Consider the following 72,089-nt stretch of genomic DNA (forward strand, 5'->3'; position numbering starts at 1 on the left):
CACGGCACCAATGCAAAATATAGGTTTCAGTCCAGTGTTTTTTCTTTAGAGGTGGAGACTAGAGATGAGCGAACCTCGAGCATGCTCGAGTCCATCCAAACCCGATTGTTCGGCATTTGATTAGCGGTGGCTGCTGAAGTTGGATAAAGCCCTAAGGCTATGTGGAAAACATGGATATAGTCATTGGCTGTATCCATGTTTTCCAGACAACCTTAGAGCTTTATCCAACTTCAGCAGCCCCCGCTAATAAAATGCCGAACGATCAGGTTTGGATGGACTCGAGCATGCTTGAGGTTCGCTCATCTCTAGTGGAGACATCTTAGCCCTGGCAGCATCTTGATGACAACACCACTGCTCCAAAGGAATAACAGTGCCGTCATGAAGAGCCACTTAGAGCCCCCGCAGTTGACTCTGGCACAGGGCTACTCCCCATCCTCCGATTAGGGAGAAAACTAATGAGCCATTAACCTCACTGCTTACCACTGGACCACTTCTACTGGCACTGCCCTTTGCTGGCCAATATCACTGTCTGACTTCATAGCCCATAACACTGCAACTGCAAACAGATACAGAGATCACTACTGTACTCATTTTGTCCAAAACAGAACTCAGAGATCATAGCTGGACACAGCCTCCTTGGCCTGCTGCATTCCCCAGTCCTCCTCCACACCTCCATGGGCACACAGTCTTGTTCCAGGAGGAGTGTCTCTGCCCTCATTTTCATGGCTGGTTTCTACAGTACCTGATGTACTTCCAAAACTTCTAAAACTTGTAGTTCCACAACTTACTACAGCGGCCTTGCGGCTACTCTTTTTCACCATGGGTTCAGGGGTAACTGGAACGACACATGGTTGAAAGCCTCAGCCCTGAGACCTCTGAGGGACGTGCTGATGGCATTCAATCTCTTGCTGGTTACCCCTGCCCACCACAAATATAGTTTGAGGGGCAGAAGTTGGGGTTTTTCTCTCCTCACTCATACTGGGTTTTGCACTCTCTTCCTGGGGCAAAAGGAATCTACTCCAGCTCAGGAGACAGACTTTCCCTCCGAGCATAGAGCACAGTAAAGATAGGAACAGGAAGAAGCTTCTTCTAGTAGCCAGACTTCAGAGCTGCACTCACTATTCTGCTGGTGTACTTCTGTACAGCAGCAGACATCCATAGGAAAAGAACCTGCTGTTATAATCTAATTCTTCCGCTTATCCGTGCTATAAGCCAGTTTTGTGGTATAAGGGTTAATGTCAATGTGATTAAGCTTCGGAGGATTATCTGTGCCTGGTGACATGGAGGATGTGCGGAGGTGAGAGCGTGTGATCTGTCCACAGTAGCAGTCATGAGGCCTTGTGTTTATCAGAGGTTAGAACGCTACCTGCAAACTGGCACGTTGCAAGCTTGCGAGAGAGGGAGGTAAGGAGAGAGAGAATAGGTGGATCAGAAAGAAGGAGCAGACTAAAAGTAATTCTCTGCTGTTCAGACCAGAGGGATACATAGAGAACACAGGACCTTATAACAAGGATTGCCAGATTGCCTCTTTGCATGAGTGTCCTACCAGTAGTAAAAGGAATAGGATTTAACAGGTCTGGGGCCCTCTCTCCAAGGTCCCCACAGCATTCACATGGTCTGCCTCTATGGTATGCTCGCTTGTGGCTCTAAAAGTGAAGATGACGGAAGGGCTGATGATACAGAGTAAAACACTTTTACAGTTGGTCTCGTCGATAATGTCAGTTCTGCCAACATTAATCTTAATTATATGGTCACCTTAAGGTTGACAGGATGTCTTAAATGATGGTGGGGGTTGATGGCAGAGTGTAAACTGGGAAAACAGGGAGAAGGGATGATGGACAGAATAACTGACAGGAGTTCTAGGAAGACAGGGAGGGGTAATGATGAAGAGTAAGACTGATAGGTGGTCTGGGATGACAGGCAGGATTGATGATGGACAGTAAGACTGACAGGGGGTCTGGGATGAGAGGGAAGAATCATGATGGACAGTAAGACTGACAGGGGGGCCGAGATAACAGGTAGAAAGGATGATGGATGGTAAGACGGACAGAGGGTCTGGAATAACAGGGAGGGCTGATGATCGAGAGTAAGACGGACAGGGGTTCTAAGAACACAGGATAGGGGATCATCAAGAGTTAAGGCCCTATTACACTAAAAGATTTGCTTACTTGGCCGATTACTTGCCGTTCATGATGATAATTGTTTAGTGTAATAACACATGTTGAATGGCATCGATCAGCCAACATGCACAATGTCGGCTGGTTGAACATGTTGAAAGACCCCAGTTTGTGTATCGGTGGTCTGCTGGGCGACGCTTTGTGTAATAAGAGTGGAGGCAGCAAACTACCACTGACTTCAATGGGCTGCCTAAACGATCAAGGTATTGTTTGGGTGGCCCCTACCTCTGCTCCCTGCTCGCTTTCTTTGCATGTAATAGCACAGGCAGTGAGGTGACAGGTCGGTGCTTGCTTCCCCTGGATTATCGTGCCTTGTAATACAACCTGAAGACTGGTAGGGGTCTAGGTCAACAGGGAGGGGGGATGATCGAGAGTAAGACTAATTGGGGTCTGGGATGACAGGGAGGGGAAATGACTGAGAGTAAGACTGAAGGGGTTCTGGGACAACAGGGAAAATCCATTCCTGGCTTTGGCTTCCAAAATCTGTCAGATAAATCTTTCTGTGTAAACGCACCCTAAGACTGACAGGGGGTCTGGGATGACAGAAAGGAATGATGATTGAGAGTAAGACTGACAGGGGGTCAGGGATGTCAGGGAGGAGTGTTGATGGACAGTAAAACTGACTGGGGTTCTGAGATAACAAAGTAGGTCAACACATCAATGTAATAAATCCCCAGGGAAGGGTTATATACCAAACTCAGGTGACAAGGTAACAGTTAAAATAGTTTTTAGCAAAGAGCAGTATATAGTATATGAGAGTAATATATCCCCAGCAGAGACAGTATATAAGACGAATAGATCCCCAGCAGAGGGCAGTATATGTCCATCAGGGGGTATTATTCTGAGCCCCATTAGGGGGCAGTAGATGAGGGTAAAGTCAGTGTAGATGTCAGAAGTCAGGAGAAAACACAGCATTAGCAGAAATGGCTGGTTCAGAGTCTGCTCTCCTGGCCAGGGAGAGTCTCAACAGAAAGTCCAGCCGTAATCTAATCAGTTTTCAAGAGATGGAATTTTCACTCTCAGAAAACAAGTGATATAGTGCGAGTGTGCGGGATATCCAAGTGCAGAACAACAATGTAGGTAAACCCAGCCCTGTCCTGATCCACTAGATTTAAGGACCTATCCACATTGGTTATCTTGCTGTGTAGACATTTAAAATTTTTCCTAGGACAGTATACAGTAGAATAACCCATCTTGCATGGGCTATGTTCTCATTCACAATAGGACCCTATGGGCGACTTTAAAGGGGTTGTCCAGCAAAAATCTTTTTCTTTCAAATAAACTGGTTTTGGAAAGTTATATAGATTTGTAATTTACTTCTATTAAAAAATCTCAAGTCTTCTCATACTTGAGACACAGCGCTCTCTGCTGACATCTCTGGCTGAGACAGGAACTGTGCAGAGCAGGAGAGGTTTTGTATGGGGATTCATAGAAAACCCGAGACAGAGTTCCTGTCTCGGCCAGAGAAGTCAGCAGAGAGCACTGTGTCAGAAAATAAAACAACATTTACTGCATGACATATAGGAGCTAATAAGTATGGGAAGACTTGAGATTTTTTTTAATAGAAGTAAATTACAAATCCATATAACTTTGTGATATCAGTTGATTTGGAAAAAAAAAAAAAAAAAGATTTTCGCTGGACAACCCCTTTAAACTGTATGCCTAAAGTGCAGGACACTGCCTCCCATAGTGCTGGAAACATCACCCACCTTCTATAGTGTGGGACACATCACACGCCTCCATCAAATGTGTACGTACGGAGCTTTTCCCAGGCTAAGGTGGGCACACGAGTTGTGTGCGTATTATGCCTCTCAGTCCACCATCACTTGTGTGTACTGCTGAGACTTGGGGCACAATCACAGCTTCATGGAGAGGCTGAAATGACAGTGATTTTCCAGAATATCCGGTAATTATATGACGGTCCGGCTGTAACCTGTAATTGTGCAGAACTGGCTTCATTCTAGGCTCAGAATAAGAAGAGGAGACAATGTCTGCCTGTAATCCGACTGCACTCCTCCTATTACACCATGCCCCGTCCCATAAATCCAGAGGTCAAGACTATGTAGAATGGTCATGCGATGCCCTGGCCCCTGGGGGCCACTTCCGCAGTGCTGGTGTTATGAGCGGGCAATAACCGGGGCAGCTGCAGGGGTTATACTTGTCACGGTATAGGCCTGAGGGCAGCACAGCTGTAGGGCCGGTCTGTGGAATCTGCGAGTGATGATGGGCATGCGATTCTTCGCTGCACCTAGTCAGGGCACCAGTTAGTGGACACCAATGCCAGGGTTCAGTAACAGCGGTTTTATTATAGATGAGGTAACTAGTAGCAACAGTCTCTCCGGATGCAACCGGGTATATAGCAGGCTTTGACAAATAAAGCAGGAGTGGTGCTGCATAGGCTGTGAGAATACGTGCCGGATGATGGGAGTAGGAGTATGAGAGAAATAGCGTTGCTGGGCGGATTAACTTGAGAATAATACTTGCTGTGAATCCTTGCAGCGATGAGGAGAGATAACGGAATGACACCCAGATGAGAGAGAAGAATCCGGTCACTTGAGCAGGCAGATACAGCCGAGGAGTTGAATCCAGCAGCAGACTCAGTCACTCTTCTGAGGGAGAGGACAGAACAACACAACCTCCTTGCTTGAAAGCAGGGGCTGATCTGACTTGTCAGCAGGAAGTGGGAGGTCACATGGTTGCTCCTGGCCAGAGCTAGTCGGCCATTGGAGGAACCATGGTTACAGGTCACGTGATCAACAGCCTTGCATACCACTGTACAATGCAATAATACACAGGAATACATGAGAATACACATGAGAATGCACATTACCAGAGAATACTAGGGGAAAACCAGCAGCAGTTGCAGTGCAAACACTTACCAGAACAGGCATTGACACAGCAAGAGAAATGGCCATAATAGGAGTAGTAGTCTGCATGTTCTGGGACACTGCATACCTCCCTAGCAAATTTGAGCCGACCTCGGCGAATCTAGAAGGCAGCAAACATGAATAGACTGGACAATTAAACAACAGGAATGAATGATGAGAGTGAGTGTGATGAGGGGTGTGTTTCCCACGCCCAAGGCACAGGTGAGAAGAGAGAGAGAATGAGAAACCCTAGTGGCAGGACTTCACCTAGGGGTGCCTAACGTACTCTGGCGACCAGGTAGCTAGTGCGTGAACCATCTGACGTGTAAGCCAGGACAACTTAACTGCTGGCGGGTGACCCTCCATATTCCAGCCAGTTAGACAGTAGGTTTTCTGTTAAATGTGTTACCCTACTGGAGGAGAACGTGAAGACCTGGGTACTATCTTGGCATGTTTGTGAAATGTCTTGGATACCTGAAAGAGAATAGAACAAATAATAAAAGCAAGCATACATCTGGGCGCCCATGCATACGGGTCAATCATACAACACAATTACTCAATAGGCCAAACACACGAAAGGGTATCCAAGGTGCAATATGTATGGACCAGTGTGAATGTTAAGTAAGACTATGTGTGATAAGTACTGCGTTGGGACAAGACAGAGGTGAACAAATACTGGAAACAAAAGGAAAGGAAACACAAGGGACAACAAAAACTGCGAGGTCTTGAGGAGAACTGGCTCACATGAATCTGAATGAAAATCTGAGAAAAATCTGAATGAAAATCTGAGAAAAATCTGCATACGAACTGGCTCAACTAAATCTTTACAGCTATAGATATGATAATAATACACAATAATGAGACTGGATGAGAAAATACACTCCTACATAAACTGGACTTTCTCTGAGGTATATATGTAAACTGACTTCTCTTACTCAGAGGAGGAGCTATCTGACTTAGACACTGGAAAATATACTGTTTTACAAAAGAGGCACTCTACTCTGAGGCAATCTATGTAACCTTGTGCTTACTCAGAGGAGGAAATACAAAGACTTCGATAACACTGGAATGCAATAGTAGAAAAAGTGCAATAATGAAATAAGTGCAATGATACCCTGTGTGGAACACACAATCACAGGAAAGTGCATTAGGAAGGAATGGATTAAGTGTCTCTCTTAGGTAGAGTCTCTTTTAGGCAATTAGAACATCGTCCATGTAAAAGGCTCTGGGACAGGCACTAGAGAACCTTTTGTTATTGTAAGTGTCCATCAGCTCATGGCTGGTTAGTACAGGGAACTTGGTCAGGAGGACCAGGCACGAACCTTGAACGTTGCATAGCAGGAACCTGAAACAATTAAACAGTTAGACAACAGAAACAGTTAAGGACTCATCTCTGTAAGGATACTTAGCAGAAATGTCCTGGAGGACCCTGAGTAGGCTTCTTCTTTTTCTTCTTCCACGGATAGCGATAGCGTGAAGGGCCTGGAGCAGAAGCATCACTGGATGCCGTAGTGACTACAATGCTGGGCGTCACCGTGGTGATAGGAGAGATGGTGGGGGCCACATGATAGGTGACGGTCGTGGTAGAAGAGGCAGCCTTAGCCACAGCAGTGGGGGCAGTAGAGGGCGCTGCTGTAGTAGACGGGCCCGCTGTAGTGGAATCTGCAGGAGTAGCGCTAGGCATAGCGGTGGCAGCTGTAGTGGCAGGCGACAGGGCAGCGAGGGCCTGCTGAATGTCCTCGATCAGCTGCATAATCTTAGGCCCCGGCCCGAGCATCCATTGCGGCAGGGGCGGCGAATCACGCCCTGGAGGTTGCCACAGACCCGGGACATGAAGGCCTTAGCAGAGTTCTCCCCTTTAGGGCCAGGGACTGAGGACAACAGAGTCGGTCCACTTACAATCTGTTCGCTGTCCGGTGATGAGGACCCTCCGGTACAAGAAGCGAGGTCAGCGGTGCTGGAGTGACCGGGTCCTGGAGAAATGCTGGTCTCAGGTATGGGCCCCTCATTCTGATCAGCAGAGGCCGGGATGAAGGCCCGGCGAAGACTTCCGTCGTCCGACGGGGCAGCGTCCCAGCTGGTGTCGCTGTAGGATGGGAGCGGTGCTAGCAGGCAGGCAGGATTGCTCTCCGGCAGCTCCGGCATCCCTGGTGCTGGGGCTGCAGGCAAACGTTTCTCGGGGGCCGCCATCTTGTCACGCTCTGGCCGGAACTTGTAGCAGGAAGGGGAGGAGCGCCAGGCTGGAGGATCAGGTTCCAGAATCTGCCCAGCAACAGTGACGTCATCCAGCCCAGGCAGCCAATCAGGAGCAGCCAATGGAAAGTCTATGGCGCCGGACGATTCCCGTGCTTTGGCAGCATGGCTGTTAACCCCCTCCTCTCCGGGGTATTGCGCCGCCAGAAATTGAAGAAGACGGCGGCCATCTTGGGTACTGTTTAGGGCCCGAAACACTTCAATCACCCCCATAGTAATCGGCAAAGTCTCTGGGGGGGCAACAGTACAGTTGTGGGGGCACTGACAGTTGGCACAACACAGTCTGTATCCTGTTCGTGACGCCAAAAATGCGCTGCCCTGGCCCCTGGGGGCCACTTCCGCAGTGTTGGTGTTATGAGCGGGCAATGACCGGGGCAGCTGCAGGGGTTATACTTGTCACGGTATAGGCCTGAGGGCAGCACAGCTGTAGGGCCGGTCTGTGGAATCTGCGGGTGATGACGGGCATGTGATTCTTCGCTGCACCTAGTCAGGGCACCAGTTAGTGGACACCAATGCCAGGGTTCAGTAACAGCGGTTTTATTATAGATGAGGTAACTAGTAGCAACAGTCTCTCCGGATGCAACCGGGTATATAGCAGGCTTTGACAAATAAAGCAGGAGTGGTGCTGCATAGGCTGTGAGAATACGTGCCGGATGATGGGAGTAGGAGTATGAGAGAAATAGCGTTGCTGGGCGGATTAACTTGAGAATAATACTTGCTGTGAATCCTTGCAGCGATGAGGAGAGATAACGGAATGACACCCAGATGAGAGAGAAGAATCCGGTCACTTGAGCAGGCAGATACAGCTGAGGAGTTGAATCCAGCAGCAGACTTAGTCACTCTTCTGAGGGAGAGGACAGAACAACACAACCTCCTTGCTTGAAAGCAGGGGCTGATCTGACTTGTCAGCAGGAAGTGGGAGGTCACATGGTTGCTCCTGGCCAGAGCTAGTCGGCCATTGGAGGAACCATGGTTACAGGTCACGTGATCAACAGCCTTGCATACCACTGTACAATGCAATAATACACAGGAATACATGAGAATACACATGAGAATGCACATTACCAGAGAATACTAGGGGAAAACCAGCAGCAGTTGCAGTGCAAACACTTACCAGAACAGGCATTGACACAGCATTAGAAATGGCCATAATAGGAGTAGTAGTCTGCATGTTCTGGGACACTGCAGTCACATGACAAGAAGCTGACCAGAAAGTGTTCTCCTGTTGAGACCCATAGTGATCAGCTGTAATCTGCAGGAAAGACTGAGAGTAAGAGTTCATTTTCCCTGCAGCGCCACCACAGTGGAAATATAGTATTACATACTGTTCTTTTCAATAAATGGGACAAGATGGGGCTGGTCCTCCAGAGTGAGAGACACTTTGTCAGCTGAACAGATCTAGTTCCAATCTAAGAAGGAACATGTCCAGAACATGGTTGTTATCTAGAAAGCCGTCATATTGGATCAAAGGCATGTTTTTCCAATGGGAAGGTGGTCATGTAGAATGTCAAAAAAGGCCAGAACTGTCTCAATCAGATTTTCAATATCTTTTGTAGTTCTAAAGTTATCAATTCACACTCTGGATTTACATATGGTAGACCTCTCATGTGGTATGGTACATTTTTATCTGCTGTGATTGACTCACATTGTCTGTTGGCATCCAACATCTTTGCTGTGGATATCAGGAATAATCCCACTGTCTTTCCTATTAGTTTTTAATCCATTACACTGGATCAGAAAATTGTGACTACTTAGCTCATGGCTAGTGGAGAATAAGGATTTCTCTATACAGATCTTTGGCTTTTGCAGTGGGGTGTGGATTATAGTGTATGCTCTGTGTATTCCTTGTATGTTAAATAAGCGCTGCAGAATCTGTTGGCGCTATAAAAATAAATATTATTAATATTATGATTATTATTAATATGTCTGTAGTAACTACTTCTGGCCTAATTTTTCATGGTCAGTTCAGTGCATTCTTGAACTATTTGTGTAAAGTTGCAGCTGTATGTTGCTGTATTTTTCCACTATGTTGTAGTTGCGTTAGTTTTGGGGTTTAGCTTAGGGTGAGAGTTTCGGGGGGGGGGGGGGGGGGGGGGGGGGGGGGGGGGGAGATCTAGGGAAAGATTTATAGAAAGTTTCTTAGGGTATGTTCTTGCATGAGTTCCTGTCTGTCAACCAGCTGTTTCTGTCATCCATTGTTGAGCCCTGGTTTGCTTGCACTGACACATGCTTTACTATATTTGAACAGCGGTCTGGTTTTTATACAGTTCTGCTTGTCTATAAGTCCTGGGGATATCTGAGTATTGGAAGCTACAGTTAGAACATAGGAAAAGCAACTGCTTTAAAAGAAATCTAGTTCTTGTGTCTAGTGACAAATTCACATGGAATGCAAGATTTTTCAATTTGGAAAATCCTGTAGGGATATAGCATGACCCTCTTCCCCATATTGTGGTTTACTTCCGAACGATGCTCACCAGGGAAACTCTAGTGCAATGCTATTACAGATCTGTTCATTTTAGGGACCATTTACAAAGAAAGATTATCTGACAGATTATCTGCCTAAGATTTTATGACAATGCCAGAAATAGATTTGAAAAGAGGAAAAATCTCAGGCTGATCTCTGTTTATAGTCTGTTTCTGGCTTTGGCTTCAAATCTTTGGCAGATAATCTGTCAGATAATCTTTCTGTGTAAATGGACAACAGAAAATTAGTTTTGCGATCGTTTTGCGATCGCTTAAGCCTATCTCACACATAGGTAAAATCAGTGAACGACTGTTTACACGGAACGATCGGCAAATTTTTTGCGAATGACGATTTAAGAACATGTTAAAAGATCAAAATGAACGATTTTTCAATCGTTCGCCATGTTTACACGTACGATTATCGTTCGAATTCGATCGTTATCGCGAAAATTCGCCCGATAATCGCTCCATGTAAACCCAGCATAAATGTAGTGAATGTTCACAGCACATGTATGAAGGAGTCGTCTGTTCACTGCATATTCAGTATCTGGGCTGTAAATAAGGCCAAGGTCCAATTTGCACAATGGTTTGTTTCCGGGGTGAAAAGTCCTGCAGGTGAAGTACACAGCCACTACATGACCCGTTTGCATATACATATATATCAAATGGATTCATAGGCCCATATTCCTCGGACTAGTCCTTTTGGCTTTTGTTGTAATTTTTTTTTTGTATGGTAAAGTTTAGCAGATGACAAAAATCCATATAGCGGTATCTAGTATGATACAGTGTAGTAGGCGCCTTTAAGAAAAAACTGTGTGAATGGAGCTCAGTGTGCACCTTTGACACAACACTGGAGCAAGTGCTTATACTGTTCATATCAAGAAAAGTATGAGACAACAGTAAGCTATAGAGAACTAACAAGACAGTCACTAGCCTCATATCATAGACACATAGGGGGAGATTTATCAAACATGGTGTAAAGTGAAACTGGCTCAGTTGCCCCTAGCAACCAATCAGATTCCACCTTATATTCCTCACAGACTGTTTGAAAAATGAAAGGTGGAATCTGATTGGTCGCTGGGGCCAACTGGGCCAGTTTTACTTTACACCATGTTTGATAAATCTCCTCCATAGAGATTAGGCCTCCCACAGACATATCTCCAATTCTGTGGAGAGAGGATAAGCTTTAGGAGCTGGAATACCCCTTTAAGTGTATTCAATAACTGTACAGAGGTAACATTCAGTTGAGTTATGAAGTTGTTGAGATGCCCCTACACTAGGCACCCTTAGGGTCCTATTACACGGAGCGATTTTTAACTATTAACGATCGCAAACGAGATTATCATTAACCTGGAATCGTTCACCATATTACACAGAATGATGGTTGTTAGTTAAGATCGTTATAATGATATGCTGCGTTTACACAGAACGATTATCGTTCGAATTTTCGCAATAACGATCGCATTTGAGCGATAATCGTTCGGTATAAACATAGCAATCGATCAAGCGACGAGCGAGAAATCGTTCATTTTGATCTTTCAACATGTTCTCAAATCGTCGTTCGCAAAAAATTCACAGATCGCTTCGTGTAAACAGTCTTTCAAAGATTCACCCTATGTGAAAGATGGGCTTAACCCCTTAACGACATCGGGCGTAAACTTACGCCCTCGCGCCCTGGTACTTGGCGCATCAGGGCGTAAATTTACGCCCGATGTTTCCCCGATCGCTGCGTGTTCACACACAGCGGTCGGGGAAGATGGCCTGCTATAAATCATAGCAGGCCATCTTAGCTTCACGGCACGGGGGGTGGTTAACACCCCCCGTGCTTACGATCGCCGCTATAGGCTGATCAATTCAGATCAGCCAATAGCGGCGATCGGAACCTTTCCGGGTCATCGGCGACCCGATGACCCGGAAAAAAATGGCGGTCGGTGCTGTCCGAGGACGGCACCGACCGCCATTACTGTAAAAAGTAATGGTGATCGCCGTGCCACCGGCCCGATCGCCGTGAACGGCCGGCCGGCCGTTCACGGCGATCGGGCCGGTGGCACGGCGATCAGAGTCCCACAATATAGTAAATACCTGCCCTGGACCCCTCAGCTAGGTAGCCGAGGGGTCCAGAGCAGGTATTTGTACATTACTCACCTGTCCCGGGCTCCTGATCGGCGTCTTCCGGGTTCGCGGCATCCTCGTCTTCGTTCGGGTCTTCGGCTTCTTCCGTGACGTCACGTTCGGCTTCTCTCGGCTATTTTCGGCTCCAGCGTCGGCTCTAGCGTCGGCTCTTTCCGTATTTTGCGCTCTGCTGCCCTCTAGCGGCTGATATGTGTAATACACTTATCAGCAGCTACAGGGATGTTCAGAATGTAGAAATTTTTTTTTTTTTTTTTTTATTTTTTTTTTTTCTATTTTCCGCACCCTATCGCCGCTGAGTGTTGATCAGCATCGCACGAAAGTGCGCTGCTAATCAGCAACTCCTCCTTTTTGGCGTAGGGTGTTTTTTTTCTATATTCTACTGCCACGGTCTGCTGATAAGTGCCGCACATAAGTGCGGCATTTATCAGCAACTCCTTTGTTGGCGTAGGTTTTTTTTTTATACTTACTGTAAAAAACACGTAAAAAACACTACACTACACCACACTACATTGAATAAAGTTTGACACTACACCACTACATACCCCATATACCAATCCCCGTATACAAATGGCCCCCAGGGTGTTTTCGGCGTCAGAGGGATACGTTATTATTACCTCCGACACCGAAACAGCCAGTGAGGATGAATGGGGGGATCCTTCTTTCCTCCATTCATCCTCATCATCCTCATCATCCAGTGACGTGTCTGGGAGTAGCGTAGCGTACGCTGCCCCCCAGACACGTCTTTTCCGCCAGTACCGTCCCAATAAGAGATGACGGTATGGTGTGAAATTCTACAAACTCTGTCACAGTACCTCAGGGTACTCTTACAGATTTAGGGTACGTGCACACTGCGGAATGGCGAAGGATAACCCTTTGTGCATTCCGCAGCTGGCACCCGCCGGCGGACTGATGCGGGCGCGTGTCTCCACCCGTGTCATAGACTCCATGTTATGCATGGGCGGATTCCGTCGTCCATTCAAAGAATGAATACGTTGGACAGAGAGCGGAATCCGCCCGTGCATAGAATGGAGTCTATGACACGGACGGAGACGTGCGCCTGCATCACTCCGCCGGTGGGTGCCAACTGCGGAATGCACAAAGGGTTATCTGTCGCGATTCCGCAGTGTGCATGTACCCTTAGAGTGTATGTAGGAAGGGACACCCGAATGCAGCCCCCAGATGCCCCCAGATGCCCCCTCCCCCCCCATCCTCGGAGTTAGTGGGGAGATCGTTTGGGAACTGATCTTCCCACTGCTGGATAAAGGTCACCACCACCACGGGAATAACTTTTATACCAGCATCCCCTCTTCCGGTCCCTCGTTGCCCGAGCTACTGTAGCTTGCGGCACGATCCGAAAATATCAGAAGCCGTAATAGCGCCCTAATATTTAGCAGCCATGGAGCGGACCCAGCGCTTCTGGATATGAAGGACCCCGTATCGCACCAGGACAACATTTTCCAGGTGACGTCCCCCACACTGGAGAAAGGGAGACCCCAGAAGAAGCGCAGAGTGTGGGGTAACAGGGGGATCAGGAAGGACACCATTTTCCAGTGTGACACCTGTCCTGATCCCCCCGGCCTCTGCATACTGGATTGCTCCAAGGCGCACTACACGTCACTGGGGTTCTACATTATCTAAATTCTGTCCCTTATTCCTATTTCAGGGGTCACGTTGATCCAGGGATTATTCTGATCGCCATTATGGAGTCGGGAAGGAATTTTTCCCCTGTGATGAGGCTACTGTCGTCTGCCTCACGAGGGGTTTTTGCCTTCCTCTGGATCAACACAGGTTGAGTTTGATGGACACCTGTCATTTCCAACCTTATAAACTAATAATTGGCCTAATACCCCCAAATAAATTAGAATTGTCCCTTTTTCCCAGCTAAATAGGTATGGCCGCCATTCCCATTAGAGGATGCCATGATGCAATTACAAAGCCTCTGTGCGGCCAGGACAGTAGAAACCCCCCACAAGTGACCCCATTCTGGAAACTACACCCCATAAGGAATCTAAGAAGGGGGGCAGAGGGGATATGGCCCCATGGTGACGGCCACATTTGGGACGTGAAAATGAAAAAAATTGTATTTTTTATTTTCTCGGCACATGTTCTACGTAAGTGCCCGTCACCAGTGGGGTCCATATGCTCACTGCATCCCTTGTTAGATTCCTTATGGGGTGTAGTTTCCAGAATGGGGTCACTTGTCGGGGGTTTCTACTGTCCTGGCAGCACAGGAGCTTTGTAATTGCGACATGGCCTCCATCCTCCATTCCAGCCTCTAAATGGCGCTCTGTCCCTTTGGTGACTTGCCCTGTGCCCATATGGCACATTATGCCCACATGTGGGGTATTTTCGTACTCAGGGGACACTACCCTACACGTTTTGTGTTCATTTTCTTTTTAACCCCTTGTGGAAATGGAAAAAAATCAAGGCTAGACCAACATTTAGTGTAATTTTTGTAAAATTTTTACTCTAAATCATTAATCTTGTCATGTTTTTTCATTTTCACAAGGGGTTAAAAGATAAAAAAAACATTTAATGTGTAGAGCAATTTCCCCTGAGTACGGAAATACCCCACATGTGGACATAAAGCGCCATGCGGGTGCAGGGAAAGCCTCCGAAGGGAAGAAGCGCCATTTGGTTTTTGAAGGCTGGATTTGGATGGAATGGATTTCGAGGGGCCATGTTGCATTCAAAAGGCCCCTGTGTTGCCAAGACAGTTGAAACCCCCCACAAGTGACCCCATTATGGAAACTGCACCCCTCAAGGAATGTAACAAGGGGTGTAGTGAGCATATGGACCCCACTGGTGACGGACACAAATGTGGAACAATGTGGCGTGAAAATGAAATATTACATTTTTTACACTATAATGTTGGTTTAGCCTTGAATATATCATTTTCACAAGGGGTTAAAAGAGGAGAAAAAAAAAAAATGTGTAGCGCAATTTCCTCCGAGTCCGTAAATACCCCACATGTGGACATAAAGCGCCATGTGGGCGCAGGGCAAGCCTCCGAAGGGAAGGAGCGCCATTTCGTTTTTGAAGGCTGGATTTGGATGGAATGGATTTTGAGGGGCCATGTTGCATTCAAAAGGCCTCTGTGTTGCCAAGACAGTTGAAACCCCCCACAAGTGACCCCATTATGGAAACTACACCCCTCAGGGAATGTAACAAGGGGTGTAGTGAGCATATGGACCCCACTGGTGACGGGCACAAATGTGGAACAATGTGGCGTGAAAATGAAATATTACATTTTTTACACTATAATGTTGGTTTAGCCTTGAATTTATCATTTTCACAAGGGGTTAAAAGAGAAAAAAACACACAATATGTGTAGAGCAATTTCCCCCGAGTCCGTAAATACCCCACATGTGGACATAAAGCGCCATGTGGGCGCAGGGCAAGCCTCCGAAGGGAAGGAGCGCCATTTGGATTTTGGAGGTTGGATTTGGCTAGAATGGATGATGAACGCCATGTCGCATTTACAGAGCCCTCGTGCTGCCAAAACACTGGAAACCCCCCACAAGTGACCCCATTCTGGAAACTGCACCCCTCAAGGAATCTAACAAGGGGTGCAGTGAGGATATGGACCCCTTGATGACGGGCACATTTGTGCCATGAAAGTGAAAAAATGAAATTTTTCCCTTTCACGTCACATTGTTCCACATTTGTGCCCGTCACCAGTGGGGTCCATATGCTCACTGCACCCCTTGTTAGATTCCTTGAGGGGTGTAGTTTCCAGAATGGAATCACTTGTGGGGGGTTTCCAGTGTCTTGGCAGCACGAGGGCTCTGTAAATGCGACATGGCCCTTGAAATCCTTTTCAGTGAAATTCAGCTTCCAAAAGCCAATTGGCGCTCCTTCCCTTTGGAGGCTCGTCCTGCGCCCCCTTGGCACTCTATCGCCACATGTGGGGTATTTCTGTACTCGGGAGAAACTGCGCTACACATTTTTTGTCTTTTTTTGCCTCTTATCCCTTTAAGAAAATGAAAAATTGAAGGCTAGAACAACGTTTTAGTGTAAAAAATAAATTTTTCTTTTTTCACGCCATATTGTTCGGAAAATCTGTGAAGCACCTGTGGGGTCCAGATGCTCACCGCACCCCTTGTTACATTCCTTGAGGGGTGTAGTTTTCTAAATGGTGTCCCTTTAGGGGTGTTTTTTAGGTTTTGACACCCCAGAGCCTCTGCCAACCTGAAGTGGTACAGTCAAAAATGACCAAATATAACGGAGGCGTTGAAATTCACTAGGCGCTCCCTTATATCTGAGGCTTGTGGTTGCGTCAAATAGCGCAATAGGGCCACATATGGGGTATTTCTATAAACTGCAGAAACGGGGCAATAATTATTGGGGTGCATTTCTCTGGTAATAGGTTTATAATTATGAAAAATATTGGATTACAATAAAATCTCTGCACAGAAAATTAAAATTTTCTAATTCCTTACACACTTCGCTTTTATTTCTGTGACTCCCCTAAAGGGTTAAAACACTTTCTGGATGTGCTTTTGCAGAGTTTGGGGGGTGCAGTTTCTGAAATGGGGTGCTTTGTGGGGCTTTCTAACATACAGGCCCCTCAAATACACTTTAAATCTGAACAGGTCCCTAAAAATATCTGATTTTGAAATTTTACTGAAAATTTGGAAATTTGCTGCTAATGTTTTAAGCTTCCTATCGTCTAAAAAAAATGAAAGATAGTTTAATAAATGCCGCCAACATAAAGTAGACATGTTGCTAATGCTATTTAATATATAATTTATGTGGTATAACCACTTTCTGTATACGCAAAGAAGTTTCAAAGTTGGAAAAATGCATTTTTTCACATTATTTGGTTTTTTTTCATAAAGATTTGTTATGAGTATCGACTCCAATTTACCAGAAATGTAAAGTACAATATGTCACGAGAAAACAATCTCAGAATCAGCCGGATAGGTAAAAGCATCCCGAAGTTATTAATGACTAAAGTGACACTGGTCATATTCATAAAATTTGTCTCTGTCATTAAGGCCATTTCAGGCTCTGTCCTTAAGGGGTTAAGCGATCTTAAAAACGATCGCAATAACGATTTTTCTAACAAATTTTCAAACGATTTTTCTAACGATTTATTAGTCTAAACGCTAATCATTATAAAAACCAAATCGTTGCTCCAAGATCGTTAAACAATCGATTGGGCAAATTATCGCTCCGTGTAAACGTAGCAATAGTTTATTCTTTCTGATCCCAGCAAAACAATGGACAATGTGCAATTACACTGAACGATTAGTGAACAAATGCGGAACTTGAGTGAACGAATGTGGAATTACAGCGAACGATTAGCGAACGCTAAACAATAATTTTAGGTTCAGATCTAAATCAACGACATACAAACGATTTTTCGCTCGTCGCCTGAAATTGCACAGAAGGATTATTGTTTTAATTCGAATGATATAACGATTTTTTGCACGATAATCGTCCCATGTAATAGGGCCCTTATTCCATCTCTATTCACTATTATAATAAGATTACTGTAATTAAGAGATTTGCTATTCGAGATTGAACTAAAGCAGAAACCAGCTATAGGGAGAAGGTTTTACCTCAGCTCAGTCAACCAGTGCCCCACGTATTTTCCAATGTTAGCTCCACCTCTGACCCGTACAATGATGATCACACTCACAATAATCTGCACACACTCACTGACACCTACACATATTATCACAGACGCTGCACACAAATTCACGACCATTACAGACGGTCCCTGTTGTATCTAAAAGTTCACAGCAGAGCAGAATTTGTTGCTGCTTCCTATAGTGGAAGTGACAGCTCCCAGCCCAATCACTGCACATAAACCTCTCCTGGTGGGCAATCTATAGACTGGTTTCCGACCTGTGGCTACAACTCCCAGCATCCTCTAACAACCACCAGATGAAGACTAGATGGTCACAGAAGTTTTTGCGAGCTACACATCTATCCCACTGGCACATAAAGAGTTAAGACGGGGAGTCCTGTTAGCTGAGGTCTGTATGGAGCAGGTCAGCTGTTTCAGAGGATGTTATACGAGCTGAACATCTGCAAACCAAAGCTACAACCCATCACCCTCCCATGGGACGTGAACATCTCCTGAGAAACTGGCAAAGCCACACAGACTCCTCATTCAGTGATTCCCACTTTTGGCAATATTCCCTGGAAGGAGTGGAAGTCAGAACAATGTTATATACATTCCAAGACAATTCTTCAGGCCAGAGCAACCAATCATCTCCTCAGCCCACATCAGCATATCCCAAACACAGGAAACTGGTCAACTGGCTGTTGCGGGATCCCGGGCTCCTATTGGTTCCTGCAGGGAGGCAGTGGCTGGGTGTGAGATCCTGCCTTCTGCTGCTGCATTGTTTTGTGTATTGGTAAACAGAAGTGAATGGAGTATTAACCCTCAATACACGGTTATCCGGAGCAAACTAAGGTGAAACCTTTAACCACCCAGGATGCACCAGCACAGATACCCAAAGTCATAGTCAGTGTTCCTATGGATAGTTACGGTTCACATCAATGCACATATATACTCAGTGACAAAAGAATAAGTAACACATGGAGTGGTTGAAATGTAATGAAACTTTCTATATGGGATGTAATGCTGATACATGTGTGATGTAATCCTAATATATGTGTGATGTAATGATCTATGTGTGATGTAATCCTAATATATGTGTGATGTAATGATGATCTATGTGTGATGTAATGCTGATACATGTGTGATACAAGGATCAGATTTAATGCTTATACATGTGTGATATAATATACAGTGGTGCCTTGGATTACGAGCATAATTTGTTCCGGGACTGTACTTGTAATCCAATTCACTCTTAAACCAAAGCATTCCATAAGGAATTATTGAAATGCAGACAATTGGTTCCACACCCCGAAAACAATGATTTTTTATTCTGAATAACATGTTAAACAAATAAAACATTAGAACAGCTGAATATGTGATATTATAAGTTACTGTACAGTAATGGAGAGGATGGGAGACACAAGGGCGGACTGAGACTGCAGGGAACATGAAGGAATGAGCAGGACAGATGTGGGCACATACATGCAGCACTCTCTGACCGGGGAGAGAGGGGTTACAGTTATGGAGAGATTACCTCCATAGTCCTGTCCCCTGATGTAAGCCCCAGCCTGAAGTGGATCTGCTATGATATGGAAGGTGAGGGAGACTTCCTGGGTCAGAGTACAGTGCTGTAGACCCCGCTATGCAGACCATGCCCCTCCTCCACTCTCCCTCCCACCCAGTACAGGGAGCTTTTAAACCAAAGCAATGCTCTTAAACCAAGTCACAATTTTGAAAAACTGTGAGCTCTTCTTGCAAAAGACTGTTAATACAAGTTACTCTTAAACCAAGGTACCACTGTGTATATATATTAGTTAAGGTAATATATGGATGATGTAATGATGATCTTCCTCATAGACTCTTGTGATCAGGGCTCTCATTTCTCATGTTCGACTTGATAGCTACATGTGTATCTCTGTAATGTCTGATTTTATCAATATATGTATACTCATAATTGAGTAGTGCTATGGAATATGTTGGAATAAAAATTATTAAGATCTATAAATAATATAATGATGTGTGATGAACTTATGATATATTGGTGATGTCATGATGACACGCACGTGATGTAATAATATGTGCAATATACTGATAATATATGTAAAATAATAGAGGTTTACTAGGGAAAACTGTACGATTGAGTGGAACCTCTGGGACCCTGTTGGCGCCTCTAGCCTGGATACAAGATGATTTACAGTTGGATACCTTCAGCCTACAGGCCTTCAGAGATACAGTTGGACATGGAGAATACAGTCACCACAGATGTTATAGCGGGTTCTGTACATCTGGATGACCATGCTGGATTGGCGATAGATCTGGTTACTGGGCAGACAGAGAAATTTTGCGATCTGATGGACCTTTGTGGTGGTAAATGTGTTTGATCAGAGTATTTTAGGAATGATACCTTTATTGGCCAGGAAAACATTGTTAGAATTGTGAGCTTTCAGGATTCAAAAGATCCCATTCATCAGACAAGTTTACAAATGAATTTCTTACAGAAACAGCATAATCTGGAGAAGACATGACCCGGGTAAGGCAGATTACGGGGTAGAAGAACAAACCCCCATACCCAGCGTTACACCTCACTTTAACAGTTCCCTTTTTGCCCACCCCTACCCCAATAACGGACACCACACTGAGTAACATTGGAAAATGCTGGCCACAGCAGCCTCTTTATTAAGTAGAAAACATAAATAACTGTAAACATTATATATATATAACTTTCAATTGCACTTTGTAAACGTAGCCACAAAAATGGGGAGGTAACGGATAGCCCAACCAAGCAGTACAAGTGTAATCTATAGAACCCCCAGTCGCACCGCGCCGGCTCAGGGATGGCAAATATGCCATGTACTGCTATCCACCTGGTTCCTATGGAACCTCAGAATAACCGCTTAAGCGGTAACCACCTGCACCAAATCCCAAACCGAACTGCAGATAACAAAACAGGGGTTTCCCATCACTTTAAATGGGCCCCTGAAGCCAACTCACTCAGGGCCATCCGTGACCACCCCTCCGCGGGCTGCCGCGACGATTATCAGGAGCGAGCCCCGCACCACCGGCCAGGCACAAACAATAGGGCGGGCGGGCGGGCTGTCTCGGGTCCGGACGCTGCAGACTAAGGTAACTCCTCCCCCCCAACCTATTTCTACCCCCCCAGCCATGGCCCTCCCCCACGCTCCTAACACTACCCCTATTGGTCCGTTCCTACACCCTGCACTTTTGACCGGCTGCTGCCCCCTCACTATAGCAACCCTGCTCGCCGTCAGCTTCCCTAGTTAACCCCTTCCTACCCACCCTGTCATGTACGGGCTGCACTATGCTGCGCCCGTTTCGCCCTCCCTTTCCTGGAAACTCTTGTGTGTGTGTAGCATTATCCTGCAGCTAGAAGCTATGATAGACAACACATGTGGCTACCGGATGTCCTGTACATATCACTGAGCTGTTTGTGTCCCCCATATCGTGTCTTGTACACAACACCAATGCATATGAAGGTGACGCTAGCTGCTGTCAGTGGAAGGATGCGTAATATTCCAAGGGATGAGACAGAACTTCAGGTGAATATGACTTTCTTCACACCAGGAAAACAGAGGCTATTACAACCAAAACATTGCATGTCCTGGTGTGAATAAAGTCACATTCATCTGCAGTGCTCTCATCCCTTGGAATATACTATGGTAGTGATTCATTGAAATGGCCATCCTGTTTCTCAGTCCAATGATGCACCCTCTCACAATCTGTCCACTGGACAAGATGTCTCTCTCACCATCTCACACCAAAAGGAACACTGCCCAAAAGTGGCCCCTGAAAGCGTTTTTTAGAAGACTGAGGGGGAAGATCTTTTCTGCTCTCTAGTGAATGGACACAGTGTCTAATCAGATACTTTCGTTTTGCAGTGATATACAATGGTACCTTGGTTTAAAAGTAACTTGGTTTAAGAGCGTTTTGGTTTAAGAGCTCACAGTTTTTCAAAATTTTGACTTGGTTTAAGAGCATTGCTTTGGTTTAAAAGCTCCCTGTACTGGGTGGGAGCGCAAGTGGAGGAGGGGCATGGTCCGCATAGCGCGGTTTACAGCACTGTACTCTGACCCAGGAAGTCTTCCTCACCTTCCAAATCATAGCAGATCCACTTCAGGCTGGGGCTTTCATCAGAGGACAGGATTGTGGAGGTAATCTCTCCACAGCTGTAACCCCTCTCTCCCCGGACAGAGAGTGCTGCATTTATGTGACCACATATGTCCTGCTCATTCCTTCATACTCCCTGCATTCTCTGTCAGTCCTTGTGTTTCCCATCCTCTCCATTACTGTACAGTAACTTATAATATCACATATTCTGCTGTTTCTGAATGTTTGTTTCATTTGTTTTACACGTTATTCAGAATAATAAATCATTATTTTTGAGGTGTGGAACCAATTGCCTACATTTCTATGATTTCTATTGGAAAATTTGCTTCGATATAAGAGTGGATTTAGATTATAAGCACGGTCCCGGAACGAATTATGCTCGTAATCCAAGGCACCACTGTACTTCCTACCTGTGTGCATAATTTTTCTGCCACTGATTGTAGAACATTCTCTCCACACAATGACTTTCCTCCAGTTGTTACGTTCACTGCACCATCTTTGATTTACGCATCCTCTTCTTCTACCTTCATCACTCCGTCACTTCTTGTATCCTGATGGGCAGAGTCAGCAGGGTTAGTGGTTCACATACAGATTTTACTTTTTACTTTTTAGTGTATAATTCATAATGCTGTAAGATTTTGGTGGGGGTCTTGTTACTTTATGGGGTGAATATATTCTGTTCTGTATAAAGTCAAGACTGGAGGTAGAATGAAGAGCTAGGAAATGTCTCCCTATTACAGAACGGATTCACTTTATAATAAGCCAAGTAGACTCTTCAGTACAAAGATGATGACAATCTTATTAGTAAATCTGCAGAGCCAGGCTTAGGTAGGGATCATCTGTTTAGGAAGTCAGTAGGTCACGTCCCTACAGGAGAAAAACCTGGGCTTATAGGGTCGGACAAGATAATCATAAGGTCAATTTAAACCACAAATCAAGCTTAAGGCTGGGGCTACATGGAGTCTTGTTGGAGCTCGACAGCTTTAACTACAGAGTGACAGCTGCAGTCTGCAGAGTATTATTCCACACTGCAGCTCAATAAATAAAAGTGGAAAGACTCCACCCTGACAATAAGCTTATTGGGTTATACTTCAATTCAGCCGATCTGACCAGACGTTATACAGCAATAATAGAGAGATCTGCATAGTAAATAAAAGCTATATTTAACCCCTTCAAAAATGTAGGCACCTACAGGCCTAGTTTTTTATTAATATCATACTGGTGTAACAGAAAAATTTTGATCGCTTTTTATAAAAAAAAATTTATGATAAATAATTTAATAAAATCAGCAATCCTGTTTTTTTTTCTTTTTTTCGTTTACGCCGTTCACTATGCGGGAACAATAATGTTATATTTTAATAGATCGGACAATTCCGCACACTACGATATGTAATATGTTTCTTTATTTTTATATTTTTATAATGGGCAAGGCGGTATTTTAAACTTTTATTGGGAGGGGGTTTATAATACTTTTAAAACCTTTTTTTTTACTTTATTTCACTGTAAAACATGCAATAATTAGATAGCATGTACTGATCTATGCTATGCCATAGCATAGATCAGTGTTATAGATCTATGCACAGAACCTGCCTGAGAGCAGACTCTATGCACAGATCGCCGAACCGACAGGACTGAGGTAAGAGGCTTACCCCCACCCCCATACGATCAGGACCCCCACAGCATGGCTTATTCCAGTGTTTCTAGAAATCCCCCTTATGTGGCCGCAGTGCGTCACCTGACTCAACCACAGGCCGCAGACATGACAGAGGCCTGGTGCATTTTGGGACCTTTTTTTATTTCAGTTTTCTTTTTAGCCATTATACTATGTCACAAAGGCCATGCGGTGCCAAAATATTTGTGTAAGACAAGTTGACGTTTCCATCTGTACCATTCTGGGGGACAAGTGACACCCTGATCATTTTTATCTAAATTTTACACCCTTTGATAAATCTCCCCCTTTGTGTCTTGTATATTATAAGAGCAATAATATTTTTATTTTTTTGCCAACGGAGATATGTGAGGGCTTTTTTTTGTGACATAAGCTAATGTTTTTTTGCGGTACACCTTTTGGCTGCGTTCACACTACGTATATTTCAGTCAGTATTTGTATATTTCAGTCAGTATTGCAACCAAAATCAGGAGTGGATTAAAACACAGAAAGGATCTGTTCACACAATGTTGAAATTGAGTGGATGGCTGCCATTTAATGGCAAATATTTGCTGTTATTTTAGAACAATGGCTGTTATATTGAAATAATGGCATTTACTGTTATATGGCGGCCATCCAATCAATTTTAACATTGTGTGAACAGATCCTTTCTGTGTTTTTAATCCACTCCTGGTTTTGGTTGCACTACTGACTGAAATATACGTAGTGTGAACGCAGCCCCGGGTATATGTGACGTTTTGATAGAGAGAATGCAGCAACAGACAGCACTTCAAATCAAAGGAGTGTTTTATTTTCACCGGAGTGCGACGTTTCGGCTCAACAATAGCAGCCTTTCTCAAGCAGTGATACAATGCCAGTGATTTCAGCCATATAAATACACACAAGTGTTGACAACAAGTGTAATGAGTACTACACAGGAGCGCACGAGTGACGTTTTGATAGCTTTCTTTCTATATTTTTTAAGGGGTGGGATTAACAAAAATTTTCCAGGTACCTCTATAATACATTACAACACATGATCAGTGCAGGAACTACCTGCTTTATATGATGTTCCGGGAACATCATTTTGCGGGTTAAATCTATAGCGATTGCGGCATTTAAGGGGTTAATGAGACGCAGTTGCCTCTCATTACCTCCGGCCCCGGACACACTGATGTGTGCGGGACCGCTCTCACTGCAGCAATCCAGCACACATCAGTAAGCCCCTGAAGTCAGGAACGTTATATATATGTATATGTATTATTGGAGGGAAGGGGTTAAGTTCTTCTGATTCCCAGTGAGGATTTCAGAACATTTTAGGGCTGAAATGTAAGGAAAAGTGAAAACAGTCACTAAAACATTCAGAGCATCAGCTTTACCTCCTTGCCCCTGGGAATTTACTGTCACCATGGTCTAAATGAAGATCGTAGTCTCAGCATCTGTTGCCCTGCAGCAGGAAAGAATATTCACTACTCACTGTCCATCAGTGTACCCCTAGTTGTGGTTTTCCAGCTGTTGCAAAACTACAACCTCCAGCATGCTCCGACTGTGGAAGGCCGTCAAAGCATGCAGGGAGTTTTGGCTCTGGAGAGCCACAGGTTGGAAAACACTCATGTACATGAACAACTGGCAGATAGAATATTCGACTTGCGGCTCTAAAGGTGGCCACATAGGTAGATAGCTCAGTGGCTGAAAAGCATTACATGAACGATCACTCTGCAGGCATAGCATGCCCAATGACACCAGGTGATGGCTAACCCATCTTTCTAAGGGCCCTATTACACAGGATGATTATTGTGTGAAAAATCGTTATATTAAATCTAAACAATAATTGCTCCGTGTGTATGCAGGCAATGATTAAAAAAAATATTTGTGTATGGTTGATTGCATCTTTTAGGCTGACTCTAAAATAATTGTTAATAGTTTGGTAATCGTCCACTAAATTTTGGATAATCTTCTATGTATGTACCTTCCTTCTTTTCTTGGGATAAGTAAACGATCGTAACTAACAACTATCACTCTGTGTTATAGTGAACGATTTTACGTTGTTCCCAAAAACACTTGTTTGTGATTGTTTATCGTTAAACAATCACAGTTTGGAATTATCCAAATGAAAAAAGTTGCCATAAAACTCCTAAAGAACATGGGAAATAGTGCTGTTACATTGAAGCATGGCAATGATATAGGCTTAAAGTGTCACTGTCGTTTCATTATTATTATTATTTTTTTTTAGTACATGCAATTTTAAGAAACTTTGTAATTGGGTTTATTAGGCAAACATGCCATTATCTGCATTCAAAAAGCCTTTCCCCAGGTCCCCCCTCCCTCCCATCCACGAAATCTCGACTGGTTTACATCAATCGGGCCCAGTCTGTTCTATGGAGAGGGGAGGAGGGAGATTAGTCAGTAGCAGAGAACAAAGGATTACACAGCGGGAACTGTGTGAACGCTGCTATTCAGAGGTCAGTGCTAACCTCAGAGGAGATAGCCTGGTGATGTAGCTGTAAATGAACTCTTTGTTGTCCTGTTTTGGTGCCTCATCTCCCTCCACCCCTCCCCTCTCCATAGAGAACAATGAAGAGCTTCAAACTGCTTTTCCATGATGAAAATGTTTTTTTTTTTCGGCTAATAAACCCAATTACAAAGTTTCTTAAAATTACCTGTACTATTGATTTCTGCAGAAAAAAAACTTAAACGACAGTGACACTTTAAGGCGTTAATCAAGCATTTAGCCTGCTGCACAAAAAAGCAGAGGAGAGATTCTGAAATTCAATGCAAAAAGCTTTCATTAGAGATAGGATTAAATGGACAACCCAGTGATAAACATGATGGACCAAAACCTGCTGCAGTCCACAGAATTGAGACATAGAAAAAGATTTATAGAAGGATAATAGCTCAGTTGTACACAAGACAGACAGAGATGCATAGGTCATGAGTGGTCAAGTCCAGGCAAGAATTGGCTGCTGACATTGTAAATAACTATTTTTCTCATAGTCAGAACTTAAACACTTCTCTGTAGGGTCCACACTTCCAAATATAATAGATAATTCTATGCCAACTATAATACCTGGTTGATCCTGCCAGTAGCATATGCCTGTCTCAAAAATTAGGCCATGGCCATGTGAGTAATGGCTGAGAGGGGGTGAGTAGTTATGCAATCATTTCTAGATTCACTCTTTTATACCAACTGTAATACCTGGTTGATCCTGCCAGTAACATATGCTTGTTTCAAAAATTAAGCCATGTACATGTGAGTAATGGCCGAGAGGGGGTGAGTAGTTATGCAATAATTTCTTCATTCACTCTTTTAATCCATGTTGAAACAGATGAGGTAAACCAAATGTACTTTAACCCCTTAAAGTGTCACTGTCGTGAAATTTTTTTTTGCAGAAATCAATAGTCCAGGCGATTTTAAGAAACTTTGTAATTGGGTTTATTATCCGAAAAATGCATTTTTATCATGAAAAAGCAGTTTGAAGCTCTCCCCCCTGTCTTCATTGTTCTCCTATGGAGAGAGCTAAAGAAAAGACCAAAACAGGACAACAAAGAGTTAATCTACAAATCCCTCACGGGATATCTCTTGTGACAGTCACCAGTGACCTGTCTGAGCTCAGATTACAGCTGTCACCCAGCTCCGTGCCTGTAATCCTCTGTTATCTGCTTTCTGCTGCCGGCTAACTCCCTCCTTCCTCCTCCCCCCTCCCCTCTCCCTAGAACAGACAGGGTACGTCTCCTGCAACAAGTCACAATTTTCAGATTTTTCAGAGTGGATGAAAAAGAGGAAGGAGGGGGGGACCTGGGAAAAGGCTTTTTACATGCAGATAATGGCAGATTTGGCTAATAAACCCAATTACAAAGTTTCTTAAAATCGTCTGGACTATTGATTTCTGCAAAAAAAAAAAAAATACGACAGTGACTCTTTAAGGACAGAGCCTGAAATGGCCTTAATGACAGAGACAAATTTTATGAATATGACCTGTGTCACTTTAGTCATTAATAACTTCGGGATGCTTTTACCTATCCGGCTGATTCTGAGATTGTTTTCTCGTGACATATTGTACTTTACATTTCTGGTAAATTGGAGTCGATACTCATAACAAATCTTTATGAAAAAATCCCAAATAATGTGAAAAAATGCATTTTTCCAACTTTGAAACTTTTTTGCGTATACAGAAAGTGGTTATACCACATAAATTATATATTAAATAGCATTAGCAACATGTCTACTTTATGTTGGCGGCATTTATTAAACGATCTTTCATTTTTTTTAGACGATAGGGAGCTTAAAACATTAGCAGCAAATTTCCAAATTTTCAGTCAAATTTCAAAATCAGATATTTTTAGGGACCTGTTCAGGTTTAAAGTGTATTTGAGGGGCCTGTATGTTAGAAAGCCCCACAAAGCACCCCATTTCAGAAACTGCACCCCCCAAACTCTGCAAAAGCAGATCCAGGAAGTGTTTTAACCCTTTAGGGGAGTCACAGAAATAAAAGCTAAGTGTGTAAGGAATTTGAAAATTTTAATTTTCTGTGCAGAGATTTTATTGTAATCCAATATTTTTCATAATTATAAACCTATTACCAGAGAAATGCACCCCAATAATTATTGTCCCGTTTCTGCAGTTTATAGAAATACCCCATATGTGACCCTATTGCGCTATTTGACGCAACCACAAGCCTCAGATATAAGGGAGCGCCTAGTGATTTTCAACGCCTCCGTTATATTTGGTCATTTTTGACTGTACCACTTCAGGTTGGCAGAGGCTCTGGGGTGCCAAAACCTAAAAAACACCCCTAAAGGGACACCTTTTAGAAAACTACACCCCTCAAGGAATGTAACAAGGGGTGCGGTGAGCATCTGGACCCCATAGGTGCTTCACAGATTTTCCGAACAATATGGCGTGAAAATTTTTTTTTTTTTTTTTTTTACACTAAAACATTGTTCTAGCCTTCAATTTTTCATTTTCTTAAAGGGATAAGAGGCAAAAAAAGACACAAAATGTGTAGCGCAGTTTCCCCCGAGTACGGAAATACCCCACATGTGGCGATAAAGTGCCAAGCGGGCGCAGGATGAGCCTCCAAAGGGAAGGAGCGCCAATTGGCTTTTGGAAGCTGAATTTCACTGAAAAGGATTTCAAGCGCCATGTCGCATTTACAGAGCCCTCATGCTGCCAAAACACTGGAAACCCCCCACAAGTGACCCCATTCTGGAAACTACACCCCTCAAGGAATCTAACAAGTGGGGCAGTGAGCATATGGACCCCACTGGTGACGGGCACAAATGTGGAACAATGTGACGTAAAAGTAAAAAATTTCATTTTTTCACTTTCATGGCACAAATGTGCCCGTCATCAAGGGATCCATATCCTCACTGAACCCCTTGTTAGATTCCTTGAGGGGTGCAGTTTCCAGAATGGGGTCACTTGTGGGGGGTTTCCAGTGTTTTGGCAGCACGAGGGCTCTGTAAATGCGACATGGCGTTCATCATCCATTCTAGCCAAATCCAACCTCCAAAATCCAAATGGCGCTCCTTCCCTTGGGAGGCTTGCCCTGCGCTCACATGGCGCTTTATGCCCACATGCGGGGTATTTACGGACTCGGGGGAAATTGCTCTACACATTTTCTTTTTTTTTCCTCTTTTAACCCCTTGTGAAAATGATAAATTCAAGGCTAAACCAACATTATAGTGTAAAAAATGTAATATTTCATTTTCACGCCACATTGTTCCACATTTGTGCCCGTCACCAGTGGGGTCCATATGCTCACTACACCCCTTGTTACATTCCCTGAGGGGTGTAGTTTCCATAATGGGGTCACTTGTGGGGGGTTTCAACTGTCTTGGCAACACAGGGGCCTTTTGAATGCAACATGGCCCCTCGAAATCCATTCCATCCAAATCCAGCCTTCAAAAACCAAATGGCGCTCCGTCCCTTCGGAGGCTTACCCTGCACCCGAATGGCGCTTTATGTACACATGTGGGGTATTTCCGTACTCAGGGGAAATTGCGCTACACATTAAATGTTTTTTTTTATCTTTTAACCCCTTGTGAAAATGAAAAAATCATGACAAGATTAATGATTTAGAGTAAAAATTTTACAAAAATTACACTAAATGTTGGTCTAGCCTTGATTTTTTTCCATTTCCACAAGGGGTTAAAAAAGAAAATGAACACAAAACGTGTAGGGTAGTTTCCCCTGAGTACGAAAATACCCCACATGTGGGCATAATGTGCCATATGGGCACAGGGCAAGTCACCAAAGGGACAGAGCGCCATTTAGAGGCTGGAATGGAGGATAGAGGCCATGTCGCAATTACAAAGCTCCTGTGCTGCCAGGACAGTAGAAACCCCCCACAAGTGACCCCATTCTGGGAACTACACCCCATAAGGAATCTAACAAGGGGTGCAGTGAGGATATGGACCCCACTGGTGACGGGCACTTACGTAGAACATGTGCCGAGAAAATAAAAAATACAATTTTTTTCATATTCACGTCCCAAATGTGGCCGTCACCAGGGGGCCATATCACCGCTACCCCCCTTGTTAGATTCCTTATCGGGTGTAGTTTCCAGAATGGGGTCACTTGTGGGGGGTTTCTACTGTCCTGGCCGCACAGAGGCTTTGTAATTGCATCATGGCATCCTCTAATGGGAATGGCGGCCATACCTACTTAGCTGGGGAAAAGGGACAATTCTAATTTATTTGGGGGTATTAGGCCAATTATTAGTTTATAAGGTTGGAAATGACAGGTGTCCATCAAACTCAACCTGTGTTGATCCAGAGGAAGGCAAAAACCCCTCGTGAGGCAGACGACAGTAGCCTCATCATTGGGGAAAAATTCCTTCCCGACTCCATAATGGTGATCAGAATAATCCTTGGATCAACGTGACCCCTGAAATAGGAATAAGGGACAGAATTTAGATAATGTAGAACCCCAGTGACGTGTGGTACGCCTTGGAGCGATCCAGTATGCAGAGGCCGGGGTCATCAGGACAGGTGTCACACTGGAAAATGGTGTCCTTCCTGATCCCCCTGTTACGCCACACTCTGTACTTCTTCTGGGGTCTCCCTTTCTCCAGTGTGGGGGACGTCACCTGGAAAATGTTGTCCTGGTGCGATACGGGGTCCTTCATATCCAGAAGCGCTGGGTCCGCTCCATGGCTGCTAAATATTAGGGCGCTATTACTACTTCTGATATGTTCGGATCGTGCCGCAAGCTACAGTAGCTCGGGCAGCGAGGGAGCGGAAGAGGGGGTGCTGGTATAAAGGTTATCCCCGTACCGGTGGTGACCTTTATCCAGCAGTGGGAAGATCAGTTCCTGGACGATCTTCCCACTTGTTCCGAGGATGGGGGGGAGGGGGCATCTGGGGGCTGGATTCGGGTGTCCCTTCCTACATGCACTCTAAGGGTACGTGCACACTGCGGAATCGCGACAGATAACCCTTCGTGCATTCCGCAGTTGGCACCCGCCGGCGGACTGATGCAGGCGCACGTCTCCGTCCGTGTCATAGACTCCATTCTATGCATGGGCGGATTCCACTCTCCATCCAACGTGTTCATTCTTTGGACGGACGATGGAATCCGCCCATGCATAACATGGAGTCTATGACACGGGTGGAGACATGCGCCCGCATCAGTCCGCCGGCGGGTGCCAGCTGCGGAATGCACAAAGGGTTATCCTTCGCCATTCCGCAGTGTGCACGTACCCTAAATCTGTAAGTGTACCCTGAGGTACTCTCACACAGTTTGTAGAATTTCACACCATACCGCGATCTCTTATTGGGACGGTACTGGCGGAAAAGACGTGTCTGGGGGGCAGCGTACGCTACGCTACCCCCAGACACGTCACTGGATGATGAGGATGATGAGGATGAATGGAGGAAAGAAGGATCCCCCCATTCATCCTTACTGGCTGTTTCGGTGTCGGAGGCAATAACATATGCGTCCGACACCAAAAACACCCTGGGGGCCATCTTTATACGGGGATTGGTATATGGGGTATGTAGTGGTGTAGTGTCAAACTTTATTCAATGTAGTGTGGTGTAATGTAGTGTTTTTTTTAATGTGTTTTTTTACAGTAAGTATAAAAAAAAACCTACGCCAACAAAGGAGTTGCTGATAAATGCCGCACTTATGTGCGGCACTTATCAGCAGACCGTGGCAGTAGAATATAGAAAAAAAACACCCTACGCCAAAAAGGAGGAGTTGCTGATTAGCAGCGCACTTTCGTGCGATGCTGATCAACACTCAGCGGCGATAGGGTGCGGAAAATAGAAAAAAAAAATTTGAAAAAAAAAAAAAACTTTTTCTATATTCTGAACATCCCTGTAGCTGCTGATAAGTGTATTACACATATCAGCCGCTAGAGGGCAGCAGAGCGCAAAATACGGAAAAAGCCGACGCTGGAGCCGAAAATAGCCGAGAGAAGCCGAACGTGACGTCACGGAGGAAGCCGAAGACCCGAATGAAGACGAGGACGCCGCGAACCCGGAAGACGCCGATCAGGAGCCCGGGACAGGTAAGTAATGTACAAATACCTGCTCTGGACCCCTCGGCTACCTAGCTGAGAGGTCCAGGGCAGGTATTTACTATATTGTGGGACTCTGATCGCCGTGCCACCGGCCCGATCGCCGTGAACGGCCGGCCGTTCACGGCGATCGGGCCGGTGGCACGGTGACCACCATTACTTTTTACAGTAATGGCGGTCGGTGCCGTCCTCGGACAGCACCGACCGCCATTTTTTTTTCCGGGTCATCGGGTCACCGATGACCCGGAAAGGTTCCGATCGCCGCTATGGGCTGATCTGAATTGATCAGCCTATAGCGGCGATCGTAAGCACGGGGGGTGTTAACCACCCCCCGTGCCGTGAAGCTAAGATGGCCTGCTATGATTTATAGCAGGCCATCTTCCCCGACCGCTGTGTGTGAACACACAGCGATCGGGGAAACATCGGGCGTACCTATACGCCTGTTTGCGTTAAAGCCCAGGCAACGGGGGCGTATGGGTACGCCCAATGTCGTTAAGGGGTTAATTATACATGACAGAATTTACAGTATAAGTGAAACAAAGTGCTTCGCAAGGCTTGGCCATCGGCTTGTTATTGTGGACCCATTTAGAACATCTGCGGTAAATTCCTGTATTCACAAGGAGCCTTAAGTAATCTTATTGTATTTTATCTTCCAGCCATGTGATATTATGAGAGAGACCTAAACTGTACACACAAACATTTATTTATAAAGTACAATAAAGCAGATCTGCAGAAGTCATTGGCTTGGATTAAATGGGTTAGGTTACTGGTGGCTAGGGTATAGGGTTAATTAATCCAACATTGTAGGACCAGTCATTGAACATATGAAGGTTACTGGCCATTTATAGGTAAGTTCAAATGGACAAATGTTTTAAGAAAACATAATTGGCACTTGGCACTTAATGGATTCAAAAAGATTGAATTAGTTAGAATGTAATCAGTTTGTTCTCCTATACAATGAAGATCTCCAAGCAGGGATGTTGTATGCATTGCAAGTTCCACTCACTACATGCACAACAGAGCACTGCTCAACCATTCAGAGAAGGAACTCTTACCTTTGAGAGAATTCCTCGTTTCTTTGCATGAGCAATCAGGGCATGTCTGAATTTGAAACAAATTTGACACTAATCAAAACACACCTAAAAAACATTTCTCTATTTGTAATGTCTTATATGCATAGTTGTGCCACCATTCTGAATATATTAAAGCTTACCTAGTATCTCACTGGTTACTACAGTAGACAGAGAAACAAAGTGAAGTTGCATTTTAGAGCTCTACTAGAATGTTTAGGAAGGTTGGAGGGTGGGACAACTGTCTCTTCTATATACAGATTATTTTTTATAATTCCAATGGAAGTTACGAAGATTCTTCAAATGCAGCGTCGTAGTGATATGCACAGAGGCAACCAAAGAACTCTTTGTGGGGGAAAAAAAAACCTCATGAGCCATTTCAATAATTTGGTTGTCATAACAATTCAATGACAACAGATGTTTCCTGCTCCAAAATACATGCAGTGAAAATGTTCATGGCCTCCATCACCAGAAGGAATCTGAGCCAACCTGCATTAGAATAAATACTTACAGCTATTAATCTTGTGCTGCACTTTATACAACTTCCAGCTCTTAAGCTGAAACACACCCTCCTAAAGAGGGGCTATAAATGTCACAGAGGTTTCCAGTTCTGTGCTAAAGTTTTATAATTCTTATGCGTTCCAGCTTTCAGACTTTTTTTTTTATTTTATACCCCTTTTTTTTCAATTTAATACCAAAAATGTACATAACCCAACTTTTCCCTCCATCCCCACCGTTCCTCTCTACCATCTTTCATTTATATACTTAAAATTTTTCCGTATTAATCCATTAATAAATTTTCATTATCCATAAAGCTTCGTTTTCACCTGAGAAGGTATCAGCTGCCAACTTTCTATTATCGTATTATTCTACCCCCAGCTAGAAAATGAAAACTAAATAAATAAATATATACTAAATAAATATAACTAAATATAAATAAAAGAATTAAAGGGAACCTGTCACCCGGCATTGCAGCGCGGAGCCAGACCCCCCACCCCCACCCCTCGGTGGAGCCCTCGATACTTACCCTTTGTTGCAAGTCCGGCTCCTGGATCCGGTTCCAGGACCGAGATATCGGCGCCGCAAGGTGAGCACGCACTGTATGCTAATTACCAGAGATGAGTCAGATGGCCATAGAAAATGACTGGAGCTGTCGATATCCCTATCCCCGTCGATATCCCTGTCCTGGGTCCAGGAACAGGACTTACAGCAAAGGGTAAATATCCAGGGCTCCACTGGGGGCTCGGGCGGGCTCTGCGCCGCAAAGCCGGGTGACAGGTTCCCTTTAAATAAAATTCCTCCTCCACACACAACTCCCAAACACATCCAAGGCAAAGCTCAGGATAAAATGAACCGCTGACCACCCATCCTATCTCCTCCTATATTTTCCAGTGTTTCGTTCGTTGGAGAGCTTCCTCCACACGAAAAACCCCTCTCCTGGCCACTGTCTGGGCTCGCCTCAAAGCGCATCTATGATATCCTCTTCGGCTACCAGCGGGTGCCCCTTATCTATTTACTTTCCTTCCCAACTTCCATGAAGGGGGCTTAGATTTTAAATTGTTATATTCTATTCATCCTCTGGGACGTCTTCTTTCTGATGTTTGACGTCAGTAAACTGTTTACATGCAGAGGCTGAAATCCATTTCAACATAGTTCTGCTTACACAGCTGTGGATTTCTTAGGGTGTGTTCACACTGAGGAATCCGCACAGAGAAGTTCCCAAAGATTCCACCACTCGCCCCTGCATGCATCTCTGCCCGTCCCATAGACTCCATTGTATGCTCAGGCGGATTCCGTCGTCCGCCCAAAGAATTGACAAGTGAATTTTTAGGGCGGATGCCGTATTCCGCCTGACCATACAGAGGAGTCTATGGGACGGGCGGAGATGCAAGCGGTGGAATCTGCGGGAACTTTTCCGCTTGGATTCCTCAGTGTGAACGCACCCTTACAATGTATCAGTGTATGTTTGAGCCATCAGCCTGCCATGACAGAACCCACACTGGATAACTGAATATATGATTTATATATAATATATATACACACATACACACACACAGGAGTAGAGATGAACGTAGTTTTACTTTTTTTTTTTTTTTAATATATGTATCCTGTGAAGGGTAGGGTTCCCAGCAGTGGAGGAAAAAACATACAAGCTCAGGAGATGGATGGCTATGTAGCAACCATAACAGCAATTTTGAGAAATTCATCTGAAAAGATTATCAAATGTTTTACAACGGCAGGCTTGCCACATGTTTGTGCTGAATTGCTCAGCATTTCGTTTTTAAGTATTACTGGTAGTAGCATTCATAATGCGTTTACCAATCCAGCAGGTTTCGTGCACTGTACATAGAACGAGTACACAGCTGAAGCTCACTAAGGGCCCTTGCACAGAGGAATAGATGAGGAATTGAGGAGGAATCTGCTCTAAATTTTTGCTGAAATTCCTCCCGTAATATATGAACAGGGCAATGTCCTACTGTGTTTGGGTATGTGCACACTGAGGAAAAGGTGAGGAATTCAGATTGAAATTCCTCCCGTAAAATATGTACAGAGCAAAGTCCCATTGTGTTCAATGGGTTTTCTGCTCTGTTGTTCACACTGCAGAATTTCCGAGCAGAATTTTCTGCTGTAGATCTGCTAGAGGAATCATATAGAAGTCAATGGGGGGCTTAAATTCTGCCTGAAAACTTTCTGCTTCAATTCCTCGAGAATTCCTCAGTGTGCACATAGCCTTTAACGGGATTTCTGCTCTGTTGTTCACACTGTAGAATTTCTGAGCAAAATTTTCTGCCACAGATCCGCTTTCCGCCCAAAGAAGTGACAAGTCACTTCTTTGGGTGGATTCCACTAGAAGAATCCTATAGAAGTCAATGGGGCTTGAATTCTGCTTGAATTACGCATGTATTCCACTCCCATTCTGCCAAAGCAGAATATAAGAGGAATTTCAAGCAAATCTTTCCTTTTCAATTCCTTGTCTATTGCTCAGTGTGCATGAGCCCTTACAGTGTCCCAGATAGAGAGCGGACAACGAACAACCTTTACCTTTCTCCTGCTCTGGCAATAACCAACCATTCCACTTACCCACATGGCTGGTGGAGTTTTCAGTCTTTCCCTTGGTACACGCACCTTCCCTTTTACCTGTGTCACGTCGGGCGTTATGCAAATGTTTAATAAAACACAAAGAAAACGTAGGTATTTTTAACATTATCTTTATACTTTCTTTTAAAAAATAAATATGTTTCTACATAATATTTAATCTGCAAAGAAAAGATGTGTTAATGACTGCGTCCACAACAATGACAAATGATAGCACCAATAAATAAAACACATATTACAATTAAAAAAAAAATGTTAGGCAGAATTAACTTTTTTGTGTTTTTGAATTTATTTACAAAAAGGAGGAAACCTGTAGTGTTTATGCTTAATGCTCGATATACATATATTAAACCCTCGGCTGGCAGAGGCCTTATGTTATAGACTTCATTGTCACTAGGATTGCAATGGATTATACCAATATCCTCCAACTTGTGGCTTTTCAGCTGCAGCAAGACTGCGACTCTCATGCCTGGACAGATGGGAATTGTAGTTCTGCAACAGCTGGGGAGCCACAGGTTGAACAACACTGTCTTATACGGATTACCCACACAGTGCTAAATGGTCAACATGCAGCTTAAAGCACGGCTCTAGTCAGTGGGAGGAAGCACACCATACTCTTCAGTGCTGCTCAAGTAGAGGAAAGCTATCTGAAGGGAATATGGTGCAAACTATAATTGGGTTATCTGATTAATATACAGAAGGTAACACTTTAAGAATGGTCAAGTCCACAGTACCGGAGTTTTTCTATAGAAAACGTAACTTTTGAAGTGGACCAGCCACCTGTTTACAGGTTGGAGGAACAAATATTAAGCCAATAAGTTTACTTGGAAAAGGAAAAAAACAAACAAAAGAAAAAAAAAAAAAAAACAGAAAAAAACATAAACCACAGTGATACAAGACTCCTCGGTGGATGTGGCCACTTTAAGAGGGGCCCAGATGTGACAAGTCTACTTTAAAGCTCTATATTTGTATTGCCAACCCCCTCTGGATTCCAGTGCCTGTGACCGCTCTGCTTCACACTGCACACGACCATTTATTTTATTATGTTTGCCCACAGAAACACAGGGCGGTGTCCTGTTGTTTTGGAGCTGAAAGCGATTACATGGAAGAACATGGAGCAAGGGACTACAAAAAACACGCGCCCCTTCTGTTCACACTCCAGTGGAAAGACTAAGGGTAAGAAGTCATCATTAAAAATTACACTGGGTAAGCTGAACCTTTTCCCTTCCAAAGCCTTGTACAGTGTATTGGATCCACGCCAGTGCTGGGGTATATCAGCCTTACCACCTTTACTTTGCCGACATGATAAAGCTCAGCATCTCCCGAACATCATGGTTAAAGCATCTGCCGGGACAAGCCATCATAGAGCGAGGGACAGAAGCAGACTTTGTGCACTGGTTTAAGGACTTCTTATTACCACAGGAAGGCAAGGCTTTCTATGTGCACATATGAACATGATGTATCTGGTGTGCAAACTAGTAAAACCCTGATCACCACTGCTCCAATATACACAGTTCAAAACAATAAATACTTAAACCTAGAATTGGATGGATCACGATAGTAATACAGCACGGGCAAAACAGGTTGGAGTTTCCAACAGAGACTGAGGGTGACTGCGATATGTAATGCTTGGACAGACAGTTGCTTGCTACATCCGTTCTCCTACAAGCGGTTCTCGGGGTGCACGGTTACATAACAGCATGATATTTATCCAATAAATAAAATAAATACTGCCATTCAGACCTTACTGCTGCGAACAGCTGGTTTTGCAGTCATGGGGACATGTCTGGATGAGGGACTAGTTAGACATTGCTCTATATTACTGGTTCCACAGGCCAGGCAGCCAAAGCAAAGAAGTGAGATTCTCACCAACAAGCAGCTATTGTGACACACATATCTATTATGGTACCTGCGTGCTGGAAATGCAGACAACCTGTACTGCTGGGTACATTTTGTCCTTTATCTAAAGCAAAGGCAGCAGGTTGATAACTCATAAGCTGTTCTGGACGTTCATCAGGCTCCAATCTACCTACAAAATAACCAGAGAGTCACAAGCTACTTATCCTCTGCCCTAGAGTAAAGGTGAATGACTGGTGCCTGCCTGTTACCGAATAAGTGTCCCTATTAAAGAAGCCAAAGAAAACTGTGGGGAGAGAAAAGTACACCCAGATGTAACCTTACTGGCCTCCTGTAAAGGTAGCTATGACTAATGGAGAACAAATTACAAAGGAAAACCACCAATGAGAATGGCTGAAAAAATTGGACAATTAATGTATTTGTAGTTGTATAAATTATCTTAAATATAACATAAGAAATACTGAACCCTCCCACACTCTCTCCATTAATTTATCAGCTTTTTTAATAAAAAATAAAAGGGACATTAAATAAGTGTGGCTAACTGCTCTGCATCCATGTATACACATACACACACACACACACACTAGAGGTTCTGCTGAGAAGTACTACTCAGGTGGACAGGAGAGCTGTAGGTGTGAACTAACCCATCTGTGCTGGGGCTCACTCTGGACATCCCAGTCCCATATTTATGTTCTACATACTGGGGTCCATCAGTAGACTTGCAATGTGCTTTAGTTCCCATGAAGGCACTTTCAGTAAATACTTGCTCCATGTCTAAATTTGGCACTAGAATGGGTGCCCCAGAGGTCTGAAGCTAGCACGGATGTTACTTCTGCATCTTCTTGGGCTGCTCTCGCACGTAATGAATAGCATCCCTGCCTTGAACTGGATACCTTTGCCCATCGCACATATACATCCACACAAGTAAATGACCCACCCCCTCCCCCCAGGTTTCCTCAGACAATTTGCAGTGTACACAGGGATTTCGCTCTAACACAGTCTAGCAGCAAAGGAGCCAACTCCCTCATGCAGGGATCAACCCTTTATTTGTGTCATATTTATTAGTTAATCTTTCATTGGCACTAAAGTCCTTTAACCAAAAAGCAGCTCAGGGTCTCAGGGTGAAAAAGCAAGAGCCTCACTTGTTTCTAGGCTGCAAGGCACATGGAACCTTAGAACAGGTGTGTGTGTCTGTATACATGAGATACATAGGCAAGGCTACAGTGAACGAGATATATAGATTCTAGTGATTCCACCAGCTGCAACTCCAGGACTCACGGTGTTAGGTTGAGATACTTGGTGCTTGGACCAGGTCGCTTCAGATTCTCAGACATGCTAAGCCAGTCCTGGTTCTATGATTTGGGTGGGGTTCACCCACTGGAAGGCAGTCTCACTCAACATAAACAATTCAATAAACAGCAAGCTGCACTCATTGAGCGATTCATACTCGTAATATAGTCATTTCCACTCATTATGAGTGAGTCTTCCTCACTGGGGTGAGTATTAACTCAATGTACAAGAGTTCACGTCATTTGCCGATTGCTCACTGGGTGAATACAAGTCCCAATGGATTCTAGTGATTACCGCCAGGTCTGCACGCTAATCCGGAACCATTCCTTTTTTTTTGTGACCTCCTTGGTTTTGGTCCAGACTCAGTCCTTGTTTCTGCGAGATCTTGAATTTTTTTTAGTGTTGTATTAAGACCACAGAGATACAACTGGCACTGGCTCAGCATATGCCTGACAAAGTGGAGCCAACGGGTCACATAATTTACAAAGGGCGTTATTTTTTTTTCCTTGACAAAGCAAGCAAAAATCTCCACTGGAAATAAAGTCAGACATCTTTGTTTTTTTCCCCCAAAAGCCATGTCACTTCTGAACTAGAGAACATACCCAAATCCATACACACACCAGTATGTTGACATTAGATGTCGGAAAAAAAAAAAAAAAAAAAAAAAAAAAAAAAAGGTCCTCTGGGGCAGAAACTGTGCATAATGGGCAAGGTTATACAATGACATTGTCTCTGGCCAACCTATGGCACTGATTAGTCTCCAGTTCCTCAATGAGTCTTTATCTGCAGAGGGCACAGGGCAAGTTTTTTGAAGGATCGAGTTTTGCAGCTGTAAGACTCCAGAACATCTCAGCAGGGCTTCTTTGACCTTTGATCTGATTTTTTAAAAATGTTTTTGCCTCATAGGTATAGGTTTAGCAGAAACTTAGCGACAACAGATTATGATCCAAAATAGTTAATATTATTAGAGGTTAGCATTGGCTGAGTAGCTATCCTCCGCGTACATCAGTTAAAAAACAAAGAAAAAACGTTTCGGTTGGTGACCATAGTCCAGCAAATTACTATTTTGTTAAGAAAAATCCAATATATATATACACAAATATATATATATATTTTATATATCTATATTTAATTATAATATATTTATAAGAATCCACAAAAGTTATGACCCCGCTGTTCTGGCTCTCGATATGTAGCAGCATCAAAATTGATAAGGAGAAATGGCGTTTACTGAATACAGCTATTCTTTCCCTCCTCAGGGACACGGAATGCATGAGAACCAAAGTGCTGTGCCGAGTGTCGATCCTTCATTTTCACTCCATTTTGTCTCATTCTGGAGACGTTCTCCTCATTTCACCGCCGCGGTTTTTCACATCTGTACATGTTTGGGAAGAGACAAAATAACAATTTAATTCTCAGTAATGTAACAGAGAAATTGGTCAATTTTAGAAACAACTTTGTAAGGGACGAGAAGTGATCCCTATACCACAACAGACATGGATCTGTCTACTTGTGTTACTTCTCTGTTCTGAGTGTGTAACTTTAGATCGTGTGAAGCCAACACTTCAGTCCATGTAAACCATTAGCCTCTTGCATTAGTGAGGAAATATCATGAGACAGGACGCCATAAACAAATCACTTCTGAGGCAACTCAAAAGCCCAAGATGTAATCAATGTAGCATAAACTAGAGACATGAAATGATTGACCATTGAGAAAAGGTATCCATATAACCCCTACAAGTTGCAAGTAACCTGGCCTTGTGTTCTGGGGAGAAACTAGAGAAAAGAACTGCCAAAATTAAATCAAGAAAAATTAGGTTGCTAATTCGATCTCCCATGGCCAACATGTCCATGATGTGGCTACAGATTCAGAGCGCCTGCAGGCACGGACCAGCTCATCCTGCTCTACATTAGCTGGCTTACACAGTGCTTGTAGTAGCTTGGTACAATGTGAGCGACCTCTGTCAGTTACACGCATTAGGTTTAGTCTGTTCTTGAAATCACCCCACGTCTGAGGTGTCTAGATATGATGCAGCCTTATTCTTCTTCTGAAAGCTGGGCTGACAACAGATAGAGAAGCATTCAGGGTACATAAAGGTGTTATTTGGGGTAACTTACTTTGCTGCACAGGGGTGACAAAGCGCATGTTAGTGAGCGAGGTCAGCAGGATAGGGGGGCTGCATACGGCTGGGCTGCTCTAGGCTTCTTGCCTCTCCTAGTGAAAGACAACAAACCGCTCTAGTTGGGTTCTCTGGGCAAATTCTGTCAATATCGATAGATGAATATCGATGAATGGACTCTATACTTCCAATGAACTCACACACAGATCTACACTAGAAGGGGTACAACTAGGTACAAAACTCACACTAGATGTGGACAAGATATAGCAAGGAGGTTCAAGGACTATCTTTTCACAAACCACCACACTGTCAAGAATATCTTGTCGATTGTTGTGCAAAAAACGCAGGCCGCACCAAACAAGAAGTGGAACTTGTTCCAGAATGGTATGCTGCTGCTGCTGGTGGTCAAAAAGCCTTCCTCTATGGTCAGCTAAAAGCACATACTGTGACATACGTTGGGTAAGGCAGCTACAGGACACTTTGGCTTAAAGATGCAGTTTTGTTTTTGCCCACTACGGGAGATTATCAGCAGCTAAAAGATAAAGTAGAGAGCCTTGCTACGGATATATGAGCCAGTCAGGAGGCTGAAGTGTGACTAATGTGAATTGTTAATGTACAGATATGAAACAAACACAGAATGAGTAAAAGAACATTGAACACAGCACTGTCCTCGGTAGACAGAATGTCAGGCAGCAATCAGCAGGAAGAAGCAGCTCTATCTGTGCATTGGATTTTTCCCACATGTATGAAAAACCAACCTGCAAGTCCTTTCGTTTAACTCAAGCTGCTTCGTTTTGCAACGTGAGTCTGTGTTTTTACAGGAACATTTACAGGTCTGGGGATCTTGGACAAACAAGTGTTTTCTCCTCTCTGTGTCTGTGCAAGGCTCACAATGACTGCAAAAAGCAAAAGGAAAAAAAAGAGTTCTAAGCTACAGCGCAACAGCAAGAGAAATGTCAACATGCATTACTCCTGAATAGTGTTGAGCGAAGAGGCTGAACTGATCGAGTTCAGCAACGTTCCTCGAACCCACAGCTGCGGGAGTCAAATGCCAAGCGTTCTGGTTTGGAGAACATTGCCGAACGCAAAAGTTCGGCCTCTCCGCTCAACACTACTTCTGAACACATTACAAGCAATCCCTCCATCCCCAGAACACTTCAGAGTGACCATCTCCCGTCCTGCTTTTATAGCTCCCATCCGTACATGTTCTGAAACAATGGATATAAAAGCAGGACGTCTCTTCATTCAGAAGGTAGTCATCCTGACTTAAAACACAGTACAGAGTGGTGCTACCATAGGTTACACTAACACAACCCAACAGGTTGCCAACTAGCTTATGCCTGTTAAACATAGACATCTGGCTGAACATAGTCAGGTGGCTGGGTCCTAATTTCCACCTTAGTCTCCTTTCAGCCCTCACCAGCCACCTTCCCTTGTTATATTCTTTTAAAAGAGGCAAGATAAAGCAGACAGCATAGCATTAGAAAGCCAGAAGCTGCATTTGGAAGGAGTAAAATGCATTTATCATGTAATGTTGCATAACTGGTGCAAAACAGAAATATGCAGGACTGAAATGGTAAGCTGGAATTCTGAGTAATTTTTGGTATTAATCTAAGAGGAGCAAGAACCACGAGTGAAAAGAAAATATTCTGCCTTCCAAATGCAGCAATTAAGGGTTAGAGTACAAAAATGAGAAGCAAAGGGACAAAAGTAACATCAGGAAATGCACGCCGCTTGTCTAAGCCACTGAGTATTCCAGTGATGACGGCGTGAATGTGACGCGTTAAAACCACCCGGAGATTAACACAAATGGCTGTGTTTACGTCATGCCTCCCCTATGCCCTATCCCTGCAGAGGTTCACAGATGAAAATCAGCTGCAGAAAAGGAACTTTTTGTGCTGGATGAAGTTATTCTTTATTTTCCCTGTGGGGCAATAACTCAGCCATTTTAGTTCTTCTCCAATGGTTGGTTTGAAGAGTCGGTACTAAATGTTCATGACTGCAGTCTCACTTAAGACCCAAGGTGAAGCGTTCACAACCAGATGACGTTCTTGTGGATCCCCATCACTAACACAATCCACCCACCAGATACAACCTCGATGGAAGTGAGGTGGTGTGACTGCATTGGGGTTCTGGTGTTGACTACAGATGACAAACTGCACATCCAGCAGCGACGTGACTTCTCACTTATTTCTATACTGGAAATAATAACATCCCACCTGTCTACTCCTTGTTTGGTTTGTGGAGTGTCGGCAGGATGAAAATTGAAGGTGCTGAACAGAGCCTAATGACTAAGACCATCTGTAGTCTCTCTGACATGGACAACACTTTCACTTTGGCTCAAAGGAGACTGCTGCTTCACAGGCCTAGTAGAACTGACCCACACATTACACTAAGGTAAGTACGGGGCATTGTGACTGCATCACTGGTTCTGGACAACGTTACAGATCCTGATTCCACTGCAGCTTCTAGGCAACATGCATATTCACAATGAAAGAAAGAAAATCAAAGAATTGAGGGGTCTGCATTAAGAATGGCTGCAAATCATGACTGTATGCCCGAGAAGCATTTCCATTTTGTTCTGGAGCCAGGAGAATGTTTAGAGGATCCACAGGTATATCCAAGGTACTTGAAGTTGTGTCCCACCACCAATGCTGCCACAAGCCAACACAATGTCACCCCCAAAAGAGACAAGTAATGTACCTAATGTAATCATGAGATCTGTCAGAACAATGTAGATACTGTCACCTGCCACCTGTAAGCAAGGATATAGGAGGTCACGGCAGACAAGAGACCTAGCACTAATCTGCAGTTGTCTGAAGACAGATCTCCTGGGAATGTTAGATTCACTGCTACAGCGAACCTAGGATTACTGGGTAAGTCTCATGATGACATTAAGACAGGCCAACATGCCCACATCATCATCCCCCACCACCACCAAGGCCTCCAATTACATCATACCAAGTGGGTGATATTCAAGTCTTATTGACCCCCAATCCGCAAGCCACACGAGCAGATTAATGGGATTAATTTATGGAATGAGGTGAAACAATGCCAGAATTTTATCTGTGGTCGGGATTTTAGTGAGCACACGATACAAACGTACAAGCGGTGCGATTTGTACCGGATTTTCTTGCGCTTTCGTTTATGGCCCTTCCCTCGTTTTGCTTTTCTGGAAGAAAAAAATAAAGAGCGAGAGACAGAGAGAAAGGGCAAAAAACGAGAGAAACTGGAGCAAAATCAGGGGCAATATCTGCAGATTAATGCAGCTTAGTGAAGCTACACAGCGGATGGACTAAAGTCTTCCAGAACTTAACATTACAGTGTTCGTTTGGGCGGAGCAGAAATCCAACGAAGAACTTGTGGCATCCAGAAGAGAGCCTGGAAATCAGGAAGGCTATGACATCTTAAACGAAACGGGGAGATGAAATCCATTGGACTCTGCATTCACATCTACACATAGTTGTCAAAAGGTTCACTTACTTATGCAAGCATGCTCATTATTATTAGTCCCGGGGTGTGCACTGTTCTATTCACAGTAACAAACCTGATGACATCATCAGATCAGCCTGGAACCTAACACTTGTGAAGTCTCTAAAGTTTCCCAAGTGTGAGGCACTAAAATGCATCCATTACCCCAGGCCCGAGCCACCTGCAGAGCATTTCTTTCACATCATTCTTCCTAGCACTCTGGAGACAATCTCGGGTAATTCTGCCTCGTGTAATATGATCTGACCCAGAAAGCAATAAGTTCATCCTAAAAATCTGTGAAATAATTACCAAAACCCACATCTCCTTAGCAATTGCTGAAGACAAACATAACAATGGCAGAAGTACTGGCTTGCTTCAGGCAGATACGTACACAGCCTTATTTTTCTTCTAGTACCTGCATGCTATGTTGGAATGTCGGCTGGTGTAAGAGAAGCTTTCCGTGAGACTCCACCATGACTGGGCCCTCATGCACAAACAGGAAAGCTGCGGATAGCGGCAGCGTGACCACTGCTAATCTACTCTAGCCTCCACACAGGTGCTGCTGCTATGACTTGTAAAAAGCATCAAACTTAGCTGGCTTCTGTTCATAGACAGCACAGGACAGCTTTATCAGCTCGCAAAACTTGGCGGTGAGAAGAGCGGGTCTCAAGCAATGTTACCCCAGTTATCTCAGCCTCTGCTATCTCCTTCTGCCTCATGAAGCTGCATGGACAGCAGAGGTGACCTTTCCCACACGTGGCTGGATATTAATAGTAAGCTTAATAGCAAAAACATCTCTCTCCAAGAGGCCTTTCTACAGCACAGCATTATGGGATATGCCCTCCAGTGATTTTTTTTCCCAAGCCTTCCTTAGAAACTTCCAGCAGGTAACTTTGCTCTTTTACAGAGTCACTATGACCAGGAGTCATACGTTTATAGGGTTTGAAATTAATACAACAGCAACAACATTTCTATACTAGCAACCAATGAAAAATGGGCCTACGGCTCAGGAGTCTGCTCTCGGCTCTGCTGTCTGAAAAACTTGGAGCATGCCGATAAAGCATGACATTTACAAAAGCGAGTTGGAAAAGCTTTTGTAAATCAGTGGCTATCTTTACCTATGAGAATTGGTGTCTGTCTGTAGAAGCAGCTATGGACCTTACCATTACCATTTTTAGGCTATGTTCACACAGCGTATCTTTTGTAAAAGTACAAAGTTGTTGCAATCGGCAACAACGGCCGTACTTTTTACGAATAGATACGTTGCCCAGCCTTCTATGGGATCCCGGCCAGAGTGTATACACACAGTATACGCTCGGGCCGGGATCCCTCGCGGGGCCGCAAAGAACTGACATGTCAGTGCACACTATGAAGCAAGCTTCGCAAGCGGCCGCAAGCTTCATAGTGTGCTGTGGAGAGTTCTGATGCGGGCGTGTAGGGATGCGCCTGCATCAGAACTCTGCGGCGTGAAAGATCATCCGGCCAGTACTGCAGTAACGGCTGGGATGATCTTTTCAGAGACCGGCTGCTCCGTGACCCGGCCGGGTCACGGAACGGCCGGTCTCTAATGCCATGTGAACATGGCCTTAAAATGCATTTGTTGCAACTGGATCAGTACCTTTCCATGAATGTGACAGTCACCTATTCAATAACAGACATAACATTATTCTGTAGTGTCCACAAGACGTCAATCTGGGCTGCTGGGTACAGTCTCTCAATGAGAAAAAAAAATTAACCCCTTGTCTCCTGGACTGTGCAGATTTTCCAAGAGGATATAAGTGTGCATCAGCCAGAGCAGGTTTTTGGAAGAAAACTCTAGTTGCACCAGTGCCAGTTGACAGGTCCTGACAGAGTCTGAGAAAACGCCTCACCTTATCCCCCCTGGGCTCCAGTCCCACCCCCTCCGCTACCCACTGCTTCCTCTTTTCTAAACATAGGTTGGAATGAAAGGAGGCATTCAGGGTTCTGAGGGCCATAGTTACCAGTTTTAGTAAGTATCGAAAGTCAGAAGTTATGGAATTGGTGATCAACTGGACAGAAAGGAGAATGGGGTGAGAAAACTTCCAGGCAGTAAGAAGCACATATGGACAGGCTGATAAGCACCAATCTACTTAAATGAGAAGCAATTAAAAATAAAAAGATGTCCACGCTTTGTATGTACAGACCTAAGAATAGTTTTTTTCCTGAGCAGCAGATTGATGAGAACATGCATGTAATCTGGGTCATGCTGCATCTACAAGTTAGAGGTACTGTACTTATTAACCATCACCACTGCAAAGGCCAAGTACCCCAAAAGCCAAATGTTAACCAGGTATTAAGAGCCAAAACCCCAATCTCTACCTTACAGCGCAGTTAAACAAGCAGAAAACAAAGGGGAGTGGATAATGTCAGGTATACAATGCTTTGTCTACTGAGGAGCATCAGTGACAAAATACTGGACAGTAAGCCATTTCCTGTACGCTCTGGTGACCTGACCAATGTCAGGACATCCACAGAGCCAACCATGTCCTGCAGCAATTGCTTTTGGCACAGAGAAGTCCTTCAGCATGATATATTAACCCTTCCAGAGCTACAGGCGGGGTTAATGATAAGTCTAAGTGCACCCTTTGGGTGGGTGAGACATAAGAACCATACTTAAAATGGGTGCACTTACTTTTCCTGTTTGCCTTTCATTTCTTTCTTTTGTCTGCAAAACAAAAATAAATAAAAAATTAACTCATTTGTTGGCAGATTTCATTTTTTGAGCCAAACAGTGAAGAACGTGTGGCTGTGATACTCACCTGCATTCACAGCGACTGTGCTGCTGGAAACTCTTTTCCACATACAGCTGACTCATGTGAGGCCTCATCCTCAAGATCTACAAGAAAGAAGTAGAAGTAGTCTTACATGGAGAACCTATTCTTACAGGTTTGGGGCTTTAAATGTGCAGAAATAACACGACAGTCCACACAAAAAAGATGGTTAAAATAGTGGCCTCTGACTTCTGGGAACATTTCAGACTGAAGCTTGCCTTGCAGGTAATAATGTGGCATTATGCAGATTGCATGTCAGCCGCTGGTCACGTACAAATACGCAGCCATGTCCTAGTTACTGAAGAATGTTAATCTGTGTGTCTCAGTAAAAATTTATAAGAGGCTAAAATGGAATTACGTGCAACAGCCCCTGTGATGTAAAACATGCCAAGAAAAAGAAAAAAGGTAGCGGACCTGCTGGCACATACCTGCATGGTGACATTGTACCACTCCGTGGGTACACACTCAAAATTCTCATCACTGCAGCATCCCGCACACCTCATAAGGGCTACACAAGAAGGTTTGAAGATGAACTCCACCTCGTCAGGGTATTCCTGATAGATATCCACCAAGGTCTCCCGCACCTGACACATGCTGCGCTCATAGACGTTTATGAAAGACACCACTGCAGAGAAAAGACACGGAGGTCACCACTGTACAGCACATATTATGTCATTCAACAGGACCGGAGCCAGAGACCGACTGAGCAACTGTGAAACTCCTCCCTTCTTCACACCAATATGTATTCACATCCCATTAGTCAGGAACAGGCAGATCTAGAATAATGCCAGCCTATTCCTCTCCCCACTAAAATGAACATACACGCTCAGTTTGGCTATTTATGATGAAGTTGAAATAATTTTGTGGCTTTAGTTCGTGTTCCCATGTTCAGGTTTTTTTTTTCATGCAGGTTTTAAAGCCAAAGCTGGGAATAGATCCAAAATGGAGTACATGTATTAAAAGAAATATTGAAACTTCTCTTTTTACATCCATTTCTGGCATAACCCAATCATGGAAACACACCCTTAAGTGTTTGGACCCAAAACTATAGTTAACAATGGGCTGGAATAAATAATTTCTAAGGGTGCAAATTATCCCACTTGGCATCTCAGATGAATAACACATTTTCTGATAGTCGGATTTTCCACCCATTCTCTATCCTCCCAGCTCGGCTGATTCTCGCAGCTCCAGCGACGTGCGAGGAGCTAATTAGACGCCATATCTCAACAAGTGGACAAAGACTCCTAGTCAGAAGCTGTGGAGCCACATGGTGCCCAGATTAGCAGGAAAAATTCCCCTGCAGTTACTGCATCCCAGGACGATTGTTTCATTGGCCTCTAGGATTAGAAATAAAAGCTCCTAAAAATCCCCCCGGCATCCCGGCCAGGGACTAGTAGCAGTTCTGAGAACTTCCAGCTGCCGCACCCCTGTTACGACACGCTGTTACCCCCTTTACCAGACTCTGCAGAGTCAAAACACTTGTTGCAAAACCTAATGATTTATTCCCTTGGGCTCTGTCACAAGAAAATATAAAATTATTCTCCTAAATGCTGGTAAATTACAGCAAAGAATAATTCTCCAAGCCGCTGTTATCATGGTCGCTTGCCTGGTCACCACAATGAAGGGCAAGGACCTGAATATAGAGGAAGGAACATCTGGTTTCTGCAGCCGTCTTGCTCTACTGAGTCTGTCAGGAGTCCTCAGTTAACTTCCAGAGACCCCCTCCCTATTTTCTGCCGGTAGTGGTCCAACACTAAAGACCACCAGAGCAGCTGCTGGGAATCATCCCTTCCCCCCTCTTCTACCACTCCTAAGACAAACTGTAGAACGTCCCAACCCCCACCCACCTATTATGTGCATCTCATTTTTTCTTAGGAAGCCTTTTAAGATATAGTAACCCCCTCCCTAATAACTTTGTGTAATATCGCCGACACCACACTCCCCCCGTTGCTCACTATTCAGGAATAGGGAAAAATCCTGCTTGCAGACTGGATACAGAGCAGACACTCCTCTTCCAGCGGATATAACAGCTTAGTTCATTCACTATTACAATACAGTAGGTTGTAAGAGGAGTATCTGGTGTCACAAGGTTTGCAGAGAATGTAGAAGGGTTAATAGGTGCTGAGGGGGCCCGCAGCCTGTGGAGAAGAAGCACAAGCTTGCACCATGTTTGAGCTGATTTGGAGCAGTGGCGTGAGGGTTGATAACCTTAGCTGATAAGTATAGCTGCTGCCATCACGGAAACTTGTCCTATCACATGCTGAGTGCAGAGGGGGCCGCTTCATGCTCTACGTGCTCTGCTAAATCTCTGTTTAATTTTGCTATAACAATTAAGATACGATAAAAGCTGTTGCAACAAGAAGGCAAAAAGTCCCGACCTCCGCCTGCCGCCGACAGGGAAATGATAATAAAACTCAAGGGTGTTTAGACCTCGGCTGGTGTGGTCATGTGACGGCACAGCCATACAAAAAAGTCGTGACTACGTAACAATGTTAGAACGTGCCCCCCCAATTGGGCTGCACGATCTCCACGTATCAGGAGCTTAAAATAAATGGGCTGACTAATCCACAACCACCCGCTGTCTACAAGATAATAGCAAATCACAATGAGATATATTGAGGCAGCCATCCTCGTATTACTACTCTGTGCCAGAGATTAGGCATCAATGATGCCAAGGGACCTAGATGGCATAACTCCGGAAAGATCTAAACCTAAGAGTGAAACTCACAAATGCCAGGCTCCTGACAATGTTCTCATGGAGCGGGCACATGAAAAGAACATGGCGCCATGGTTGTTTAATGAACTTCTGTAGGCAACAATAATCCCAACAGCAGGTACATATGTTACTGCAGCATCATCATCATGAGCTCCAATGTGGCCGAAAATTTAAGTGTGATTCTAACAATTTTCTCCACTATCAGTTATACATCTAGGTAAACATACCAAGACCCAGATTTAGAAAGAAAAATCAAGTTTTTACAAGACTTTCCCTGCCTTTGTTTTAAGAGACGGAAACGCTTTTATTGGCAAAAACCAGATGAATGACTAAACCTGAAGCTGCGATGACTTAGGCACTTAGTATGGCACGTGTGAACATGCTCCAGTGTAAAGCCCACATATACATTCACCCAGAACTAATACAGTGCACAGTCTTATTTTATAAAAGGATTTCACCCCCTAGACAATAGAAAGGAGGAAGTATGTTGTATGATGTGCAGTACAACCAAAAGGGCCCCTCATGCCAGAACATAAGCAATGAATCGAGTAACGTTCAGACCTCCTAAAAGCAAGGTCTTCCAGGAGAGGGCAGCTGTTCACAAGACTGAAGAAAATTAGAGAAAAATGAAAAAATTCAGAGAAACCTTCCTTACCTTCTGTGAGTTTGTGCTCTCTGTGCTCTCTCTCGTATGTGGGGGCCGCCCAGGAGAACTGTGGGAAACAGAAACATATAGACATCTATCAGGATTAGGTAAGGAGAAAAAAAAAACAAAAAAACCCTAAAGACCGATCTCAGCAAATTACTGTGGGAAAGTGACTGAATGACTATCCCAGCCCAGCACACACCATGGAGGACAACATGATCAGAACTCACTCCTAGTATGCTGAGAGGCTTGGACAGTGAAACCCCTAAAATAGAAGGAGTGAAGGCTCACACTGGTGGTGATGCCATCTATACCCCAGAGAAGAGGTGAAGGCCTGAACTGGCAGTAGCAGCATCTATGCCCCAGCCCAGGGAAGCCTGGACTGGCAGTGATGCCATCTATACCCCAGAGAAGAGGTGAAGGCCTGAACTGGCAGTAGCAGCATCTATGCCCCAGCCCAGGGAAGCCTGGACTGGCAGTGATGCCATCTATACCCCAGAGAAGAGGTGAAGGCCTGAACTGGCAGTAGCAGCATCTATGCCCCAGCCCAGGGGGGCCTGGACTGGCGGTGATGCCATCTATACCCCAGAGAAGGGGCAGTACTATGAGGATCCTATGCTGCAGCTAATGGTGCGTTTACAGGGAACAATTATTGTTAGAATTTCCGCAATAACAATCGCATTTGAGCGATAATCGGCTGGTGTAAACCCAGCAAACGATCAAGCAACGAGCGATAAATCGGTCATCATGATCTTTCAACAAGTTCTCAAATCATTGTTGGTCGTTCACTGAAAATTCACAGTTTGCTTTGTGTAAACAGTCTTTCACTGATTGACCCTATGTGTGAGATCGGCTTAAAGGGGTTATCCAGCGCTACAAAAACATGGCCACTTTTCCCCCTACTGTTGTCTCCAGTTCAGGTGCAGTTTGCAATTAAGCTTAATTTACTTCAATAGAACTGAGTTTCAAAACCCCAGCCAAACTGGAGACAACAGTAGGGGGAAAGTGGCCATGTTTTTGTAGCGCTGGATAGCCCCTTTAAGCGATCTTAAAACAATCGCAATAACGATTTTTTCAAACGATATATCGTTTCATCTAAACACTGATAGTTATAAAAACACATTGTTACTTCGAAATCGTTAATCGTTCAATTGGGCGAATTATCGTTCCGTGTAAACACACCATAAGAGAGGCCGATAGAGCCATAAAGACATCTAAGCAGCTGGCCTTTCCCACTATTTACATAGAGAGCAGGATCCTCCCCATACATGGCAATGTTATTGAAAGGTGGAACCACAAGCTAGGCAAACTAAAGGATTTTTCAGTGATGGCAATTTATATGCAAGTATAATAACACAGCGGACGCTAATAGTGAATGCATAAAGTGCAGAGTATCCTGAACCTACATACACATGTGGTGTCGGTATAGGCAGCATCCTGTTTGCTCTCAGCCTCTGTGGCCTTTACAACTCACGTTTTATTTGGTTTGGGGCTTGTCTTAGTTTTCCTATGTCCTTGTGCTGCTGCCAGCTGGGAGATCTGTGATTAAACAGATAGGGTGGGATTGGCGCTGCAGTCACACTGCAAGCCTCAGGTACAAGCGTGTGTTTGCCTACTGAGGATGTAATGGAGAGGAAGCCATTAAGCTAGAACAATAGGAAGTCATTGTCCGGGCAATGGATGGTCAATGACTTCCTTCAGAGTCTTACACTTTACTTCAATGGCTTGATATACTGTAACTCTCAGAGTATACCCCTTGTCTTTTTGTCTGTGTTCGTCCCAGAATATATCACACTTTTAGGCTATGTTCACACTACGTATATTTGAGGCTGTATGTTTGAGGCTGTAAAGCAACCAAAACCAGGAGTGGATTGAAAACACAGAAAGGATCTGTTCACAATGTTGAAATTGAGTGGATGGCCGTCATTTAATGGCAAATATGTGCTGTTATTTTAAAACAACGGCTGTTGTATTGAAATAATGGAAGTTATTTACTGTTATATGGCGGCCATCCACTCAATTACAACATTATGTGGACAGAGCCTTTCTGTGTTTTCAATCCACTCCTGGTTTTGGTTGCTATGAGGACCTGACATGAGGACCAAATACAGCCTCAAATATACATAGTGTGAACCCAGCCTGAGTTTGTATTAATATACATGATAAAGAAAAAGGAGGCAAAAAGTGCCATTTTATGCTCCTTTCAGCTTTCTTTGATGTACAGACTTTTTCTGTGTCACAATAAGTAATCATTTTAGCTTTTGTCACTATGAAGAGACAAGACGCTGTGTGTATACATTTTTTTTTTGTCGTGGTAACCTGAGTTATCCTAGCTAATTTTTGCAGTATACTGAGAAATATGGATGGATACTTTTTTTTTTTTTTTACATTCAGAGAACTCAAGTCTGTATAATGGAAAGTCAGACTTTTCTTCGGCCCTATGTGCACCATAGCTCCTGCCTTCCTGTGCTGCTCATATCTGAAGGTCAGTCAGTGGCAAAACAAACAGCGCAACAGAGCCGGCCGTGCATGTTGTGAGCAGCAGACGTGTTTCAGGCTGGGCTTCGATGGGTTCAAAGTCTACGATCCAATAACGGAGCAGCACACACAGACTGGAACATTGTGCAACACAAGCAAACTTCATGAAGCGTTTGTATCGGGGCCCAGCTATCAGGGCATATTTCAGTATACTCTCCCCTCAATTGTATAGAATGTATGGTGACCTTTAGGGACCAGCTGTGGTCCCTGATAAAGCAATAAGTATAATACATTTTTGCGCCCATTTGTGACATCCTTTAGATATTCCTACAAAGGAGACATAGAAACATAGTAGATTTTCAGCAGAAAAAGACTACTTGGTGTGTCCTTTTAGTAATTACTTTCTTATTGTCTTAGAACAGATATATGTTTATACCAGTCGGGTTTACATTCAGTTACAGACTTTACAACATGGTGATTCTAAAGGCCCAGACCAGACTAGAGTTGAATCCACCCCTACATCAACTACTCAACTCTTGTATCTGAACCCCTATGGATGAACTTGTGGCACACAAAAGAAATACAGCTCTGGAGGCCGAAATTACTGTAACATGAAGACAAAGGCGGAGGGCCAGTTACAGGCAGCCATCACATAGAGGTGGCACAAGGCATACGTAGCAGTCTCATTCCTATTGATTCTGGTAATACAGAGGCAGATGTCACAAGGAATAGGTAACGCACCTGGTCCTCTTCTGGGTATTCATCCTAAATCTCAACTAAGCTTCTAATTCAGTAGAAAGATGAATATTAAGATGGGGATCCAGTTACCACTCAACACAACAGCATGTACTGAGCAACCAATAAAATCAGAGACTGTGGGTAACAACAAAACTAAGCGGCCTTGGCACTAACCTTTGCAGAGGTCCTGAGGCCGCACACTAAGGAGCCCAGGATTAAGAGGGACCTTGACTGACAACGGAGACTAAACTCTGTGCCATCTCCATGCATTACCCAGCCATGACATTAACTCTCCAGGGACAGTTCCAAGAACACAGCACCCAGCACCTGTCTACTGTACAGAGGTCTGCTAAGGGATCCCTGACTTCTACACGCTGAGCACTTTCTCTTCCAAGAACAGAATTAACAGTGAACCGTGATTAGTAGCCCTTTCTGTCCTTGTAGTCTATGCCAGTGATTGCAGGAACAGCAAACCCCTTCACAAAAGGCTAGGATGGCTGCAGGACTCTATGTGGATGACCTTTTCCCTTGCAGTAACAAGCCAGTAATGCTGACATAGCTGTGCTGAAACCTGAAGAAACTGCAGCCCTGCCATCTCACCCACAAACAATGCACACAGCACCTGACCACTCATTGACGCTGTCATCAGACGCGAGATGGAGACTGTAACCAGGGTTAAACAACGCACATGAGGAAACCTTGTATTAGCCATGCCCCCTTCCAAAAAAAATACAAAAATAAATCTGGAGACAATGGCTGTCACTCAGAGGAGGCACCTTCCCCTGTATTACCGCCTCGGGTATAACACGAGGACGCCTGCTATGACCTTGGAAAGTGCGCCTGTACTGAAAGTATTCAGAAAGTAAATTAACTAAAAGTGGATCTGAACACTGTGTCTGGTCAGGTAGAGCAGAGCCGAGGTGTTACGAACAGCCGCTTCTTCTTCTAGTCCCTTTGCCTGACTTTCTAATTCAGACTTTTCGTTGACACTGCAAATTTCATCAGGAGACTTTGCTTCCGAGCTAATTTTTCCCCAGGGGTGTAAGGAGTTAATAGACCCTGAAGCCAGACATCAGCTTTCTGGCACACTAACCTCTGTATGTATTGCAGATTGCACTCCTGGCTGCAGAGCCCGCTGCCCCTTTACCCCGACACTTTTGCTCCTGCAATGTGAGCAACTTTCTAGCCAGGGGGAGGGGGGGGGGGGGGGACAGTATATAGAGCGAATGTCAGACAGAACTACAACTGCAGCAAAACCCGAGCTGGAAAGCACAACGCAGACGCTCTCTCCATAAGGGCACACGTCTCCCGCACATTTAATCTCTATAAAGTGAAGTTTGGATCCTGCCCAGATTTTCCAGCTATCACTGTGAACAATGACTCTTTACAGCAGCCAATAGCACAGTCCTGGAGAAAACCAGCGCTGGATTCTCCCGGCAGCAGACCTCGTGTACAGTCAGGTCTCCCCAAACTCTGACACAACTTGTCAGAAAGAAGATTCCTCTACAATGACCGAAACACAGGAGAGCAAACACCAACATGTCAGCACCGAGAGCGACGTATACAACGTGACCTTGCGGATACTTGGACTAGGTCACTAATGTTGGAGCCTCCCTGTCACGGCTGTCTGGGGCTCTATAGACACTGCACATAGCCCCTGGTTGTGTCTCCTGTAGACAAGCATAAACATGGGGGGGGGGGGGGGGGGGGGGGGGGGGGGGGGGGGGGGGGGGGGGGGGGGGGGTTTGATATAAAAAGTGGAGCACTATAATGTCCCCCCCACATAGTCACTAGTTATTACACTACATAGGTGAGAATCCAGCGCCAGGTATAGAATCTGGAGCCCTCATAGAACCCAGGTCACACTGCTCTCCTAGTACTAATCACAGCTTCTCCCAAGGCTCTGCAAGGAAGTGAAGCAGTTAAGGCGTCTCACTCCGCCTGTCTTGCCACAATCGCTCCTTCCTCATTAGTTGAGCTTTGTAACTGTAAATGCTTGGAAAAACAATTAGGCTTCCTTGTAAAAGCCGCTTGTGAGAGCACAAGGACCCTTCCCAAAACCTCCAGCAGACAGCAGAGCAAGGGAAGAAAAGAGAAAGCCCTGTGATCTGTCAGAGTGGGGAGAGCCTGCTCATTCAAGGACATTTCCAACTCCCAATGTGGACTGAGGCCTAGTGATTGCTGGCAATGTGCACACACAGATGAAGGAGGGAAGAAAAAAAAAAAGCTTGGCCCAGTCACATGAAAGAGATTTAAAGGCCTTTAGTCTGTCTCAAGGCTGGTTTACATTTGGAAAAAGCGTACGTGCAGCAAGAGCAGCCAGGCTAACCCGGCCTACTGATCTGTCGTCAGAATGAAAAGGGGAGCCAGTGGGAAGGAGGCCTGCTTACCCCGACAAGAGGAGGAAACTTAAGTGACCCATTAACAGTCCAGTCACACGCTGCCCGCTCACTTCCCCAGCCCTGTATCTATGACAATGCTCTGGGGTGATGCACATGATACTGCACATATTAGGCCCTCTGCTTCTCTGTATATTGTATCTGACTGTAACTTATTATACAATGAATGCCATTTATACTTATTAACCGTGAATGCCATTTATCCACTTTCTAACAATAATTCTTACCAAACACAGCCTGTAACATATAACCAATGCCACCGCCCCCCCAGGAGCTAAGGGTGCCTTTACACAGAGAGATTTATCTGACAGATTTTTGAAGCCAAAGCCAGGAATGGATTTTTTTTAAAAAAGAAAAATCTCAGCCTTTCCTTTATGACCTGTTCTCTGTTTATAGTCTGCTCCTGGCTTTGGCTTCAAAAATCTGTCAGCTAAATCTCTCTGTAAAGGCTCATCCAATGTGCCCTGAAGGGACATGCACCTTACTCCCTGAAGTTGATGGAACTTACGGGGCTCGGTGTGGTTGGTGCCCACTGCTGGCCACAGGCGCAGCTGTACATGAGATATTACAAGCATATCCCTTAGCTAGGGGGGCAATGCTGGCACCTCACCACACAGCTCCATTTGCCGTCACCAAGTTCACAGTCCCACAAAGGAAGAAAGAAATCCAAATGCAACTTTAGCGCCTGCCTGGCGGATCACCTGAGCCTGGCCGAGTATTGTGGGTATTTATGGAAAGTGCTACGTGCCAGAGAAGAGAATGATCACATGTGCTGAGCTGGTACAAAGCAGGGGCAGAAGGAGAGGGGCAGAAGGAGAGGGGCAATGCCTCTGTGGGCCCCTCCAGCAGAGCTCTCACACCCAGCATCACCCCAGGAGCCCAGGAGCTGGATGTGGCTAGAGCCCCCTTACCTGGACAGAGGAGATATAGACCAGTAAGCCCCAGTATATCCAGGAGAACAGAAAGTACATGGTTCCCAGTACCATCCGCAGAGGAGCCCCCGATAGTGTGCTGCTGTAGCCGAGGACCCCCCACTCCCAGGTGTGACTGTAGATCTTCAGAGCCCAGGAGCCGGGGTCACTCCATGAATCCACTGCCCCCGCAGCTGTAACAGATCCCAGCGATCAGCAACCAACAAAAGTTGTAGCCAAGCGGCAAGTTTCAATCCATGTTTGCAGTAATCCCGGTGCGGGCGGCGGATCCCGAGGAGAGCGGCGAAACTACAATCCCAGCGGGGAGACGGCGGTGTGTACGGCCGGACCCAGCGCTACCCCGGCGCCTTCTCGTAGCTGTGTGTCACCAGAGCAAGAACAAGTGATAGACTAAAGCCTGATGCGGCCCCGCCCCCGGGGAGGGGCCCTGCCAGCATGAGAGCCCGGCCGCATCATCGGCTCAGCAGAGCTGCTGCATGTGCTGCTCCTCTATGCCGGCTCTGCTCTCATCACTGGCCCCAATATCATCATCCTCCTCCTCCTCCTCACCACTATCACACGGCACTCTCCTCCATGCTGCAGCCACCACTCCGCTCGTATACAGCCCCCTCCGCGGCCGACCACCAGGGGGCGCCCGACACTTCCTCATAGACGAGAAACCCGCTCACCCCCAGGCTACGACCTCACGCCCCACATAGACCCCTGCTGGGCGTGCTGGGTATAGCACCTGGCTCACCTGCAGTCCTATGTAACAACTCTCTGAGTACATGTCATGCAGCAGATATCACCTGCAGTCCTATGTAACACAAGATAATAGTGATAACTCTCTGAGTACAGATAATGCATTATATGCCACCTGCAGTCCTATGTAACACCAAGGATAACACAGTGATATCTCTGAGTACAGATAATGTAGCAGATGTGACCTGCAGTCCCATGTAACACCACAGATAACACAGTGATATCTCTGAGTACAGATAATGTAGTAGATGTGACCTGCAGTCCTATGTAACACCACAGATATCACACAATGATAACTGAGTATAGATAACAGTAGATGTCACATGCAGTCCTATGTAACACCACAGAAAACTCCCTGAGTACAGATAATGCAGTATTTCTGACCTGCAGTCCCATGTAACACCAAAGATAACAGTGATAACTCTCTGAGTACAGATGATGTAGTAGATGTCACCTGCAGTCCTATGTAACACCACAGATAACACAGTGATAACTCTCTGAGTACAGATGATGTAGTAGATGTCACCTGCAGTCCTATGTAACACCACAGATAACACAGTGATATCTCTGAGTACAGATGATGTGGTAGATGTCACCTGCAGTCCCATGTAACACCACAGATAACACAGTGATAACTCTCTGAGTACAGATGATGTAGTAGATGTCACCTGCAGTCCTATGTAACACCACAGATAACACAGTGATATCTCTGAGTACAGATGATGCAACAGATTTTACCTGCAGTCCTATGTAACACAAGATGATATGACACTACTTCTGCACTCACTGTAACAAGGTATATTAGAGCCAGGCACCCTGTGTGGATAGCCGCGCCTACACACTGATATGTTATGGGGAGAAGGTGACCCCTGTGTCAGAACAAAGGCTTGGGCTGTCACCCCTCATGTGCGCTGGTAGTTTCCCGGACACGGTGATAGTGAGCCGTCCGCAGCTCTGTGAGGGCACCTACTGGACACTCTGCGATCCGCCATCCTTCGCTGCACATTCTTTACATTTTTTTCATTTAGTAAGAAGTTTCTGAAATGATGATGAATGTTGTGAATAAATGGTATATGGCGGAGGAGGAGGTGCTGCCACTCGCTGTCACTCACACACTTCCTCAGAAATAATCTGCAGGATCCTTAAGCTGAGCGTTCCTACAGTCACTGCCTCCTTACACGCCGATCACTACACGCTCCTGGGCTATTTACTAAGGAAACATCTGATGCACAAATCCTGTGATCTGCTCATAGGTTTGTATGAGTCAAATGTACAAGAGACGAGAGTCCTGACGTCATCCCTCTGGAGACTTCCCTACAGTATCATAAAGCTCCTACAGTATAGTCTATATATATATATACTTTTATTGTTAGTATTACTATGTAGCAGTATTACCTGTCCCCAGCAGAGCTGTCCGCACGTCAAGATGGACTACAAATACTAAACAACACAGCTACATACTGGGGGACGGATACCAAGCTAAATGTGTGGTACATGCATGGCTTACATCTTTTTCCAGGCCTTCTTTCCTCCTTATCGCCTAGCTGCGCCACCACCCATATCTATATAGAGTAGTCAGACCACTGCTTTTAGAGCAGAGTGGTGGTTGGTAACCTAGACAGCAAGCTGTCAACAATGGGAGGAAAAGAGCAGCTTATCAGGAGGAGGCAAGTCTGCTAGATGAATGTGTTTGCAAAAACATTATAGGGGAACTCCGGATAAGAAAAACTTGTTTTCTATTAAAAGTACATTAAAAGTTATATAGATGTGTCTATACAATGTATTACCGTATTACCGTATCTGTGCGGTTCTGCCACACTGGTAGCTGATAGAAATCCAGGAAGTGACAAGAATGGCCTCTGTCCCAATTCACATTGTTTCTTGCTCCTTCTGCTCTCCCACCTTAGGAGACAAATCTTCCATGCTTCTGTCTCACATTGTGTGTTTGCTGAGATCAGGCTGATGATGCAGACAGATCCCCCAATCCCCTGAGTGATTCACCATCTCTGAATGGCCAGAAGCAGGTGCAGCACTAATTTTACTGATTGAGATGGGGGGGGGGGTCTGTGATGGTCAGCTGAAGGAAATCATTGCATTCTGGGAACTGCTGAACCAGGAAGGACAGAAACACAAAACAGAACAACCCCCCCCCCCCCCCAAACAAATGGATTTTTGGTAGTTTAAAAACTGGGATAGACAAGTAAGTAATGCTATATGCTTCTGCAGAAGTTTCATTTTTTTTAACCTCTACCCAGAGTTCCCCTTTAACCTGATGAGCCGTGCAAGTATAACTATGTTGTTTGTGATGGATGGTTTTAACTAACACTTTGGAGCCATGCCAATGTCTTCTTTTAATTTAACAAAAAATGCAGTTTTTCCTGCAGAAAAATCCACTACATTACCACATGTGAATGGGCTGTACAAGTGTCACTGGAGTACCTTATACTATATGGAAATGTTTCTGGAACAGATGCACATTATTTTTATAAATTTAAAAGTTGGGAGAAAATTTTAGGGTTGTGTTATAATGAAGCTGATGACAAATCGCACTGACCACATAGACTGGCTGCTGGAGTGGTGTAACTGGCTCCGAAACTCAATAGTACATTGCTCTTCCTCCTGTGTGGAATCTGTGTGTATAGGCCTGACATGGGCACATCTGTGACTGGCTGTTGGCAATAGAGTATATTTAGGCAGCGTTATCTGCTCTGACCTGATACTAATAAGACCCATGACAGATATAGCCACCTTATCTCACCTTGTAGTTTCTAATCCACTCAGAATTTATGACGGTCAGCTTGTTATATGTCAGCCTCACAATGGTTTTCATGGCTGCACCGATTACAGATGTGAGAAGCTGAACATATCTGTCTTAAACTATGATAATTCAGTGGGCTTCAGTCCATACATTATACACATTGGATGTTTCCAGTGGATTTATCTATATAAATTGCTGAGTTACACATTAAATATATATATTACTTATCCTGTACAGATCCTGATTTATTAAATATATATTACAGATCCTGATACATTAAGGCTATGTTCACACTACGTAAAAGTACGGCCGTTGTTGCCATCGGAAACAATGGCCGTACTTTACACAGCGTGGAACATTGCCTATTCCTCTATGGGATTCCGGCCGGAGCGTATACACATCTTATACGCTGCCGCCGGGATCCCATGCCGGGCCACAAAGAACTGACATGTCAGTTTTCTCCAGGCGCAATTCAGTGAATTGCGGCCGTAGGAAACCCTGTCAGTTCACACAATGAAGCAAGCGGCTCCGGCTGCTTGCTTTATTGTGTGCTGTGGTTGGTTCTGATGCAGGTGTGCGCTGATGCGCCTGCATCAGAACACTACGGCCATAAAGATCATCTGCCCGGTACTTAGGTACCAGCCGGGATGATCTTAGTAGAGACCGGCCGTTTTGTGACCCGGCCGGGTCACGGAATGGCCGATCTCTTACAAAGTGTGAACATAGCCTAAATATATATTACTTATCCTGAGTTACATCCTATTTTATACTCCAGAGCTGCACTCACTATTCAGTGGGTAAAGCTACTGTGTACATGCAATTGTACATTACTTATTTCATTCTGTATTACACGCTAGAGAGTTTAACCAATGTGGCTTAGTTGCAGATTTTTTTTTCTATTGCCTTCAAAAGGGAAGTCAAAGGCTATAAAAAAAATCCATTAGCAATGTATTGTTGCAGATTTAGCTGCAGAATGACTGGGAAAAAGTGAAGACATAACTAAAGAAGTTTTCTCCTTTCTTAGAAAATCCACACATACACAAAAAATCAAAAAACATCAGTCCACATGATTTTGTGCAGACCTTTGGGTGTGGTTGGTAAGGATTTTGCGGGTGACAGATGTGCTCTGAAAGGTGAGGTGATAAAAACAGGTTATCCAGATTGGCTGACGAGAACTCCTACTGCAGTTATGGTCCGTTTACATGGAACGATCATCATTCGAGTTTTCGCGATAACAATCACATTTGAGCCATAATCGGCTGGTGTAAGCGAACGATCAAGCGATGAGTGAGAAATTGTTCATCATGATCTTTCAACATGTTCTCAAATCGTCGTTGGTCGTTTGCTGAAAATTCGCAAATTGCTTTGTCTAAACAGTCTTTCACAGATTCACCCTATGTGTGAGATGGGCATAAGGGACCTTTAAAACGATCGCAATAACGATCTTTTCTAACGAATTATCTCTTCGTCTAAACGCTGATCGCTATAAAGAGCCAAATCGTTGCTTCAAAATCGTTAAACGACTGATTGGGCGAATTATCGCTCTGTGTAAATGGACCATAAGGCCGCTCTCACACAGCAATACATTGAGTGGAATCTCCAAAAAAAAAAACCTATACTGGAAACACCTGCTCATCTTCCTATTCCAGTCCATTCCTGATACAAAACACTGACTGAAATGCTGTAATGTGACAACAGTCTTACCTGCATCCAGCTGTACTGCTGTGCCCAAAGCTCCATGACAAATCCGCCAATCCACTTCAATAAAACAAAAATCTGCAATTTTCTATTAATTTTAGTTCCATTCAGGAGGTAAAATCCTATCCTAGTAGTGTCCTGCTCTCCTGTAACTATCCCCTGCATGCAGCGTGTGACCATCTGCTCCATGTGTCCTTACCTCTTGCACCATCAACATTTCCAGTCACTTTACTTCATCCTGTAACACTTTGCGTAATGCACCCATTCCAAAGGAATCTGTAAGAAAATCATGATCACATTAGAAGCAATTCTTCTGGGAGAGCCAATGCCACACACAAAAAAAAAAATGCTTTTGAGCGCCTTAAATGAACTTAAAATCTACCTAGTTTCTGACACGTCATGTTTATACAGACAGATTTATCTGACAGATTTTTAAAGCCAATGCCTGGAACAGACTATAAACAGAGAACTGGCTACAGGAAAAGACTGAGATTTTGTCTCTTTTCAAATCCATTCCTGACATTGGCTTCAAAAATTAGATAAATCTGTGTGTGTAAAAGCACCAATAGTGATGTTAAAGGTTTTGATTGAGGTCCGGGTGCTCAGATCCCCATCAGCAGGCAGAAGCACTCATCTGTCTCTGTCTGATCATATCTGTATTTCACAACTTACTACACTCAGAGCAGTGTATGGATTCACAGAAAGTCCATAGAGTTTCATTCTGTCAAGTGTTGCTGCCTGTTCATTTTAGTGGGAGTATCAGTACTTGAACCTCAACCCAAATGTCTGACATGTAACCTTGTGATTGTGATATTTTATTCCGACAGAGTGTCAAAGAGGTGGGACCTAGAGCATCTGTCCCCGCTTCTTTGACACCCTGCTTCATTGCGCTGCCCGAATAAGATAAGTTTGTTACTTGAATACTGGCACCAGTAGAGAAGGGAAGCCTCGGACCATGCATGGATTGTAAAGAAATACTGAATGATATCAGAGGTTTGGAGGTGGTGTCAGAATCACTTTAAAAAGATTTTCTTAGCAGCCAAATGTTATACTAAGGTGCCAAGAGAAGCGTACATACAGAGTGACACTTAGGGTAAGTTCAACAATTGAAAATTCTTTGTGGATTCCAGTGCACATTCCACATGGAGACTGCATTTCACTGTTATCAATGGGAATGCATGTGGATTTTTCTAGTGTGGATTTGTAAGCCCAGAGAAGGAGCTCCACCCTTCTGTCATGTGTCAGGAGTTCTCTCCTCTATTAGATGCCAGCATGACTAAGATCTCGTGGAGTTAAACAGTGACCTGTGGTGTGCTTGTCATTGTCAGCGACTTCAGGCTAGTGCTGTCCTTAGCCGCTCTTTTAACCAGTATCACACATGTGACCTTGTCTCGCTGCCAGGAACTTGACGCAGGAATGTGGCCAACCACACGACAGGGCTGGCCGACACACCTTTCACACTTTACAGGGGAGGTCCAGCTCTCCTGGATCCCTGGACTACGCACCTTTTAGGCCAGTAAACAAGTACAGTATGTAGAAAACAAATCACTAATCTTAAAGGGCCACAAACCCTGCACCACCTGCTGCTGCCACTTATAGGCAGAATGTGTTTATGGCGTGGCATAATTTATTATTGTATAATAAAAAGGACTGGAATATACTTTCAAGATCTCTGGTTACAGCGAATGCAAAAACCCCCCTGCATAATAGTAATGCTTCTAACAGCTGAAGATTTGCTACAATGCGTCAGAGCAGGGTAAAATACACAAGCCTTTATTGGCGTATTTCAGCCTCCTATATACGTCTTTTTTTTAGGTCTTGTTTCGGGTTACTAGACCTGCAGTCAGACAGGGGCTTGCCAGTATAACACAGACAGGGGCCCCCCCATGACGGACCACAAACCCATCAAGTGTAGTCAGAACCTTTAACATTTGCCTGCAAGTGCTCGTCAGGAGTGCTTGCAGGTAAAAGGACATTTGTAGCACCAAGGAGGCCCGCTCGACCACTGGGTGCTGAAAATGATGATGGCTCAGGGGGCCCGCTGTATTGCAGGAGTGTGCCGCCGGGCCCCTGATGTGGCTGGTCCCATAGCAGCCGCAATGGCGGTAGTTACGCCCCTAGCTGTGTCAATCTGTTGGTTATGCTACAGGACCTGTTCACAAGGTGCAGTTGTATTGCATTCTTTGCCAGTATTTTGTGATGGTGTGTGTGTTCCCCACAATTATGAGTACAATTTGTGACAAATAAACACAATGACTGTATTATATTCATTCTGATTTTATGCACCAGTCATGCAATGAAGACCTGTGAGGTAAGGGTGAATCCACAGGCGGCAGATTCTGTGGCTTTCCCATTCATCTAAATGAAGAATACAGGAATCCATGTGCTTGCCATTCTGCAACAAAATGTTCAGGCGTGTGTGAATCCACCCTTGTGATGAGAACAATAAACTGAATAATAACACAGCGAGGATTAGAAATGAACAATCTCTACAATGTAGTTTACTGCCTACTACCTACTAATAATAGTACTGTCATCTCTCTTTAGGAAACATACACCATCTGACTTTACCGTTAGGCTGCATGCACACGTCCGCAATTTTGTGTACCTTACGGATGGGGAAGGCAAGTAATGGATTTGTTGCTCGCCCGGCATGATGTATCAATATAATTCCAGCAGTGGGGAAAATGTTTGAACCTCCGCTGCACTGTAATGACACAGCTGCGAGGCTTGACACATCATGCCGGGTGGGGAACGAATCCATTACTTACCTTCCCTGTCCGTAAGGTCTGCAAAATTATGGATGTGTGCATGCAGCCTATTTTTGCTCAATATTTTGCAACCAAACCAGGAGTGGATTGAAAACACAGAAAGGGTATGTTCCTGAAATTTAGTGGATGGCCACCAAATCGCCATTATTTTAAAACAACAGCCTTTTAAAAAAAAAAAAAAAAAAGATGGATGTGATTTGTCATTAAATGCCATCCACTAAATTTCAACAGTCAGTGACTATAGCCTGTGTTTTCAATCCACTCCTGTTTTTGGTTGCAAAATACTGACCAAAAATACTGTGTGTGAACATAGCCTTAGACTTAATTCACGCGTGGCCTATTTGCTGCGGAGGTTACTGTCTGATGCAGGTAAACTCTGTGATTGTTTATAGCACAAGATATTGCAAGTCTGATCCACGTTGCTTGAATATTTCTCTCTATGGATATTGACCTGCGGTGTGGATATTATAATCTGCAGATTCATTTCATTTTTGTTGCACTTATCACCCCTTATGGGGATGAAATCCACAGGAAATCTGTATATGGGAAATCTGTCGATATACAACAGCTCTATGTGCCTGTTTAATTTCTTTTCTTTGTAAAATGTCTTATAGAATTCTTATAGCAATAATGAAGAAAAATGTTCTGCCTTATCTGGAGTAATCCAGTGTACAACGTGCTTGTAATTTCCTTATCCAGCCATTTATTTTAGTCTTACTGATCTGAGTATTTGTTTCCGTTGTGGATCTCAATGCACTTCTGTGGTGAATCTATGAGCAGTACACATTTTCTTGTGGATTAGACACAGACCAGTTTCAGATTAGCCTAATATAACTAGATTTCCTCATCAGTATTATGTGTGCAAGTCCCAGAACAGCTGCGGATATTAAAGCAATACTGTATTTAGCTACTCCTACCCCCAAAACTGAATGTACAGTCCATTTGCCGAGCTGAACCCGGTTATGTGTTTCAAAAGGTGCCTGGTTTGATGAAAAAACAGTCTTTAATTTGCAGCAGCCAGACTCTCTAGGCCACGCCTCTTTGACTCAGTTATTGCTGAGTCAAAGAGGCATGGCCTAGGGAGTCTATGCCCTCTACGCTTCGCCTTCCTTCTTCTCCACCCTCTTTGTAACACCCCAGACGCTATGGCGCATGCAAGAGCAGATGATGAAGAGGAGACGTACTTGCCAGGAGCGTTACAGATGACGGCAGATAAATGGCAAGTGAAGTTTAATGTGGATATTCACTTAACAGTGAAAAAATTAAATGCTGCTGCATTCCTGAGTTTCAGTTTTTTCTGAAAGCCGATCTATAACCAAGATAGGAAACTACATTTCCCATCATGCATTTCCCCGATTGATCCATTTGTGTACTCGCCCCCTTAGCTTTCTTTTTTGCCCTCTGCTGTCATTACTATTGCACAATAAACACAGGACTGTTTTTTTTCACTGATTTTGCATCACATCACCCCAATATCTATTCCATACTAGCTGATGATGTAGCAGAGCTAACGCGCACACGGTGTAGCTATGTGCTGCATAATATCTGTTTACCGTGGTGGAGGATGTAGTGTAGGTTTAGATCTCTGCTTGCTGACTGTGACTGAAAACATTCTAGTTCTATCCAGACTCTAAGAACATCTGTAACACTTACAATATACAGAGCTGAGATACAAAGATAGGTACATATTCTTGCATGCACTGACAGCAAGCAGAGATAGAACTATAACTTTTCATATTACAGAAACCTAGGCTCAGTGACACATATAAGTCTATGGAGCACAGGAGCATGGACATGATGCAGATTATGTCTCCTGGTGGTGGGGTTACCAAGTCAATAGACAAGCTAACCCAGCCCCCAAAGAGGAGATCACATGTCCTGTGACTACAAAGGGAGGGGGGAAGAGGGAGCTAAGCGTGATCAGAGTGGACCCAGAGTAGAGGATTTTAGACATCCAGAATGGATAATAATGAGAAAAAAAACAGGGAAAAGGTGCACGATTATACACAGTTATACAAGGTTATACACAAATATTAGACACAGGGTGGTATTGGTAAGGGGGATTATTTAGAATATTTCTGTTACCCGGATAAGCACTTGGGCCATAGAAATAATAAATACAGGTCGGTGCTAAATAATAAAACACTTGGTAAAACTGCTTCCGAAAAGGACCTGGGGGTATTGGTGGACACAAAACTCGAATTTACTGATGCTAGGCAGCGTCTGCAAAGACAAATAGAATCATGGGATGCATCAAAAGAGGCATTGATGCTAAATATAAGAACATAGGGGAAGATTTATCAAACATGGTAAAGTGAAACTGGCTCAGTTGCCCCTAGCAACCAATCAGATTCCACCTTTCATTTTCCAGAGAGTCTGTGATAAATGAAAGGTGGAATCTGATTGGTTGCTAGGGGCAACTGAGCCAGTTTCACTTTACACCATGTTGGATAAATCTCCCCCATAGAAGCCATAATGCTTCTCATGTTTTTCACCTACTCCACTCTGCTATTCTTTGATGTGGCAGAGGCCAGGGTTTCACTCCCCTGGCTGATCAGCATAGGTGTTGTGTGTGTTCACTGATTGTTGACTGACAGCTGACTTACCAGTTAGCTGTCTTTATCTGGACAGGACCTGGAGCTTCAGCACCAATCAAGTCTGGGATTCCAGGCTCCATAAGTATCAGCCCTGTGGTCTCATTTCTTGCCTGCGATAGAACCTGGTTCCTCCAGTGTATCTTGACCTAGCCTTACTGTGACTTTGTACTTCTGATACCTGACTTTTTGGCTTAGACCTATACTGACCGGCTGTTACCGACTCAGACCTCTTTGTTAGTCTTGTCTCTGTTTTTTTGTGTATTCACTTGTGCCAGGTTAGGAAACGCCGCCTAGTTGTCCGCAGCTACTAAGGGCTGTTGTGGCAAGTAGGTAGGGCCAGCTGGGGCGGTTGCCAGTTCTAGGGCTGCACTTGTCTTGTTTTCCCAGACCCCCTACCTGACAATAGTTTTGCCTCATTATAAATCACTGATCAGACCACATTTGAAATACTGTGTACAGTTTTGAAAACCAGTATATAGAAAGGGCACAGCTCAATTGGAGCGAGTACAGAGGAGGGAGACCAAGGTTATTAAGGGAATGGGTGGGTTATGGTACCACAACAGATTAACAAGTTTGGGATTATTTAGTTTAGAAAAAAGACGTCTTAAGGGCGATCACAATGTACAAATATATGGACAGTACAGACATATTTCTAGTGATTTTTTTTTACACAGCCTGTAACCATGACAAGGGAGCATTTGCTATGTCTAGAGGAAAGAAGGTTTTACCACAAGCAGTGAGACTCAGCCGGTATCTAACCTGCTGATAGCCCCTATAGCACCTAAGACGATAAGGAGGTAGGTATGTGTGTTACTGTACTTCTTGGCACCGGTCCCGCACTGTTAGTCAGCGTAATCTTCGCCCGGGAGCACTCTTAGGAGCACTGCTCCGCCCCCAAAGCGTCATTCAGCCCGCCAGTTCCATTGATTATTAATGAAGATTGAAGGCTAACAGCGTGGGACCAGCGCTGAGGAGGAAGGTAAGACACATATCTTTCTCCTCAGCGTCCTGGATGCTATAGGGGGCTATCAGCAGGTCCGATTAGTCTAACCTGCTAATAGTTCCCCTTTAAATAAAGTTAAGGGAGGTCTGGATGCTTTTCTTAAAAAATATAATAGGTTATAATAAGTTTTGGGCCCTAGATTTTTAGTGATAAATTGATCCAGGGATTATTCTGATTTTGTACACAAAAGACATTTAAAAATCTTGAGAAAGATTGGATGAAACGCGTTGGTGGGGCAGCCTCATTGCATATGGGACATGATTCCTTTGTTTAGTAATGGTCTGAACGAGGTCTAATGGTCGGCAATTCAGCCATATATTAGGGTGAATTCTGAAGAAGCGCGGAGAAGTAGCGTGAAACAGCTGTCATAGCAGGGGGGGGTTTGGCGTCTCTCCGCTTTTTACCTGCCATTTTTTCTACTTGAATTAATGCACGAATAAAGATGGGCTACTATACGGTGTGTGCCCACAGCTTTTCCTTTTTCTGGATGATTGCTTGTACCTGATATATTTTCTGCTGTGTAGTAGCACCCCGTAGCCTGACCTATATTCCCACCATAAGTAACGGCACGTTATAAAGGGCCCGGTTTGTCTGGATGGTAGTGCCGACCGCTATCTCTTTCGTTTTCAATATATTGGGGTTATGTTGTTGGAACTGTTCAGTGCTGTATTTATTAACACTTTATTTTTTATGTTTGCTAGGACATTGGAATCGTATTACCTATCACTTTATATGTAGTCCCATTGTGCTGTAGCTATTTGTGATACCCTTGTATTATGAAATTTTCCCCTCCACCTTGTTTTTTAATGTCTTTTGTGTACATGTTGATTTTATGGGGTACTTGGGCGTTATGAATTAATAAGGTATTGATGATTTTTGGACATTCATTTTTGGTATTTATTCATGGTTGTAATAAGGTTTTTTGTGTGTGGTGAAGTCATATCAAGGTGCCCTTAGTCAATTAGTGATTGAGTTTAGAGATCCTAATTATAGGTTCCGTTTACAGAACTGATTTTTAGAAGTTTCTGCAGCAAAACCTACTATGAGCAAATATCTGGGTACTATGATGCTCCTGGCATAAGTCCCGTCTTGCATGATAATGAAGGCGCTGCCTTGTCCGTGTGATAATTAATTACCGATACTTTTCGCTATATTTAGCAATATGTAATTGAATGAAGCGATAATATGGATCAAGGACAGTCCATGCTCCTGAGGCAATAACCTCACTACATAGGGGAGGATTTTTTTTTTTTTTTTTTTTACCACAAGCGAAAACTGAGTTATAGTAGACCAACCCTTATGTCAATCAGTGACCTGTTCTACTTACAAGAATATAATATAAAGGGGTTCTCCTATCAAGACATCTATAGCATAAGAAATGTGATGTCTGATTAGTTGGTGTCCCAAGTATAGCTGATTTTATTTTGTGGAGATTTTTTTCAGTCTCTGTATCATATTTTTTACTACTGTAAATGCTGTTGATTATATCCATATGAATGGTGTTTTCATTTCAGCCTGACACAGTGCTCTCTGCTGACATCCGAGACTAGAACTGTCCAGAGCAGTAGCAAATCCCCATAGAAAACCTCTCCTGCACTGGATAGTTCCTGACATGAACAGAGGTGGCAGCAGAGAGCATTGTGTCAGACTGAAAAGTATACACCACTTCCTACAGGACATACAGCAGCTCATAAGTATGGAAAGACGTGAAATTTTTAAATACAAGAAACTTACAAACCTATATAACTTTCTGAAACCAGTTGATTCCACCAGCATACCCCTTTAAATCATGACCTGTTAAGAGGACTTGAGGGCTGGAGTTGAGAAATATTGATGGAAATTGCAGTTCTGCAACAGCTTGGGGTTACAAGTTAGGGAACACTGCTCTACAGACCATGTAGAATGAGACTCACATGTGGGCCCCGGACTGTGTTGGTACCAATAAATCCCAGAAATGTCTCAGAAACATACCATTTGTTTTGTATTATCAGAATGCCCCCCTGAAGGATGATGAATGGGCACATTGCGTGCTAGGCTCGTAATATGTACAACACAAGTGCTGGCGTCTAGTTACGCTGCATACACTATTTGCAGTCACAATCAGATTTCATTTTGGACGACATTAAAGTTCTTCCTAAACCAGATAAATAAGCTCCTGAAACCACAAAGCTTTATTCTAATTATTTGTTGCCGAGACGTTTTATCGGGAGAGGTAAGTGATGTATAGCTAATGGGTTTTGTGCTAAATTACCCAGACAGAGCAATAAACCGGTACGATTGCAGACATGTCTAATGATCAGACCCAACACGCCTTGTGCACGGCTCCAACATATCACAAGGCTGATGCCAGACGTGGCAAATATTATTCCATGCACCAAGGGATAGAAATCACACTGACAATGGATGGAATGCCTTGAATATTTTTCACAAGTCATCTGAAAATCCACCTCCTTGTGCATTGTTCTGTACATTGCCGCAGATATTCTGTGTGGAATCTGCAGCAGAATCCCAAATCCACAGTAAATAGATTCCCACATACGCATTCTGAACGCGGTGGGAACCACTCCCCCATGCTGATAATTCCAGTTATACTGTGTGTAGTGTAAAGCGGACTTGTCAAGCTGTTTGTGTCTGGCAATGTTCTCAATGTATTTGACTCCCAGTGGCTAGAGAAAAGGGATGCTGCCTTAGGGAGTCATGGAAAATATGGATACAGCCATAGGCCATGTTCACATGGCGTAAGAGACCGGCCGTTCCGTGTCCCGGCCGGGTCATGGAGCGGCTGGTGTCTGAAAAGATCATCCCCGCTGGTACTGCAGTACCGGCCGGATAAACTTTCGGCCCGCAGAGTTCTTATGCGGGCGCATCAGAACTCCCCACAGCACACAATGAAGCAAGCGGCCGGAGCTGCTCGCTTCATTGTGTGAACTGACAGGGCTTTCTGCGGCCGCTATTCGCAATGTCAGTTGTTTGCGGCACCGCGAGAGATCCATAGAAGACTAAGCAGCATAGCTTTTCATAAAAAGTGCGGCCATTGTTACCGATTGCAACAACGGCCGTACTTTTTAAATAAGCAGGCAAAACGCAGGTTGGCTTTATACGATTGTTCTGCATTAAAATACGCAATTGCGTATTTTTGAAGCGTGA

The 72,089-nt window shown here is 44.3% G+C and overlaps 1 protein-coding gene across 8 annotated transcripts; it reads right to left on the reverse strand.

Annotated features, from left to right (window-relative positions):
- Window positions 1-36,032: 36,032 nt before the first annotated feature.
- VEGFA (vascular endothelial growth factor A) lies at window positions 36,033-57,853 on the reverse strand. 8 transcript variants are annotated; one of them, XM_069955228.1, is made up of 9 exons: window positions 57,354-57,853; window positions 50,837-50,894; window positions 47,894-48,090; window positions 47,454-47,530; window positions 47,327-47,359; window positions 44,327-44,374; window positions 41,961-42,098; window positions 41,201-41,297; window positions 36,033-40,457 (listed from the first exon to the last, which is right to left on the reverse strand). In XM_069955228.1, exons 1-8 carry the CDS (start codon window positions 57,426-57,428, stop codon window positions 41,243-41,245), a joined length of 681 nt encoding a protein of 226 aa, XP_069811329.1. In that variant the 5' UTR covers window positions 57,429-57,853; the 3' UTR covers window positions 36,033-40,457; window positions 41,201-41,242. The 8 variants fall into 8 exon arrangements, 6 of the variants coding, with proteins under 6 accessions (XP_069811329.1, XP_069811328.1, XP_069811332.1 ...); XM_069955227.1 differs by having other exon boundaries at window positions 44,309-44,374; window positions 57,354-57,848; XM_069955231.1 differs by lacking the exon at window positions 44,327-44,374 and having other exon boundaries at window positions 57,354-57,852.
- Window positions 57,854-72,089: the final 14,236 nt, after the last annotated feature.

The sequence above is a fragment of the Dendropsophus ebraccatus genome, chromosome 15 (genome assembly GCF_027789765.1).
Source record: "Dendropsophus ebraccatus isolate aDenEbr1 chromosome 15, aDenEbr1.pat, whole genome shotgun sequence".
Lineage (NCBI taxonomy): Eukaryota > Metazoa > Chordata > Amphibia > Anura > Hylidae > Dendropsophus > Dendropsophus ebraccatus.

What these genes read in the sequence shown, in the direction of transcription:
- VEGFA (XM_069955227.1), bottom strand. Translation starts at nt 57,428, where the DNA reads ATGGTACTGGGAACCATGTACTTTCTGTTCTCCTGGATATACTGGGGC. An exon ending in ATGAAAGGCAAACAGGAAAA is followed by an intron (nt 44,375 to 47,326) that starts GTAAGTGCACCC and finishes TTTTTCTTCCAG; the next exon opens with AAAAGCAAAACGAGGGAAGG. An exon ending in TTAAACGAAAGGACTTGCAG is followed by an intron (nt 41,298 to 41,960) that starts GTTGGTTTTTCA and finishes GTCTTTCACTAG; the next exon opens with GAGAGGCAAGAAGCCTAGAG.